This window comes from Pelmatolapia mariae, linkage group LG3_W (genome assembly GCF_036321145.2).
Source record: "Pelmatolapia mariae isolate MD_Pm_ZW linkage group LG3_W, Pm_UMD_F_2, whole genome shotgun sequence".
NCBI lineage: Eukaryota > Metazoa > Chordata > Actinopteri > Cichliformes > Cichlidae > Pelmatolapia > Pelmatolapia mariae.
The window spans coordinates 15,164,610-15,236,698 of record NC_086229.1 but is presented as its reverse complement, the minus strand read 5'-3'; the positions used below and the strand labels follow the sequence as shown (position 1 = coordinate 15,236,698).

At 40.7% G+C, this 72,089-nt stretch overlaps 3 protein-coding genes and 1 long non-coding RNA gene across 4 annotated transcripts; all 4 read right to left on the bottom strand.

Moving 5' to 3' along the window:
* Positions 1 to 5,401: 5,401 nt before the first annotated feature.
* LOC134646739 (zinc finger protein 493-like) lies at positions 5,402 to 8,543 on the bottom strand. The gene is made up of 2 exons (XM_063500604.2): positions 7,125 to 8,543; positions 5,402 to 6,773 (listed from the first exon to the last, which is right to left on the bottom strand). The coding sequence occupies exon 1, from the start codon at positions 8,434 to 8,436 to the stop codon at positions 7,135 to 7,137; it is 1,302 nt and encodes a 433-aa protein (XP_063356674.2). The 5' UTR covers positions 8,437 to 8,543; the 3' UTR covers positions 5,402 to 6,773; positions 7,125 to 7,134.
* A 25,570-nt stretch (positions 8,544 to 34,113) lies between these two features.
* Positions 34,114 to 40,249, bottom strand: LOC134624253 (gastrula zinc finger protein XlCGF8.2DB-like). The gene is made up of 2 exons (XM_063469214.1): positions 39,467 to 40,249; positions 34,114 to 35,368 (listed from the first exon to the last, which is right to left on the bottom strand). The coding sequence occupies exon 2, from the start codon at positions 35,240 to 35,242 to the stop codon at positions 34,184 to 34,186; it is 1,059 nt and encodes a 352-aa protein (XP_063325284.1). The 5' UTR covers positions 35,243 to 35,368; positions 39,467 to 40,249; the 3' UTR covers positions 34,114 to 34,183.
* A 9,979-nt stretch (positions 40,250 to 50,228) lies between these two features.
* LOC134624254 (uncharacterized) lies at positions 50,229 to 51,216 on the bottom strand. The gene is made up of 3 exons (XR_010093496.1): positions 50,617 to 51,216; positions 50,426 to 50,471; positions 50,229 to 50,315 (listed from the first exon to the last, which is right to left on the bottom strand). It is a non-coding gene; the product is annotated as an uncharacterized LOC134624254 (long non-coding RNA).
* Positions 51,217 to 62,416: 11,200 nt separating this feature from the next.
* On the bottom strand, positions 62,417 to 64,541 carry LOC134624252 (zinc finger protein 347-like). Its single transcript, XM_063469213.1, has 2 exons — positions 64,295 to 64,541; positions 62,417 to 63,878 (listed from the first exon to the last, which is right to left on the bottom strand). The coding sequence occupies exon 2, from the start codon at positions 63,750 to 63,752 to the stop codon at positions 62,442 to 62,444; it is 1,311 nt and encodes a 436-aa protein (XP_063325283.1). The 5' UTR covers positions 63,753 to 63,878; positions 64,295 to 64,541; the 3' UTR covers positions 62,417 to 62,441.
* Positions 64,542 to 72,089: the final 7,548 nt, after the last annotated feature.

The window sequence follows — 72,089 nt, the reverse complement described above, 5'->3', positions numbered from 1 at the left end:
CTGTCTAAATTGAAGGTTTCAAGGATGTTTCCAGGAGCAGACTCAAGATGTGATCGATGCGGCCAGAATTCTGCCTCATTGTCACATATGTTTTGGACATGTCCTAATATTTTTATATTTTTAAAAAACAGCTCCCCCCAGACCCAGTAATGACACTTTTTGGTGTAGCTACAGTCAAATACTTAAATAATAAACAAGTTTGTGTTTTGAGTTTTATAACATTGCTTGCAAGACGCCTTATACTTCTAAACTGGAAAAATAAAGCCCCCCCAACTCACTCTGCTTTGTTAAGAGACACAATGTATCATTTACAGTTGGAGAAAATTAAATTTTCATTGAGCGATAACGTTAAACAGTTTAACCTAATTTGGCAACCCTTTATAGACTACTTTAATAAGTAAAACATATCGGCTTCAAGATTATATACATTGGTTTGGGCAGGTGTATTGTTCTTTTCGGGGGGGGGGGTCTTCTTCTCTCCCCCCCTTTGTATATACTTATTTTGGCATCTAAATGTATATGTACAGACATAGATATATGATTGATCATATTATGGTAATTATATTGTTTCTAAAAAAGGAGGGGGAGAGGAAGGAGGGGGAGGGGAAGGGGAAGGAGAGAGAAGGAGGGAAAAAAAAGCATGTATTTAGTGCATGTTTTTTTCTAAAACATATGGGTTGTACAGCATTTGTTTCCTGAACTGAACAGCCAGGTTGTTTTTTTTTTTATTTTTTATTTTTGCAGGGTGTTTGTTTCTAGGAAATAAAGCTTTGTTAAACAATGCAAACAGTAATTTCCATTCCATATTTTTGTGATAAAATGAATATTGTTGGATGAAACTATGCCTTTAATGTAAATCCCTGCCTGATATGTCTGAAATGTACAGAGTGGCAATGTAATAAATATGTACAGTGGCAATAAAAACAAAAAAAACCAATGTTAGCCTTTTCTGCTGCTACAGGATGTGAGTGAAGTTGGCCCCCGCCCACCTTCTTCAAATCCAACAAAAGTGGTATCAAACATTTGTGCTACGTTTGGGCTGCAAAGATTTTCGCTTGTGCTGCTATCATTTTAAAGATATTAACAAAAATTTCTAAAGGTCAACAGAGGTCAACCAGCCCCCCCACTAAAGGTTGATTCTGTTCATCTGGACATTTTCAGTGGGAGAAACGTTTCGTCACTCATCCAAGTGACTTCTTCAGTCTCAGCTGACTGCAGGTTTCCCCAATCTTATAAACAGTACATTTGCATAATGACTGAAACCAGCCCACTAAAGGAACAATGGGCTGGGAGGTCAGTTCCATCATTGTTAGTATGCAAATTCTTATGACCATTGATCAATGACAACTAATCAAAGTCTACTGATCAATGGCCATGAGTACCATTCACAGAAAGTGGGGAATGGCTACAATCACAGCATTGTAGGATGGCAAAAGACGTACCCTTGGCCCCCCTTCTTGATTCAGAGATGGTCAGCATCCTGACAGCCCGATGGACGAAGCTGTCTCTCAGTCTCTCTCTCTCTCAGCTAGCTATATCCAACTTTTACATCCAGACTAAAAAAGTACACACAAATAAAAAACTAAATACAACAACAAAAACAACATGACAGAAATATTAAATGAAGGAAGAAAAATTGAAAAATATTACAAAATTAGCTACATTTACAATTCATAATGTCAGGATATCACACATACTTACTAGTGTCGTAAAGAAATATCCACACGCCACAACCAAGAGGGGGGTCGTACCCCGTACATATGGATTACATTATGCTGTGTAGAGATAGTCTCGATATGCTAGAGAACTTTAATATTTAATGTGCTAAACGAGGCCTGGTAAGTCTGACATGCAGCTCTATGGTTTGTTGCACCTTCTTTGAGGATTGCTTGGTCTGAATTTGGGGAAAGTGGCAGCCGTCATTTCTTGTGAATAATTTCTCACTGTAAGTAACTAATGTGTATTTATATAGTGCTTTTGTTTTTCTGCCACTGTAAATAAGAATGCGCTCTTTCCTTGATTAGATAAAGGTTACTCTGACTCACTGCTCCACCTTGTGGATGAAATTGCTATTACATAGAAGCGCAGCTAAGCCCCAGGTCCAACTTCAATTTTTTTTTAATTTGTTCGTCTTTTGATAATTAAACTCTAATTACTTATGTCTGTAGTTGTAGATGGTTGGTGGTTATTAAACACAAGAAGTACTGCACTGACTTGAACATCCTGTCAGTGTTTTAAATATAAGATTACATTTTGCTCCTCTATAAGTTGTAATATAAAGTTGCAGAAATCTCTGTTATATTCAAGGATTACTAACAAATACTACTATTTCAAAAAGATTAAATGTAACTGGGATAAGACTTTAGAGTACTAAGATTCCTCACATCATGTTCACCAGGGAGGACAAAGGATAACTGTTTGCTGAGCTGAGCACTATATGCAGTCCGCCTTTGTTTTTGCATCTTCGTTCACTTTGAAATAGTTCCACACGGCTCACTTGTCTCGCCTGGCCTTCTCCCAGCTCCGGCCTGGGGGCGGGCACTCGGCGCCTGTGATTAACCCCTTACATGCCGCTCAAACATAGACAGGTCTCAGACCGTGGTATCAGTCCCCGTATCGGGGGACTTTTAACGACTACTTTAGAAAATGTGGTATCGAGGCCGATACCAGATACCGGTATCGATATCGGTGCATCCAAGGTGGTGACGTCAACAAAAAACACATTTCCTGTTTGTATACATTTTTTACAAATAAGATATTATGGGAGAAGGAGGGAGGAGTGTGCATAACACAGGATGAATGGACTCAAATATGGAAAGAACAATGGAAATGCACTACCTCACAAAGATGGAGGGAATTTGGATGGAAAATTTTGATTAGGTTCTGTATCACCTCTTACCAAAAGATTTATTATGATGGGAATCCCCGTATGCTGGAGAAAATATGGACACAGATGACTATACCTCTGATATTTGCAGGCAGAATTTTAAAGCTTGGGTGAAATGTGGTCAATGCAGTTCTTAAGCATGCATGCAAATGTTCATTAGTCAGCTGTGAGCGAGTCTTTCCCATTCATCTTTAAATGGCAGATTTTCACTTCAGGAAGCACACAGCCCCACTCCACTGTTGGCCAACGCCCTCAACGACTCTTACTGCCGGTTTGATGAGACATCAAGCAGCTTTCACAACTCAATAGCGAATTCCCCAACAATAGAGACACTTTGATCACTCATGGTAAATGGATTGATTCTTATATAACGCTTTTCTACTCTCCCAGAGTACTCAAAGCGCTCTATACAACACGCCACATTCACCCAGTCACACCCATTCTCACAAGCAATACCTCTATACTGAGTGCTTTCTCACTAACTAACTCTAACTACACTCACACACATTTATACTCCGATGATGCATCGGAGAGCAACTTGGGGTTAGTATCTTGCCCAAGGATACTTGGCATGCAGACTGGAGGAGCCTGGGATCGAACCTCCAACCTTGCGATCAGTAGGTGACCTGCTCTACCTCCTGAGCTACAGCCACCCCATCCCCCCACCTTCCCCACTCCCCCCACAACAGAGCAATTAATGCTATGAAAGACTTCACCCACAGGAGCAACCTCCTCACTTCACACCTATGAGGATTTCACACCACCTTCTCCCACTACAACCCTTCATATTCATGAAGCAGATGTGAGGACGCAGTTTAACCCTTTAGAAATACTAAAGAACCAATTCAATTCAATTGTATCTATATAGCGCCAAATCACAAGAAAAGTAGCCTCAAGGCGCTTTATATTGTACAGTAGATACAGAGAAAAGCCCAACAATCATATGACCCCCTATGAGCAAGCACTTTGGCGACAGTGGGAAGGAAAAACTCCCTTTTAACAGGAAGAAACCTCCGGCAGAACAAGGCTCAGGGAGGGGCGGGGCCATCTGCTGAGACCAGCTGAGGTAAAAGGTAAATGGCCTGCACTTGTATAGCGCTTTTCTAGTCCTTAGGACCCCAAAGCGCTTTACACTACATTCAGTCATTCACCCATTGGCGAATAGCAAGCTACATAGTAGCCACAGCTGTTTTGGGGCGCACTGACAGAGGCGAGGCTGGCGGACACAGGCGCCACCGGGCGCTCTGACCACCCAAGGATGTTTGGCATGCAGCCAGGATGCAGCCTGGGATCTAACCACCAACCTTCTGATTAGTGGCTGACCTGCTCTGCCACCTGAGCTACAGCCACCCTAGAGACAAAAACAGGATAAAGACATGCTGTGGAAGGGAGACAGAGATTAATAACAGATATGATTCGATTCAGAGAGGTCTATTAACACATAGTGAGTGAGAAAGGTGACTGGAACGGAAAAACTCCTCGTGTGTCATAGTGGTCTGATCAGACAATATATTTACCCTTCTGTGCCATTTCATGTTTAGGTCAGTTATGTTTGTTTAGGTCAGTTATATTTCTTTGTGCAGTCATTTGGTTTGTTAAGTTTGCAGTTCTTTGTCTGAGTTCAGTTTTGTTTCTGTGACATTTTTTATGAGCTTAACATTAATTACTTTTATAAATATAATATTTGGGTTAAATGAATAAAAACTTTGTTTTTCTAATATTTTTTGTGACTCCTTCTGCTTTTTCAACTTGGTTCATCACACAGCCCTAAATATTTGTTTAATGTCCTGGTCAAATATTACTCCAAGGTGTTACTGGAGGCCAAGGTAATGCCATCCAGAGCAAGTATCTGGTTAGATACCATATTTCTAGGTATTTTAGGGCCAAGTATAATCAGCAGCATAAAGTTAGTTGTCACCCAGGTCTTTATATCAAGCTCTGCTGTGTTCAAGCTATTAATTACTGTGCGCAGGAGAGCCAAAACACACATCAAACATTAAAGTTCAGTTATGCCAGCTTTAACCTTGGGATGCCTCAGCTTCTCTTTTATATCCCCCACACTCAACTCTCTGCATCAGGAAGCTCCTGCCACTGGTCACCCTGGGAGTTTCGTCCTTCTACACCCTAACAGTTAGCAGATAATGTAGTGAAGCATCGCTGACACAAAATTTGACTGACTTTAAACACTGGTCACTTCAGGTGTTGCTCTGATATACAGGAAATGACATCACGGCTCAAACTCTTTGTCAGTAAACCATTTCTTTATTTAACATATAAAATTTTGGTTTAATTGTTGCAGGATTTTATTACATAAACAAGCTGAAAAAAAACTGCAGAACACATGGATCAATGCATTCAATAAAAATATAACAGGAAACAGATTTCTTAATCAAACTGCTGGAACAAAGCGAACCACTCAACACAAACACTACAGTAGAACAGTTTAGAAAGCTTACAATGTAACAAGAGGCACATTTTCATTCATAGGTGCAGTATTATTATTATTACAGTATAATTTTATCAGTAATATTGCTTACAGGGTTCATATTGCATTGAATATGTTTGTCATCACATTCATTCTATTCACAGGTTGAGTTCATTCTATACACAATGCATAACTGTGCTTGTTTAGAGTTGATGTTCCATCCAAGAGGGTTTTAAGCTTCACTGGTGAGAGTGTCCAGGTGATACATGTTGAGGGAGGATGAGAACATAACAGGCTGATTGCATGCATGCTTACAGTACATAAATCTAGCAACAGGCCCCTGAGCAGTGTCTTTGACCTTTTTGTAACTGGCTGCCCTTTTACCTACCTGGTAACAGATGACTGGAGGCGATAACCAGCCCTCAGACACTCTGAAGTCTTAAGACTATGATTGTGCATGGAAGGTGTTGCAGAAAAGGGAAGTTATATGTCTGCTATATGTCTGTTTATAGCTATTGAAGATTTACAAGATATACCATTGACTGTACACGATGAACTTTTAACTTGTGTTGACGCCATGGGAGGGCGGATACCCCACTGCTTTAAAAGTGTTCTCGACATGTATTTTTGTCAGAGGACATATCCTGATGTGGCTTCTCCTGTGCTAATAAACTCATCGTTTGATTGCACTTTTCTGGAGCCAGATGGCAATGATTTCAGTCCTGCATCACGCTGATGTTTGCACAGAGAAGATAATTTAGTAAATGTTTTTGAACATTGGTAACAGTAAACTTCATAATCATTATGCAAATTTTTACTCTGTGAATGGTACTCATGGCCATTGACCAGTGGTTGTTGATCAATGCTCATAAGAATTTGCATATTAACGATGAAGAAATTGACCTCACAGCCCATTGTTCATTCATTGGGCCGGTTTCAGTCGTTATGCAAATGTGCTGTTTATAAGATTAACGTAAAAGCAGGAATCAAGACGTAACAGTTTATTTGTAACATGGAATCGTTTCTGAGTGGAGTATGAACTGAGATTACTCAAACTCTTTCACAGATGAAGTTCTCTTTCATGTGTCTGCATTCATGCTTAGTATGATCACATTATTGTGAAAAGGTTTTGTCACAGTGTCTGCACTTGTATGGTTTCTCTCATGTGTGGACTCGTTTATGCTTTTCAAGCTGACGTGCATTGATGAAGGATGACCCACACTGATCGCAGACATGCTTTTTAACGCCACTGTGAAGGAGTTCATATTGTTTGAAGTCCTTTGAAGTGGTGAAGCCTCTCCCGCATTCTTTACAGTAGTTCATTTTGTCTCCAGTGTGTCTACGTTGATGTATTTTCAGAGTCCTTCAATGACTTAAAGTTTTTCCACAAAGGTCACAACAAAAGTCTTTCCCACAGCGATGACAGGGTTGAGAACTTGATCCATCTGTGTCGCTCTGCTTCTAAACAAAAACACAAAGACAGTGTAAGTCAGTCTTTCTGACTTATCCTGAACGTCACCTGAAATAAAGAGCATCTCTGCCAAAGTCCAATTACATTTTACTGTTTACATTATCACACTCAGCTCAATTTAATGTGCTATAAAAACGATAAGAGTAAAAACATTAAAGTAATACTAGTTTAATGCTACAATAACAATAACGCAATTCTCAAACACTATCCCTAAAAACCTGTGATTAGAGTCTGAATAATCATTCAGAGCTGCCAGTAGAATTGCTAACATGCTAACACACTTTGATGAGCAGAGTTGTTTCAAACAGTCGGGCTGACAAGATAAAAATATAAATACATACCTCACAGTAACTACACTTGTAGAGTCTTTCTGGTGTGGATCTGTTGGTGTGCTTTCAGGTAACGTGGAGATTTAAAAGTCTTCTCACACAGGTCACATTTATAAGGTCGTTCCTCAGTGTGGGTAAACATGTGACGTTGTAAATCTGTGTTTGTGGTAAACTGTTTACCACACTGATCACAGCTGTACACATCATGTCTGGTGTGAATGCGTAGGTGAATGTTTCGGCTGTCTATCCGGCTGAAAGTTTTTCCACAAATGTCACAGCTGTACGCCTTAATTCCAGAGTGGGTAACTAGATGACTCTGTAAGCTGTTACTGTGAGTAAAAGCTCTGCCACACTGATCACAGGTGTACGCTTTAACTCCACTGTGGATTAGTTGGTGTGATTTTAAGTGTGAAATGCGCGTAAAAGACTTTCCACACTCGTCACAGCTGAACGGTCTCTCTCCAGTGTGGATGAGTTTGTGTGTTTTTAAGCTTCCGGACTCGGTAAAAGACTTTCCACAGTCTCCACAGCTGAACGGTCTCTCTCCAGTGTGGATTAGTTGGTGTGTTTTTAAGCTTCCAGAGTGGGCAAAAGACTTTCCACACTCGTCACAGCTGAACGGTCTCTCTCCAGTGTGGATGAGTTTGTGTGTTTTTAAGCTTCCAGAGTGGGTAAAAGACTTTCCACACTTGTCACAGCTGAACGGTCTCTCTCCAGTGTGGATTAGTTGGTGTTTTTTTAAGTTTCCAGACTCGGTAAAAGACTTTCCACAGTCTCCACAGCTGAACGGTCTCTCTCCAGTGTGGATGAGTTGGTGTCTTTTTAAGTTTCCAGACTCGGTAAAAGACTTTCCACAGTCTCCACAGCTGAACAGTCTCTCTCCAGTGTGGATGAGTTGGTGTGTTTTTAAGCTTCCAGACTGCGTAAAAGACTTTCCACACTCGTCACAGCTGAATGGTCTCTCTCCGGTGTGGATGAGTTTGTGTGTTTTTAACTTTCCAGACTTGGTAAAAGACTTTCCACAGTCTCTACAACTGAACGGTCTCTCTCCAGTGTGGATGAGTTTGTGTGTTTTTAAGTGTCCAGACGTGGTAAAAGACTTTCCACACTCGTCACAGCTGAACGGTCTTTCTCCAGTGTGGATGAGTTTGTGTGTTTTTAAGTGTCCAGACGTGGTAAAAGACTTTCCACACTCGTCACAGCTGAACGGTCTCTCTCCAGTGTGGATGAGTTTGTGTGTTTTTAAGTGTCCAGACGTGGTAAAAGACTTTCCACACTCGTCACAGCTGAATGGTCTCTCTCCGGTGTGGATGACCTGATGCATTTTTAGGGAAGCTTTCACAGTAAAATCTTTCCCAAACTCGTCACGGTTGTATTTCTTTCTTCCACTTCTTTCGTCAACAAAATTGTCGGCCTCCTGAGAGCGCTGACTTCTCGATCCACGTTGGTCCTGCAGTGACAGAGATACAAACAGAGGCAGTGATTTGTGGGAAATACATTATTCTAACCGGCCTTTTATTAGTGGTATTTTGTGAGCTTTTATTAAATAAGTATTTATATTTATTTTCATACACACATTGCAAATGTGCTCATGAGAGTTGGCATTCAGTCTTTTGAGGATCAATGCAAACATGCTTACAGACAGAGATAAATATTAGACTTGTTTCTAGGGCAAAGATTAGAGACATTTGGCTGTGCCTGTACGCCTGCTCAGTGAGATTAGCACAGAATGTACTCTGGATGTTTCAGAGACGTGTACGAGGAGAAAAAACAACAGGAAACACATAGAGTGTGAGACGGTGAGGACGGTTTTTAAGTGTTATAGAAGTCAAGTAACTGACGCATATTATGATATCTGCTTACGTATTGTGAGGCTGAACTTTAATATACAAAAGTTGAGATCTCTGAGAGTGACGCTGCAGATATATATAAATATATATATATATATATATATATATATATATACACATATACACACACACACATATATATCTATATATATATATATATATACACACATATATACACACACACATATATATCTATACATCTATCTATCTATCTATCTATATGTATATGTATATATGCCTAAAATTACACCGGTATTACCGTGAACGGTATGATATAGCCCAGCCCTACACGTGTCAGTATTTATGTCTCCAGATTGTTTGTATAGTGAGCCATTAAGACTGTACTCTTGGTACAGTTTTTATTTTTGCTGCTTTTGTCTTACACTGTCAAATAAACACAGATTTGCAGCGTTTGTATGTGTGTGCCAAAGCAAATGTGCCAGGCCTCAAAGACAATGGGTGGTTTGCACAACAAAAGCAGGATGTGAATCGAGCATATGACCTGTACAAATCTCAGCAGGGGTGATTAACACCTCGGGACTTGCACCAGAAAATAAAAAAGTCAGTAATTCTAGTAGGTGTTGGGTTCAAGGGATTTCTGCAAATGTGCGCAGGGTTAGTAAATCTAGTGTTGAAGTTAGCTCGGTGCTTACCTTTAGATGAGCCCACAAACCGAGAGAAACTCCGTGATGAAGCTGGAACTCTTTCCAAACAGGAAACAGATCAGGGAGCAGAGACCCACGTGGTTCACGCTGATCTCAGCTACGATCCAGGAGACAAGGGTGTGCAGATCGATGCAGATATCGATCCAAACGTTGGTAGTGGTATATGATCGATACTTTAGTTTGTTTCTCTCCTGGAGGTTCACTATTTACTCGCTGTGGATGAAAAAGCAGCTCTGTCTGTGTGAACACCTCTTCTTATGCGGCAGACGCACTTTGCTCCGCCCCCTTCTTCCTGCCCTGCTGGGATTTGTTACTGTGCCGTCACGTGACTCAGATGCGCTCAGAAGACGCATTTGGACTGCAGAGAGAGAGAAAGAGGAGCAACATGTGGAGATATTTTATGACTGTAAATGAAAATGCTGGAGAACAGCTGGAAGGCTGTCAAGCCACAGGGGACCACAACAAGCTGTAGAGTTCAGCTTATTTTTCACACCTCAGTTAAATGCTTTGACTGAAGTCTCACTGCACACACTCAAACTTAATGTTTGTGTACACCTTGGTCATTATAACCTGACACTGATCAGTGCTGCTCTGACGACCACACTCACATCCATGTAATCATTTAACTGGGATGATCTGGATTTACTGCACAATGCTGAATGTGTCCTCACAGTACAGGGAATAACTCTCTCTGTGTTCCTGTAGAGAAACTCTGGGTTTGTGTGCTGACGAGCATCACTCACAGTATGATACAAAGGCTCACTCATACCTTTCCACACATGTGACAAATTCAAAAAGATGCTGAAACCTTTAGAACATCATAAACTACACATTGTTGTACTCTTTTAGGATGGAACAGCTTTCAGATTTATTTACTCTTAAAGGATAAAAGATCTTTTTAAGAATTTTGCACTCAAGAGGAGAATGTTTAAATAAGTCATGTAAATGAGAATTTCAAAGTTGGTGGCTGCAGTATATACAAATTGGTGTATCTCAAAAATAAAACTATGAAGACTCTCAAAATTAATTTGGAAACTGTTTTATGCAACTTTTTTACATTTACAATTTTCAGGGATGAACCTCTGAAATTACTTTAACTAGAAATTTGTGTAAAAATACCACTATTGCAATTCATGTAGTTACTGATGACTTGATGCATACATATGATTACAATTTGGGATATAATGGTTGTATTGATGTATAGCAACTTAAAATACTCCCAGAAATGGCACTACAACATGTAAAAATATAAAGATAAGCTCAGGCGGACTGGGTTCTTTAGTAGGTCTAAAGGGTCAAACTGCGTCCTCACATCATGAATATGAAGGGTTGTAGTGGGAGAAGGTGGTGTGAAATCCTCATAGCTGTGGAGTGAGGAGGGGGCTCCTGTGGGTGAAGTCTTTGATGGTGGTGATGGCTCTGTGCTGGTGGGAGTGGGGAGGTGGGGGGATGATGGACCAAAGTGTCTCTATTGTTGGGGAAGGTGGAGGTGTCAAGGCTGCTTGATGTCTCATCAAACCAGCAGTAAGAGTCGTTGAGGGTGTTGGCCAACAGCAGGTCGTCAGTGGAGTGGGGCTGTGTGCTTATATCCTTACTCTCATTTCCCTTAGCGTATCTGTAACATGCAACTTCTCTCAGTGCTGTGCTACTGGAAACTGAATTTCCATCACACTATATGTTGTGATGATCTCAGTTCAGTCATGGTGTGTTCTGCAATCCTGCTGAATTGTGTTCCAGTCCCATCGACTGTGTATGAGCGTACAAACAAGCGTGTGGCGGGGATGAATCGGAATGTCTTGAGCCTCAGCATCACATCATCATAGTGGGTGTCACAGTAATACTCGGGCAATTCGGAGTCTGGCGAGTCTGAGAGGTCCCATGCTTGCATGTCTCCCTCTGAAAAATGAGAACAATAACAAGATAGTAGTAGCCCCTGTCTCACTCTTAGTTCAACATTCCGAAAATCCCGAATAAAATAATCTCATCAACCCGTGAAAGAAACCCCAGTAGATGCGTAAAAACTAGTTCAATTAAAACTAGTGGTTTGATTAAATGAAACGCTTGTGAACAAGCTGACATTACCCATTCAGAAGATATTCCCACAGATGCTGATAAGGCCAAGGGCACAAAACAGCATAACCATTGATCCGTTAGGTTTCATAGTGAGGCGCATGTTTACCTGACAGCCTGGACACATGTGCTGTGTGAAGGATGTAAATCAGATCTTAAATGCTTACATTTAAGGAGCCTGGTCATATTTAATTGTAATATGAACCAATGATTTTCTGATTGCTGATTCCAAGAGAGTCTTTGTGGAAATCCTGTTTGGCTTTTTGTCATTTTAATTCTCTTTTCCGTTTTCCAGGACAGTTCTCCACAGTCGCTGTCCACATGGGTCAGTGGGACTGTCAGGGGAAAATTCCCAAACAGAAGGCTGCCAAAGTAAACAGAGACACAGTGAGACAATATAATCAATCATATGTACATGGGTGAACTCTCGAGAGAGTCACACAGTACTCTTCTTTATTGCAGGTTATATAGGCATGTAGGTTACACAGCAGACGGAGGCAGTCTCCGCCTGTTTTCAGAATATAGATAGCTCTCAAGAAATGCTGAGCGTGTGCTGATCTTGGTTTCTGTAAAATCAGTTTATGCTGGTTTCAGTTGGGCGAGGATAAAGCAGAAGTACAATGATTATAACAGAACTGAGTGAGTGTGTGTGTAATCTATTGCTGACAGCTGGGAAAGATGGGTGCATGACACACTGCTCTCAGGTACGCACTGTTCAGATAAGGTTAAAATGGATAAACACATTCAAACACGCAAGCAAAGATATATATGTATATATGTGTCATGATAGTATTAATAAAATCTCTTCACATATTCCCTCCTGTTGTTAATTTGTTTACACATTTTAACTGTTCAGCATACAGTCTCTTGACTTAGCATTTTTAACTGTTGCATCATTGTTAACAGGGGTTTTTATTTTCTTTTTATTTACAGGCTGTTCTCTTCACTTGAATCAGCTTCATCATCATCAGTGTCTGTGTCAGTGTCAGCGTGTTCCAATAACGTCATAGTTTCTCTTGGGCTGACAGGGTCTGGTGTAATGGCAGTTGCTATCAGCCCGTTGATCAGGGCTCTTACGGTGCAGTCGTTTGCCAGTATAGGTGAAGACAGTGTCCCAGCCTTGGTCCCAGTCCGTGCTTGACTGGTACCAGTCATATTCGTTCCACTCATCACCTCGACGGCCTCCAATGTGGAATGAGTTTAGTGGGATCCATAATGCAGAGGAAAAACTGGTTTTGTGGTAGCATAGGTATAGATCTTCGGTCTTCTTCAGGGTTGCAGTTTGGTTACATGGGTTGTCATATTTCCTGGCCTCTGCCACTCCGTAGCAGTACCCTCTACAGAAACTGCGCTTTTTCTGGGTCAGTTCCACATTTTCCGTGGTGCGATGATCTTGTTTAGGGACAGCGCTTTGTTCTGAGCATGTCACATTTGGGTACTGACGATAAATCTGCTGGCAGTGGGGATCACAGGGATTATCGGTGCTGGCCATGTTCATGGATACGATGGCTATTGTCAGGAACACTGAGAACACAAACATGAAGCACAGGGTTGTGACTGTTGTCAGCTGGCATCCTGTTGTCCAATATTGTCATCGTCTATGTCCATCTCTCCTTTCTCCCTCAGTGGAATCTTGGGTTCTTTGTCTAGCATCTCCATTCCTGTGAGTGTTCTCCTCTTCTCGACCACCAGACACACCCGTAGCCTCTAATGAGTAGACCTCAGCCAGAGGAGTGGGATCACGAGTGTTGCCACTGATCACCCTACCCCCCACCGAGCGAACACTAGAGGTTGGGGAGGACCAGAGTCTAAACTTATCACTCACTTTAAGGAGATGTTGGTGGGTCTTGGATTGGTTCAACCTTTTTTGTGTGGCTTTGATGAATCCACGAGGGTTGTTCAGCAATCCTGCATGCTGTGGGTGTTGTGAGCAGGACCTGGAAGAGACTGGGAGAGAATCACGCGGCAGTTGGTTGCTCAAAACTATTTCTTTGTTTTCCAGTAGTTTTGTCATCCACTCTGCTAGGGTCGATACTGCTTTCATATAGCCTGAACTGCCATCCACATGCAAATGAAATGGTTTCTCATAGTCTGGCAGTGCTGTTTTGTTTTTCTGTACCTTTACTGCATGCTCTGCATGCTGTAAAGCATCAGCTAGACTTCCGGTATTTTGAGTGACCCAATGTTTATCTACATGGGCGCGGACCTTTGGGAGGAGGCCTTTTAGAAACGCGTTTTTTAGTTGTTGTTCAAAAGGGGTGTTCACGCCCTCATCATATTCTAGACCTGAGTTTTGTCTAAAGACTGGTCGTAGTCTGTCTTGGAAGTCAGAGGCAGACTCGTCTTCTTTTTGCTTTGTTTCTCCTATTTTTTCGTAGTCAGGCCTAGGCGCTAATGTTGTTCTAATTGTCTCGTAATTTGGGTTTGGCGCCTGAATTAACGGAAATTGCCCTAACGGGCCTGGAGGCCATGGCGGTGGGTCTTCGCGGGTCATTAGGTCCAGTTGTTGTCTCGCTGAGACATAAGGGTCTTGTGGTTTCACAAAGGGATTTTTTGAAACAGGGGGATAAGGATTTGGGGGGTATGGTTGCTCAGTATCAGGGGGACTCTGGGCTGAGGGAGGTGGCTGACAAGGAGGAGGATTGGTGGTTTCGGTAGGTGGCTTTTCGCTTTGTTTATTTTGCTTTTTGTTTCTTTTCTCTTCACGCTTTTTACTTTCCTCCTGCCATGGTACAAAGAAACTTACATATTCGTACATGCGCAGGACCTTCTTTTTACCACTAGTCTTTTCTATCTCTGCTTGTAGGCATTTACTTAATTGCTGTATTTGGCCAGGGCTACAGTTCCCCTCCCAGGCGGTGCAGTTTGTTTTTTTGGGATTTCTCCACCTATTTGCGCTTATCTGTCCTGCACCAGGGCATTTTTTCTCTAACCATTGTTCATCTGCAGTCAATTCGGGTTTTGTAGATTTATTTCCCATATTTAATTTTGATTTATTTTATTTGATAGTTCTTTATGTATTTAGCGCTTAGTAATACACACACACACCTGCGGCGCTTTCACTGGCACGAGAACAGAGAGAGGTGGCTGACACGCCCTTCTACTTTCAAGCTATTCTTGAAAGCGGTGTCACCTTTACGTGATAAAACACGACCTTCCTCTCAATTCACCAGTACTTCAGCAACCGACAGTAAACAAATCAGTGGAATAGTTCAGCCTCCTTATTGTGCTGTAGAAATCAACTTATTCCACCAAAAAAACAATAAAAGACAGACAGTTTTAACGCACGTTCACGCTACCAGCTTCCTTAAAAGCGAGCGTAGTGCTTCCAGTCTTTCTTAGGCGAGCTTATAGGCTTATTTTTACCCTTTCGGGGAGCTACCAATCATTCTTAGACGAGCTCAATATTCTCAAAGTAGTCTGTCCTACCTTGGCGCTGGTTTCTTCAGATGCACCTGATCAGCCCCCGACGGTGCGGACCGCTTGTAAAACGTTGACCACGACCCGAATTCACGCTCTTGGGTTTTATCACACACCTAGTGCGTGAGCTGCCGGCAGATTTCAACGTGGGCTTCTCGCACCGACGGGACCTGGTGAGGCGCCTTCTGTGAGAGCTGCTTTAAATAGGCTGTCTCATCTGGCTCCGAAGGACCAAGAAATGTCAGGGGAAAATTCCCAAACAGAAGGCTGCCAAAGTAAAACAGAGACACAGTGAGACAATATAATCAATCATATGTACATGGGTGAACTCTCTCGAGAGTCACACAGTACTCTTCTTTATTGCAGGTTATATAGGCATGTAGGTTACACAGCAGACGGAGGCAGTCTCCGCCTGTTTTCAGAATATAGATAGCTCTCAAGAAATGCTGAGCGTGTGCTGATCTTGGTTTCTGTAAAATCAGTTTATGCTGGTTTCAGTTGGGCGAGGATAAAGCAGAAGTACAATGATTATAACAGAACTGAGTGAGTGTGTGTGTAATCTATTGCTGACAGCTGGGAAAGATGGGTGCATGACACACTGCTCTCAGGTACGCACTGTTCAGATAAGGTTAAAATGGATAAACACATTCAAACACGCAAGCAAAGATATATATGTATATATGTGTCATGATAGTATTAATAAAATCTCTTCACAGGGACCAAGCAGCACTCTGCTAATGTGGGACTCTGACCAGCAACATCCAGCAAGACCCAGACAGTGTTTTCTATCTCCCAGCTGGAGTTTTTTGTTTGTCTGTGACTGCAGAGTCAGATTTTTGTTGAGCTTCACACTTGCAGAGGTAAGTCAGTTTGCAGAGATCCCTCCCAAACAAACCTGATAACATGAACTCCCAGAAAACTTAAAGTGACCCAAACACATGGTTATTACAGGAAACGCTGCAGTCCTTCCTCTCTGTGTTTGGCTTTACAAACTGATTTATTGTGAGCAACATGAATGTTACTGTGTCACGGTTTCACAGAATATTGTCATCAAGATGTGGTGATAGCCAAATTGTCCAGCAGGTGTCACTGTGGAGATGGTTTCAGGTCGTTTCAAAGCCTTGATGCACTTCTACCAGCACCAACACCAGGGCTGCTGCACAGAGGAGATGACAAATGAGTAATCCCTGAGGCAACAACAGGAATGGGAGCTGGTTCACTAGCACGGTTAGAGGAGGAGGGTGGAGGTCCTGGATCCTGGACCCAGCAGGCCTGGTTAAAGAAACAAACACAAAAACACTACATATGCATTCAGAGAGAAATGGCAGTGACACACAGCAGGCCCAGAGGACCATGACACACATATACAGGTGAAGGATTGTGTGCTGTTTCTTTGTATGTCACCTTGCGGGGAGGAAGAATAGGAAGAATACCTCACCTTTGCCCTAGCGGTCTTTGCTTTTGTGAGGACCCAAAGAACTGAACTGATAGGAGATGTACAAGGAAAGGTCCACTGTTGTCAGTGAGGCAGCCTCACTCTGACAGCTGAACCTCAAATCACTGTCTCTGCTCTCAGCTGATAAAGTTCATTTCCGATTCTCTTCTGTGATTGGCTGAGCTTCAGGCCTTCTTTCAGTGCATGTTTCCATGTCGGGGTGAAGGTGGAGCTTTGTGTGTGCCGCAGCAGCCGCCTCCAACCGTAACACTCAGGTGTGAAACTATGAGGAAACTGAACGTCTTCCTCTTTCCTCAGAAGTGATCCGTGCGCGTCTGGAGTTGTTTCCACAGATGTGCTTTAACAAAGTGTGAAGCTGAACTCTGTGACAGTGTGAGCAGTGTGAGAGTGTCAGTAGATGATCAGCAGAGGAAAGTGAAGCTGCTGTGAGCTGATGTCCTGAAGGGCTTTTAAAGAGTCTCTGAGTTTGAGAGGAACATGAAGATGTTTGTGGTGTTTGTGATCCTCCTGCACGGTAAGTACACCTTCCTCTCTCTGCTCTCATCATCATCTCTCTCTCTTTAATGTGTTGAAGTGCAGCAGGAGGAGATTTCCATCAAACACTGGATTCTGATTCAGATCAAACTAACAATCCAAAGCAGCAACTTTCAAATCACTGGATTCTTCTTGGTGGCTTTCAGATGAGCTCATGTTACAATTAGCTGCTGTGTGTGTGTGTGTGTGTGTGTGTTTGCTTCCTGTGTTTGTTGTACTGTCCTATGAATAAATCAGATTCCTGGAAACGTGCAAACTGTTAGTTTGTTTTGCTTAAGTTTTTACTTACGACTGCTGTATGTTGTGAGTCAATGTTTAAAAAACAGTGGGTCACTTGACCAACTGTTTTTCATGACCCAGGACTGCGACACTAGGGCAACATTTTTACAGCTTGATATATAGTGGTTCACTTTTATTTTACACTTAACAAAGCAAAAAATAGCAGCAAGTATTAAAGATGTTTGTGGTTGAATCTAAACTCAGTGCTGCTGTCATGCATTCAGATATATAAATGAAGAAAATAATAATTACAAAACAGTGTGGAAAATTTAATTATCAAACAAATATATTTTGAATATATATTGTATCCTGTTCTAAAGCATAAAGCAGCATTAAAAAATGTCTCAGTACATTCCTGTATGTCACACACAAAAGAAAAAAAATCAGGGAATGCAAGTTTTGCTTTTTCTTTCTGTTGTCAACACTTCAGCTTAAGTGAGCTCACATTCAGTGTGTTTAGCCAAACCCAAACCCCCAGGCAGACGGCCACAGATCACTTTTAAACACAGAAATGTGCGCTCATTTCATTCATAGTTTTCAAACCGGTTGATTTGCTTTCTGTCAACAGAAGACTGCATAAATCAGGCCTTTATGGTCATATAGCTGCTAAGAAACCAAAACCAAGGAAAAGCAACAAGCAGAAGAGATTTGTTTGGGCTAAGAAACACAAAGTGGAAATCTGTGCTTTGGTCTGGTGAGTCCATCTCTGGTTCCACCTGACGTGTCTTTGTGCCACACAGAAAGGGGAAACAGATGGTCTCTACATGCATGGTTCCAGCACAGTCTGGATATCAGCGATTCCAAACGTCCTCTTCATGTAACCCCTTCCACTTAGATTATTTGTGTAGTAGCATTGCAACAGCACCCTGTTTCATCGCTTGCTCACTTACACCTTCTCGTTCCAGTAGCCCACACCTGACCCGGACCTGGTTAACCCGTTTTATGTCCGAGCCAGTATGGGTTATGTTTTCTGTGTGATGTGATGACATTTTATTTAAGTCATAATTTAGCAGCTGAAGAGGTTTGTCTGATATGTTGAACTTGAAACAGTGTTTCAGTGTTGAGCTGAAATATGGTCAGAATGAATCTAATTGTAGGCATGTCACAGGTTAGTCTGGTTAGACTGTCACACTGACAGCGCAGCACAAGCACACTGACATCCACTCTGAGTGCAGACAATATAAAATGTGTCCTGTAGTTGCGGGTAAGACCATCCTCGCATCACAGGAAAGTGTGAGTAAAGAAAAGTAAGAGCAGCAATATTTACCTAACAGTTTAATGTTGGCGAAATTATGAACACAGATCAGCGCAGACACCTGCATTGATCTTTAGCATGGTAGTCACCAGGTAAAGGGCGATCGTGGCTCAAGAGTTGGGAGGTCGCCTTATAATCGGAAGGTTGCAGGTTCGAGCCCCGCCTTGGACAGTCTGGGTCGCTGTGTCCTTGGGTAAGATACTTCACCTACTGGTGGTGGTCAGAGGGCCCAGTGGTGCCAGTGTCCGGCAGCCCCAGGGTGGCTGTGGCTACAATGTAGCTGCCATCACCAATGGGTAGATGTGTAAAGCGCTTTGGGGGCCTTAGGGACTAGTAAAGCGCTATACAGGCCATTTTAAAGTCACATGCTATTATTTTGTTTAAAACAAAGTGTCAGCAGACTCAAGCGCTGTTTTAACAAGCACAGCTCATTTAAAGATAAAATATTGTTCATTTCCTGACTTGTCAGTCATGGGTCCTAAAATATAGCAAGTCTGCCATAAACCTGCTGGACTAACACCATATAATCTGCAGTACCTGTTTATCTGAAACACCAGCAGTTCTTAGCAGCATTTTTTAAATTAAGAGACACACTATCAATTTGTGATAAACAATTGTCAGTGTAGCAATGCTAACAGTGTAGAAGGTCGCTGAGAGGCTAAATTGAGCTAAATTGTCACGCAGTGGACATGAATGGCAGGAAACATCACTTTGAAATCAGTCCGTGATGAAAGAGTGATGAGAATAGAACTCAAAGAGACAGTCAGTACAAAATATCTAAGCCTCACTCACCTGCCACCTGTGGAGTAACCAGGGAGGTGAAACCACGTCCATTGTAACAATTACTGGAAATTGATATTACCATGGTTACAAATGTGAGTCAGAACAATAACCAAGAAGTCTCTGAGAACCTGAAATTTGCACCCCTGCTGACGCTTACTCAGAGACTACTGTGACCATAGTTATGTCCAGCTAACAGTATCCTAATCTCATACATATTTACAGCACCTTGGTACCAATATATGTACCAACAATATATGACTCATGAATTTTAGGGCACAAGATGATTTTATCTGGGTGTCCTTATAGCATGCAATTTTATTTTTAAACATCTAACTATTAAAAGGTACATCTCAGTTTTCTGTGCTGCTATGTCTCATGGCACAGCACGCATACGCTGCTAAATTCTGGAACTACTGCAAGTTTCCATGAACTGTAAAAAGAAAGTGAAAGTGTAAGAGCCAAAGTCAGTGTTTATGTTTTGTTTATTTGTTATGGTGGCACAGGTGTATAGCTTTACCTGCATCTGAGGTGATTGCATGGGGGTGTGGTCACAGTCTACTTACCTGATCTCGGTGTTTGCAGCAGGGGTTGGGTGAGTGGTTTGTGGGCAAACTTTTCTGTTGACCATCATTTTTTTTTTGGCACATTAGTTAATGCATGCGCTGTTTGTAATTTGATTCAAAGCGCAACAGTTTGTTTTGTTTTGTTCTTTAAAGAAATACGCAAAGTACAAGTATGACTCATTATGGATTATTGGAGGTGCGTCACAGGGACATAACCAACTCAGCCGGCTTTATTTATGGATGAAAGTCGCAACAGAAAGAGTGAATGGAGATTATGCAAGTCTTCCATTCAGTGGGTCTGCTTGTATATTCTGCTATTTTAATGCCAGTTTACTCATTATGTCAGAATTGGAGAATAAAAGCTTTAGCTGTGTTGTTGCATTGGAGTTCTATTTAAAATTGGATAAATACAGCTTTGGTTCAACACAGTTCAAAATCCAGAAACAAAAACTGAACACTGTAGCATAGGAGAGGCAGACTAGCTTGAAACAGTATGGGCGTGGCTTTGCTGAGGTCAGGTGATCAACAGGTTTGAAAATATGAGTAATGTGAAGTATTTTAGTTGCAGGGTTAAAAAACCCCGAGGTTACATCACAGTTAACAAAGCATGTGGTAAACATGATGAGATCATTCTCCACCCAGTTCATACATTTTTGCAGTGTTCTGCCCAGGAAATGCTCAGACCTCTACATTGGAGAGGCTAAACAGCCACTTCATCATGCCATAACACATGGCACTAAATACCTCCACGGAACAAGACCAGTTTGAAAGAGGAGTGAAAGAAGCCATCTATGTCCATTGTTAATGACCATCCTTGAACAGAGGGGGTGCCTAATGACACCCAGACATCCAGTTGTGATTTCCTTTTCTTGGTAAATCCTTTGAAATGATTATCAAACCCATTTTCACACAGCAGTAATGGCAGAAACTGTTTCAGTAGTGGAAAAGCTAAATATTTCACGTTCTACCGCTTAGAACAAATCCACACAGCAATGACCTGGTAGAAGCCCATGGCACTGTTGTTATTTCATAAGTAGTAGTATTAATAGTGTTGTTGGAACCAGAAGATACTAAATCAAAACATTGAGTGTGTGCATTGATCTGGTGTCTTGAAATGTTAACGTGTTTAACACTCCCATGTAAAATTAAAAAAAAAAAAAAAATACTTGTGCTACTTGCAGTAAAATCAAAAAGTGCCCAAAGAATTGGGAAGTTTTTTTTATTCAAATATTAGCCCATAGGTGGAATGTATTTGTATCAATTTGTCAGAATAACGTGTTTGTGTAACAAATGAAATTAGTCATTTTTATTGGAAAGGTTTTTGCATCTTGGGTAGGTGATTGTATCCCTGACTCTAAAGATTAAAAGCTTATTTCATTTACTTCAGTGTCTTTGATTATTTTTTTTTCTCTGTTTGTTAAACAGAAATGATGCTACTTGTATTCCATCATTTTAACATTGAGTCAAACCCACAACATGTATCTGACTTGAGTTTCTCTTTGTGTGTCCTCAGTTTCCCAGCATGCTCTGGCTGTGGTGGTGGAGGTGAATGAGGGGGAAAGGTCTGTCCAGCTGCCCTGTCTGTACTCAGGTTTTATACCTGACAACTCCACATTGATGTGGAATCGCAGTGACCTGGATCCCAAATCTGTACATCAACGACAAAAAGGAGGAGACAATGTTAGAGGACAAAACCAGCGTTACAGAAGACGCACATCAATGACTCGACACGCTTTCATTACAAAAGACTTCAGCCTCACTCTGAGGAAACCCACAAAGACTGACAGCGGCAACTACACCTGCTCCATCAGTGCTGGAGGAGAAGAACGGAGACTTAGAGACATCCAGCTGCAGGTCAAAGGTCAGCAACAAATTCGAACACCAGTTGCAATTACAGGTCATATGTCAGTACTGTCACCAAAGGTCAGAGGTCAAACTGATGCCCTCACTATGATGCACTAACTGATGTTTCATCAGTACTGAAGGTAGCAGGAACCTTTAGCACAGACCTAAGTGGAGAGAGACAAACATGAACAACCAAGCAGAAGAAAATATGATCGTACAAATTAGCAATTAGGTTCTTCAGATTCTGCTCAGAAGTCTGTGTGTTCATGTCATTTACAAAAACTAGCTGACTTTTATTCATTGATACAATCAAAACATTCAAAATGGAAAACCCTGGAGAATACATTATTAACGGTTCCTGGACAGAGTCAGTGGTCAGGAATGTAGATACTCATTCATGCTCTAGTTACCAGAAGGATTACTAGTGTTAATACAACGGTTTCTTTTCCTCTCAGATGAGCAGAAAATGGTGACGGTGAGGGAAGGGTCAAAGTCTGTCATCCTGCCCTGCAGCACAAAACCTAACCTGTCTGAAGACACCACAGTGGAGTGGACTCGCTCTGACCTCGGACTCATAATGGTGGATGCTTATCCAAACAGAGACGATGACGCTATGACTCAGGACGACCTTTACACAAACAGAACAAAGATGAATGAAGACCTGCTGAGAACTGGAGACCTCAGTCTGACCTTAAAAACACCCACAGAGAGAGACAGTGGGGGATACATCTGCACCATCCACAAGGACAAAGACATCCTGAGACAAAAAGTAGTGCTGCATGTCAAAGGTCATTGCTGCAGATACAGGTCAGAGGTCAGAAGTCATATTTATTTTCATATAAAATGTCTCCACAGAACCATTTGCATCTTGGGCCAACGTTCTAGCGGTTATCACAGGTTTCCTGGTTCTCCTGTTGCTTCTTGTGGTTTCTGGAGGTCTTTTATATTATTTTCGTCACTATTTCATGTCAGGTGAGTCCCTCGCACTGCTCTACCCATAATTTCGATGGTGATTTGACTGTGTTCACATGAGATCTTCATGGTTTCTGTGCTGATGTGTGTGAGACATGGCCGACTGTGGAGGCTCAGTCTATCTGTTCTTCTGCTCTTCATCCAACATGTCTGCAGCACTTTACAGGACGCTGCAGACTAGTTACCAAAGAACGAGTCAGGAACACATCAGGAACAAACTGAGACACAATCTGACTTAGACTAGAAGACAAGGAGGGGACAGGGAGGTCATGTGACCATCACAGCTGCTGCTGATGTCACCATGTTGTGCTTTGTTGTCTCAGGTTACCAAAAGGTGGTGGATTCAGGGGTGGAGTTTGTCCAGCTGCCGTGCAAAACAGTTAACTTCTTGAAAGATGCAAAAGTTGAGTGGGAGGACAGAGACAAAAGGAAGGTCCACGTGTATCAGAATGATTCTGACCAGCTTGGAGTACAGGACGAGTTTTACAGAGACCGAGCGAAGATGATGAGAAAGTTACTGGAACCTGGAGACTTCAGTCTGACCCTGAACAATCCCACAGAGGGAGACACAAACACCTACACCTGCACCGTCTACAGCAAGGAGGGAAACATGCTGAGGAAGAAACAAGTGGAGCTGAAAGTGAGAGGTCAGTGTTGTGTAAATTACAGGTTAGAACGTACTTTCATATGACATTCGTGATCCTTCAGTCTGAGCTGTTTGCATAACTGTAAGTCAGCAAAGGTAGAGCTTAGTGATCAGCATCAGATTATTGTAAAAATCAGCAGGTTATTGCATGAAAATGCAGTTCATCTGGGCGCAGCGTTTTCAGTGGGAGAAACGTGACTTCAGTCTCAGCTGACTGCAGGTTTCCCCAAATCTTATAAACAGTGCATTTGCATAATGACTGAAACCAGCCCACTGAAGGATCAATGGGCTGGGAGGTCAGTTCCTTCATCATTAATATGCAAATATTCATGACAGTTGATCAACAACCATGAGTATCATTCACAGAGAGTTTGGGAATGGCTGCAATCATTCAGCGGTGCTCTGTTTCAGTCCTAGTATGTGACAAACAACTTTCATTCCTTGAATTTTGAACATGAAAATCATTGGTTCACTTGTTGTGTCAATCCAGGTTAGGGCAACAGGTGACTGAATGAAAGAAGCTAGACACAGTCATAGGACTACAGCACCCTCTATAAATTAGTCTGCTGATTGAACCTTTTGTTTTCCTCCTCAGTGGATCGCCATGGTAACTGATGGTTCAGACATAAGCTGGTCTGCAACAGGTTATGTTCAAAGTTTCAGGGTCAATTTACCTGCAACTGCTGATGAAGAAAAAGTCTCAATGTGTTTGTGTTTGGTCCTAAACTGCTGCCAAGTCTGTTTGACACTGCTGGATTTCCAGCTGATAGATGACAGATTAGAAACTGATCAGTGTATTGATCACACAATATTCCATCAATAGAATTGATTTGACTTTGATTTGTGTAACAAAGTGATTTCCACGTCTCCTTCATGATGTGTCAGAGCTGAATGCACTTGTAGAGTATCATGTTTTTATGGCTCACATTTAAAGTGTTCCAGCTCTAATGTACAGCTGTCATATTAGAAATAGAAGCAGCTCTGATTTTAGTGCTCAAATAAATCTATGAAGTTATGAATTTACAGATGAACAGTTTTCTGCAGCGTTCCTCTCGGCCTTATTTGCAGCTCCGCTCTTGTTTTTGCTCTAATAATTATTTCTCTCCATGAGCTGTTTCTCTGCCTGAAGGAGGCGCCACTCCATCGCTTCATTTAGTGCAGAACAAGAGTCACAAGATGCATCAGACTCCCCCTTTAAAGTAAATGAGTCACTTCATCCAGTCATCTTGTGTTTTCCTGTTCTCTCAGTCCCTCAGGTGGAGGTGAATTCAGGAGAGAAGTCTGTCCAGCTAATCATGAAAACCAAAGTTTACCTGCCTGATGATGCTAAAGTAGAGTGGATGGACAGAAACATGTTGAAGGTTCATGTGTATCAGAAGGGCTCTGACCGGTATGAAGAACAGGACCTGCATTACAGAGATCGAACACAGTTAAAAAAAGACCTGCTGAAGACCGGAGACCTCAGTCTGACCCTGAAATACCCCACAGACTGGGACAGAGGCATCTACACCTGCACCGTCTACAGCGAGGAGGGAAACATCCTGAAAAAGAAACAAGTGGAGCTGAAAGTCAGAGGTCAGTGTCAACAAACATGTCAGAGGTGAGAACAATGTTATTGAGATCTATTTCTCAAATACTTTTCAGGAATCTGTACGACCTTGAAGGATGACGACCGCCTGCAAAAGGAGAATATTTGTTGTTTACATATATCTTTTGTTTTTTTTCAAGAAGTTCAGGCAAACATTTTTCACTTTGCCATTACATAGTGTTATGAGTTTTGAGGTGAAAATCAGCTTAATCCATTCTCAAAAAGAAAGCTTCTTTGATCTGGTGGAGTCTAAAACAATATATGAACCTGGCCTAATCCATTTTAGTGTATTTTACTCAGTATAGTTTTAAACGAACAACCAAACAAAAACATAAATGAAATATTAAACTTGAACCAGCACCAGACAGAACCTCCACATTTGCTCTTGGAACTGAAGAAGCTTCTCGGATGAGAGGTGAAACGTCTTCAAGGAACTCAAGAAGTCCAGACGCTTTTCTTTCCAAGCTCCTTAGCCATCAAATTATAACGATTGATCAATTTTCCGTTGTGAAAACTTGACTGTAACGACCATCTTTCATTTAGGATGACACATTTTGTGAAGAAAGGCAAACTTCTTTATGACAATCTGCAAATGAATGTGAATAAATGAAACAGGAAGTCTCATTAACAGAGGGTTAATCACCATTGTGACACGATCACATCCAGGGGTTTTAGGTTGAGCCAGCCAGCGCAAAGAAACTCTGGATATGTTGAACTTGCATGAACATGTTCAGATTTTCTTGCACTGGACTTCTTGATTCCCTTTCAAAGACATATGAAAGTATAATAAAGCACCGACTCCAGCCAGATGACAAAAACACTGAATTCTTTAAGAAACAGTCAGGTGTGTAGGACTCTAAATGTTACTTCTTATCCAGTCGAAGAGAAAGTGCTGGTGCTGCTGTTTGTAGTGCTCATGTTGTGCTTTGTTGTCCTCTCAGTTCCTCAGGTTGGGGCAGATTCAGGGGTGGAGTCTGTCCAGCTGCCCTGCAGAGTCATAATTGATCTGCCTCGGGATGGTAAAGTGGAGTGGAAGGATGGCTCTTACAGGACAGTCCACGTGTATGAGAACGGCTCTGACCAACCTAAAGAACAGGATCACCGTTACAGCGGACGAACGAAGATGAATGAAGACCTGTTGGAAACTGGAGACCTCAGTCTGACCCTGAAACACCCCACGGGCTGGGACAACCATACTTACACTTGTAATGTCTACAGCAACAAGAGAGACATCCTGATGAAGAAACAAATGGAGCTGAAAGTCAGAGGCCAGTGATGCAGTGTCTGTGTGTCTTTGTGTGTTTCCAATATGTGTGAGTTTCCATCTATCCCTTTTCTTCGGCTCATCTGGGTTCAGGTTACGGGTGCAGCAGCAGAAAAGCTAAGCCCAGTGTCCAGTGAGTGAGGGTACGGACGTAGAACGACTGGCCTACAGCTTTGCTGTTGTGGTTAACTCTGGTTCTCCATTGTGGTTCTCCACAATAGACTGGTGCAGTGTTCAAATCCCTGCAGCTCTGGCTCCAACCATTTAGTGAGACACAAAGCTCGGTTAGATGAGACAACCTTGTATTTTTATTTTTTAATATGTGCAAGAATCCAACGGACAATGTCTGATCCAGTTTGTCAGGAAGAAATTTGACTGAAAGGGACACATATAGGGAGAGAGTTCTCACTTCGGGCTCTGATTCTGATTTTTCAACTCTGAAAACCTGCTGCTGTCTGTACAGCTCATGTTGTGTTTCTTGTCCTCTCAGTCTGTCAAGTAGAGGTGGAGGAGGGGGCGGAGTCTGTTCATCTGCCCTTCAAAACCACAGAAAATCTGCCTGAAGACACTAAAGTTGTGTGGTGGGACACTGATGACAGGAAGGTCCACGTGTATGAGAACGGCTCTGACCAGCCTGAAGAACAGCACCAGGTTTACAGAGACCGAACGAAGATGAATGAAGACCTGCTGAAAACTGGAGACCTCAGTCTGACCCTGAAACAGCCCACAGAGAGAGACAGTGGGAGATACTGCTGTAAAGTCTATGGGAAGATGAACCGATACAAAGCAGTGCTGGTCAAAGTAAAAGGTTTGTTAATTTGTTAATTTGTTAATTTGTTAAGTGTGTGTGTGTGTGTGTGTGTGTGTGTGTGTGTGTGTGTGTGTGTGTGTGTGTGTGTGTGTGTGTGTGTGTCTGACTGTGTTGTGTCTCCTCTGCAGGGAGAGTTCAGGTCCAGGATCAAACAGGGGACATCAGGAACAGAAGCAGCTCCATTGATCCGACTCCTCTGATGGCTGATCAATCAGTTTGATCTGTGTGTTCTTTGATTATTGATCAGTGATGTCAGAGTGGAGTCAGTGTGATGTTGTTGTTGTGTGTTTGAGACTTTTAGTGTCCATGAAGGTCTCTGAACTGTGACAGAGGTCTCACTCTGGAGGAAACTCTCAGCACTTTCCAGCAGCTCCTCCATCATGGAGGACGTTCCCTCACTGTAACAGGTGGAGGAGAGAGGGGAGGAAGCACAGGTGGATCCTCTGAGGAAGAGGAGCGTTCCTACGAACCACATGATCACATGACCAGAGAGGCGTGGCCTTCAGTGGTTGTAATAAAGGAACAGTCCACATGTTCCACTTTGAAGGCTCATCTCCAACAAAGCAGACCTGTGATCACTTTAACTCAGTATTGATGGATTGATTGTATTTGTCTTTGTTTCTCTGGCTTTTCTTGTGTGTCTGTGTGTCTTTGTTGGATAGAGTCATGTGACCTGCCCAGTGACTACACATGGAAATGAGCAGTTTAGCTCAAATCTGGCAGGTTTCCTTCTTATATCGTTTTATATTGATTTTTATTGATATGAGCCGTCCTGTTAAATAATTGAAAATAAAAACAGCTTTTAATCTGATCCAGTTTTGTTCTTCTTTAGTGTTTACATCTCTAAACACTCACAGCTTTTCATCATCCCTTTTTTTTAGGAACTTTATTGAAGAAACAGTGAGTATACAACATACAAGCATATAAAGTATACAAGAGAACAGAACATGAACACACAAAATTAGGGGTAAAAAATGATTATATAAATACACACAATAACTCACACACATGTATTGTTTTGAGAGCTTTTTTGTTGGTGGAGTCTGATGTTGATTTTATGTACAATTCCAAATCCTTAAGAAAACGACAAAAATGTTTTAGAAGTTTTTTATTAGTAAACTTCTGGATAAAAATTTAGCTAAAAGTATTAACAAATTTATTATAAAAAACATCATTCTTCTTGGGGAACTTAAAGAAACAAAATAAAACATTTTCCCATCTTACAGAAAATTCCCTTAAAATATGGACAATAACAAACCAGCAAAATTCCTTTCAGAATCTGTGTAGAAGAACAGTACCAAAAAAGATGCTTCTCATCATCCTGTTTCACTGAATAAAACAGGTGTGAGGTCACTTCCTTTGGGTGGAGTCAGCTGCTGGTCACCTCGAAACATAAACACACACACCTCAAATCGCAGCTTGTTTTTTTCTTTACAAAGAAACCGTCTCTTTCATTTTACAGTTGCAGGTTTTTTTTAAAATAGAGCTAATCTCAACATTGCCATCACACATTCAGCTCTTTATTACTGTTATTTAAAGCAAGACTAAAATGTACATAAATACTTCAGACCATTTGGCTTTAATTTGAAGTTCATCACTTCCTGTTTTTCCTCTGCTGGATTCTTTGCTCTGAACTCAGAGATAACAGCATTCACAACTCCTTTACTCCATTTTTTATGTCTTTATTTGAACTTTACTGATGTGTTTCATCTTTATGACCGTATTTTTATTTTCCACTGTATAATAAAAACAGAATTGTACAAACAAAGAATCTAATCACAGACTCTTTGTACATCATTTCTACATTTTTGCATCCACAGAGTTTGAACAAAACAGATTTGAAAGTGTTGAAAATGTATTATTTCAGTCTGTTATTGTGATTAATAATCTTCATAACTTATTTCCAGATGTAGTCTGAACCAGTTTCAGTTTGTGTAAAATAGATGGATCCTTTATGAATGGGCCTCAGAGCCGCTCTCAGTGTCTGATGTGGACTGCACACAAAGTTTCAGGTTACATGGACAGTTGAGCTGAGTCCTGTATTCATCCTCTGCTTCTGTTATTATTCATCTGGTCTGGCTGCAGACCTTAGGTTTAGTACTGCAAAGGATAAACATCCTAAAGGTCAAAGTTCGGTTCATTTTATTGATAAACAGATAAGAGTGTGTTTTACAAGAGAATGTGACATGTCATAAAAGTTAGTGGCAGCAGCTGAAATCACAGTGTTAGTGCTATAAAACACTCTTATACAGTAAAAAAATAATAATTGAATGTATTTCTTTTGTGTTATTATGAGTGATAGTATTTATTGCATGTATGTATTGTATGGACTCTAACTGTAAACTCAGTGAAGGGAAAATATTTTAGCTTAAACACCAAAATTCATAAAGTGTCAAGTTAAGTTTTTCCTCCACACAATTCAGATTTTATTGCTGGTTTCTTCATAAAGTTGGATCTGACTTCAGTGTAAATGACCTTTGTCTGATGTGTCTTATTTCATGAGCCTGTTTCTCCTGCTTTTCCTCACTGTCCTCACAGTCTGCCCTGATCTGATCGAGGTTGAAGTTTCTGTTGGAATGATGTGGACTTGGAGCAACAGACCTCCTCCCTCACTGAAGTGTGAAACTTTGTGTGGTTCACAGTGACAGTGTGAGCAGTGTGAGAGTGTCAGGAGATGATCAGCAGAGGAAAGTGAAGCTGCTGTGAGCTGATGTCCTGAAGAGCTTTTAAAGAGTCTCTGAGTTTGACAGGAAGATGAAGATGTTTGTGGTGTTTGTGATCCTCCTGCACGGTAAGCACACCTTCCTCTCTCTGCTCTCATCATCATCTCTCTCTCTTTAATGTGTTGAAGTGCAGCAGGAGGAGATTTCCATCAAACACTGGATTCTGATTCAGATCAAACTAACAATCCAAAGCAGCAACTTTCAAATCACTGGATTCTTCTTGGTGGCTTTCAGATGAGCTTGTGCTCTAACTCACATTTCATATGTGACCAAAGGAAACTTGGTGTGTGTGTGTGTGTTGTTGTGTAAGTTTGTTCTTGCCATCCTCTTTGGATTTAATAAAAATGTTCTCATGAATACATCAGAGACTGAAGAAAGTAGACAGGATAACTTGAAGTCTAGGCATTTAGCAAAGAGAGAGGTGGCAAAATCAAAGGTTTGTAGTGAGTTGTTTGTCAGGTTGGAAACTAACGGAGGATCAAGTGCTTCTATTTATTGGCTAGATACAGCATAATAATTGAAATAGATCTGTGGTTCAACAAGATATCTACAGTTTCTTATACCTCCTGCATGGAGGATGTTTTTGGCAGGGTGTGTGTGTCAATCTCTTTACATGTAATAGCTTCAAAAATATTTGAATGAATTATGATAAAACCTTGTAGTGGTGTAGAGTTTGGTGATGTTAACAATCTATGAAAATCTCACTGACACCCATGATTTATTGGTCCACAATTGAATTAAATACTTGTGACCTGTTTGTGTGTCCTCACAGTTTCCCAGCATGCCCTGGCTGAGGTGGTGGAAGTCTATAAGGAGGCAACATCTGTTTTGCTGCCCTGCCAGTACTCGGGTGTTATTCCTGAGAAGAATCCCACAGTGATGTGGACTCATAACAATCTTGATCCCAAATCTGTCCACCTGCGACTTAAAGAAGGAGATGATCTTAAAGAGCAAAACCAGCGTTACAGCAGGCGCACATCAATGATGTCTGATGCTCTGGAAACAGGAGACTTCAGCCTCACTCTAAGAAAACCAGAACTGAGCGACAGTGGCACCTACACCTGCTCTATCAGTGATGGGAGAAAAGAACTGGGACAGAGAAAAACACAGCTAAAGGTCAAAGGTCAGAAAGCAATGGAACTTGATTAGATAAAAACTGTTTCTTATGATATTTATTAACACATTTATTAAAAAAATACAATGAAGTAATAATTATTAATACAGAATTTCACCTATACTGGGTAAATTTGGTTATCTGGTTTAAAGCCAAGCAACTCCATTTTCAAATTTGGATTTACAGACACTGCAAATTTTACATTTTCCCAAAAAGGAATTTATACACTATTAACTATGGAACCTTGTGAGAAAAAAACCCCTTGATAAATAAAAAGATAAAAATGATAAAATAATAAAGACTGTAATCAGTAATAAAAAAACAAAGTCATCTGGCTCTTGTCTGCAGTCTTCTGTCTATGCCTTCATCATGAACATTTTGAACATCTTCTGTGATACATTATGTCTTTTAACAGTAAAAAATACAGTATTATGTATTTAATATTGGCAAATCCATCTTCACAGGCTGACCTGCTTTTCATTGAACACTGTGCCCTGGCAGTATGGCAATCTGCATACAATAAAAAGTGTCTCAAGAACTAAACCTGACACACACCTTAAACTTTAGTATTTTATGGTGAAAAGGCTCTATGCCATGTCCTAAAACGTTTTAGCATTGTAGCACTGGTTATGTTTCATCATGATATCTGCTATTTTTTTGTATGAGTGTTTATTCAAAGGGATGAGTGCAGTAAAAGGCTCAGTGCACACTTTTCATTTTGGGGCTTTTAAGTCTGTATTGTACAGGGTGGGCCATTTATATGGATACACCGTAATAACATGGTAATGGTTGGTGATATTAAAGTTCTGTTTGTGGCACATTAGTATTTGTGAGGGGGCAAACTCCTCAAGATGGGTGGTGACCATGGTGGCCATTTAGAAGTCGGCCATCATGGATACAACTTTTGTTTTTTCAATAGTGCAACCGTCTTCTCCCACCACCAACCATTCCCATGTTATTACAGTGTATCCATATCAATGGCCCACCCTGTAGAGAGAAGACACCATTAAAAACACACAAATACAAAGTATTACTTAACTAATAACTTATAACTAAACTCACTAATAGTAGGACAGTGTCAGAGGTAAGAAATTTAAATCCATCAAATTAGCATCAGTATGACTTCTACAACTAGTGGATATTGTGGTTTCTTTTCCTATCAGACCAGCAGGTGGAGATGAAGGTAGAGAAAAGGTCAGAGTCTGTCATCCTGCCCTGCGAAACAAAACCTTACCTGCCTGAGGACACCAGAGTGGAGTGGACTCGCTCTGACCTCGGACTCATGTTGGTCCATGAGTATTCTAACAGAAGCGACTAACTTAGAAAACAAGACAATCTTTACTGTGGTCGCACAAAGATGAACGAAGACCTGCTGAGAACTGGACACCTCAGTCTGACCCTGAAACAGCCCACAGAGAGAGACACAGGAGAATACATCTGCACCATCTACAGGGACAAAGACATCCTGAGACAGAAAGTAGTGCTGCAGGTCAAAGGTCAGAGATGCAGATAAAAGCCAGGGGTCAATACTTATACATATACAAGTGACAGATGTTGTTCCTTTTTTGATGTTTCTTCACAGAACCATTTCCATCTTGGGCCACAGGTCTCTTGGTTCTTCTGGCTCTCCTGGTTCTTCTTATTACTGCAGTTCTATTATTTCATTTTCGACAGTATACTAGGTCAGGTGAGTCTCTCTGTAATGGTAATGACAGACCCAACCCAACATAGTTTGTAAATTTGACACTTTTTATACCGGTTGCTGTTTCGTCTAAACCTTGGCTGCAACTTTCCAGCTACAGCCACACACAACAACAACAGCACCTCAGGTCCCGGTACACTCTTTTAAAAAGGGGAGGCGTGATGAGCTTATGGACCTTCGGTGTGTCTCAAACTCCCCTGCAGTATTATGTATTTAATATTGGCAAATCGTTCTTCACAGGCTGACCTGCTTTTCATTGAACACTGTGCCCTGGCAGTATGGCAATCTGCATACAATAAAAAGTGTCTCAAGAACTAAACCTGACACACACCTTAAACTTTAGTATTTTATGGTGAAAAGGCTCTATGCCATGTCCTAAAACATGTTAGCATTGTAGCACTGGTTATGTTTCATCAGGATATCTGCTATTTTTTTGTATGAGTGTTTATTCAAAGGAATGAGTGCAGTAAAAGGCTCAGTGAACACTTTTCATTTTGGGGCTTTTATCATTTTATCATTATGCACATTTTTACTCTGTGAATGGTACTCATGGCCATTGACCAGTGGTTGTTGATCAATGCTCATAAGAATTTGCATATTAATGATGAAGAAATTGACCTCACAGCCCATTGTTCATTCATTGGGCCGGTTTCAGTCGTTATGCAAATGTACTGTTTACAAGATTAACGTAAAAGCAGGAATCAAGACGTAACAGTTTATTTGTAACATGGAATCGTTTCTGAGTGGAGTATGAACTGAGATTACTCAAACTCTTTCACAGATGAAGTTCTCTTTCATGTGTCTGCGTTCATGCTTAGTATGATCACATGATTGTGAAAAGGTTTTGTCACAGTGTCTGCACTTGTATGGTTTCTCTCATGTGTGGACTCGTTTATGCTTTTCAAGCTGACGTGCACTGATGAAGGATGACCCACACTGATCGCAGACATGCTTTTTGACGCCACTGTGAAGGAGTTCATATTGTTTGAAGTCCTTTGAAGTGGTGAAGCCTCTCCCGCATTCTTTACAGTAGTTCATTTTGTCTCCAGTGTGTCTACGTTGATGTATTTTCAGAGTCCTTCAATGACTTAAAGTCTTTCCACAAAGGTCACAACAAAAGTCTTTCCCACAGCGATGACAGGGTTGAGAACTTGATCCATCTGTGTCGCTCTGCTTCTAAACAAAAACACAAAGACAGTGTAAGTCAGTCCTTCAACATTTTTATCCTGAACGTCACCTGAAATAAAGAGCATCTCTGCCAAAGTCCAATTACATTTTACTGTTAACATTATCAGACTCAGCTCAATTTAATGTGCTATAAAAACGATAAGAGTAAAAACATTAAAGTAATACTAGTTTAATGCTACAATAACAATAACACAATTCTCAAACACTATCCCTAAAAACCTGTGATTAGAGTCTGAATAATCATTCAGAGCTGCCAGTAGAATTGCTAACATGCTAACACACTTTGATGAGCAGAGTTGTTTCAAACAGTCGGGCTGACAAGATAAAAATATAAATACATACCTCACAGTAACTGCACTTGTAGAGTCTTTCTGGTGTGGATCTGTTGGTGTGTTTTCAGGTAACGTGGAGATTTAAAAGTCTTCTCACACAGGTCACATTTATAAGGTCGTTCCTCAGTGTGGGTAAACATGTGACGTTGTAACTCTGCTTTTGTGGTAAACTGTTTACCACACTGATCACAGCTGTACACATCATGTCTGGTGTGAATGCGTAGGTGAATATTTCGGCTCCCTATCCGGCTGAAGGTTTTTCCACAAATGTCACAGCTGTACGCCTTAATTCCAGAGTGGGTAACTAGATGACTCTGTAAGCTGTGACTGTGAGTAAAAGCTCTGCCACACTGGTCACAGGTGTACGCTTTAACTCCACTGTGGATGAGTTGGTGTGTTTTTAAGTGTGAAATGCGCGTAAAAGACCTTCCACACTCGTCACAGCTGAATGGTCTCTGTCCACTGTGGATGAGTTGGTGTCTTCTTAAGCTTCCAGACTCGGTAAAAGACTTTCCACACTCGTCACAGCTGAACGGTCTCTCTCCAGTGTGGATTAGTTGGTGTGTTTTTAAGCTTCCAGAGTGGGCAAAAGACTTTCCACACTCGTCACAGCTGAACTGTCTCTCTCCAGTGTGGATTAGTTGGTGGGTTTTTAAGCTTCCAGAGTGGGCAAAAGACTTTCCACAGTCTCCACAGCTGAACAGTCTCTCTCCAGTGTGGATGAGTTTGTGTGTTTTTAAACTTCCAGAGTGGGCAAAAGACTTTCCACACTTGTCACAGCTGAACGGTCTCTCTCCAGTGTGGATTAGTTGGTGTCTTTTTAAGTGTCCAGACCTGGTAAAAGACTTTCCACAGTCTCCACAGCTGAACGGTCTCTCTCCAATGTGGATGAGTTGGTGTGCTTTTAAGCTTCCAGACCTGGTAAAAGACTTTCCACACTCGTCACAGCTGAACGGTCTCTCTCCAGTGTGGATTAGTTGGTGTCTTTTTAAGTGTACAGACCTGGTAAAAGACTTTCCACACTCGTCACAGCTGAACGGTCTCTCTGCGGTGTGGATGACCTGATGCATTTTTAGGGAAGCTTTCACAGTCAAATCTTTCCCAAACTCGTCACGGTTGTATTTTTTTCTTCCACTTCTTTCTTCAACTAAATTGTCGGCCTCCTGAGAGCGCTGACTTCTCGATCCACGTTGGTCCTGCAGTGACAGAGATACAAACAGAGGCAGTGATTTGTGGGAAATACATTATTCTAACCGGCCTTCTATTAGTGGTATTTTGTGAGCTTTTATTAAATAAGTATTTATACTTATTTTCATACACACATTGCAAATGTGCTCATGAGAGTTGACATTCAGTCTTTTGAGGATCAATGCAAACATGCTTACAGACAGATACATATTAGACTTGTTTCTAGGGCAAAGATTAGAGACATTTGGCTGTGCCTGTACGCCTGCTCAGTGAGATTAGCACAGAATGTACTCTGGATGTTTCAGAGACGTGTACGAGGAGAAAAAACAGCAGGAAACAGAGTGTGAGACGGTGAGGACGGTTTTTAAGTGTTATAGAAGTCAAGTAACTGACGCATATTATGATATCTGCTTACGTATTGTGATGCTGGACTTTAATATACAAAAGTTGATTTTATATATATATATATATATATATATATATATATATATATATATATATATATATATATATATATATATATATATACACACACACACACACAGATATATATATATATATATATATATTATATATATATATATATATATTATGATATCTGCTTACGTATTGTGATGCTGGACTTTAATATACAAAAGTTGATTATATATATATATATGTATATATAGGGATGGGTATTGATAAGATTTTAACGATTCCGATTCCATTTTCGATTCTGTTTAACGATTCGATTCTTTATCGATTCTCTTATCGATTCTTATTTTTAAAAAGGAGAACACTAAGGTTGATTAGAACTTTGTTTTATATCTTCTCTTTGAACAAGATAGAAATTTAGGAGTAACATGGCCTTACAAACCCAACAGTGAGATCTTAAGAGATCCACAGCCTACGGCTCTTCAATGGGGTGTCACAGGGTCCCCAGGAAAAAAAAATTGTAAATGTAAAATAATAAAATAAATATTCTTCTGTAGCATTAACAAAGTATAACATAAATTATTCTGTAGCAATTACACAAGAATATCCAGTAATGTCCCTGCCTACAATTAAACACATTCACTTACCATCTGCTGTGGCAAATGGCTGCAAGGTTTTTACCACAAACTTAGTCACTGCTCGGTGACATTCGGGCCTGAAAAGAGACGCTACCGGTGGACTGCAGCGACAACTGCCAGCGAGCGCCAGCCAGACTCTGTCTCTCTCATCATGGTCACCTAAATGCACAGTAATGGCAGGTTTTGTAATAAAGCAGATCACGCTAACATAATATGCACTGTTTGTTGATTATTTACCTGCCGCATTAACGGGAGAGGACGCGCAAACATTACCGCTGCTGCTGGGTTGAGATTCACGAGTCCGGAGCGGAATTAAAAACACAACTTTCATTTAAGTTCATCGCGTGTTTCGTGAGCAAATGCGTTTGCATATTCGTAGTGTTTCCTCCCTTAAATAAAATATCTACTTTGCAAATATTCCAAGTTGCCCTGTTGTCATCCGTTCTTGTAAAGTATAACCAAACTTTTAAGTGTTTGAGCCGCTTAGACGCTGTTTCCTGTCAGGTACGCTCCGACGCTCCGCAACGTGGTGACGTCATTCGGGGCGACTGGAATCGATAAGGGAATCATTTTCAAAAACGGCAAACGATTCCAAGGAATTGAAACAGTGGAAACCGGTTCTCAACAAGAATCGGTTTTCGATACCCATCCCTATATATATATATATATATATATATATATATATATATATATATATATATATTGGCGACCGTCAAGCCTTTGAGTCGCCGAGCAGCTGAATAGGGGAATAATGTTGACGCGCCCGCTGATCAAACGTAAATCAAAGTTCCAGATTAAAAACTTCTTTATTTGTTATCAATCCTTAAAATCCGTAGAAACGCAGTGACCAAAACATTCTAAAATGGGCGGTCAGCAAAAGTCGACTTCCCCCATCACCCACTCATTCACAAATTCCCTCGCGACCTGAACAGGTGATATAGCAATCACTATTACTATCACCGACACCACGTGACCCAAAGCTACGCCTATCCACAACAATATACATATACATACCCCGAGCCGCGTGCTGTCCACCCTTACAGTTAGGGCTGCACAATTTTGCATAAAATGAGAATCACGATTTTTTTGCTTAGAATTGAGATCACGATTCTCTCACGATTTTCTTTTCCAATATAAATATTTATTGCACTTATTAACTGCACATCAACTTCGTAACAGTTGAGACTGAACATAAAAACAATAAACATAAAAACAATAAATGCCTCACATTTTGTCGTTGCCGCAAAATGTTGTACTGCTTGAAATTCCCACCGTTGCTCGACACTGCGTGTATAGAGCAGGTAGTGCAACAATAGAAAAATAGTTGCGGGACGGCACTGTGTAGCGTTTGTCTAGGGTGTTGATCATTTTCCTAAATCCCTCGTCTTGCACAGTGTTGATGGGAGCAATATCTTTAGCCAGGTGATAAGTAATAACCTCTGTTCGACGGGTATGGGGAAGCGCTGTATAAGGTTCCCGTTATTGATGTTTGGGTGGATTTTCTCCAGTCACTTTCTTGTCCTCCCTGACGTGCTCTCCGTTGGTTTTCCCTGCCAATTTTAGCAGCCAGCGTCTGTATCACGTGGTATAAGGCTACGCCCTTGTCATTTGTTGAGTAGGAAGAGTGAGCGCTTGTTTTCATGCAGATTAAGTCCCGGATCAAAATGTGGTGCAATCGTCATCGTCTTTTCTTTTTTTCTTTTTTTTTTAATCGTTGTCATTTGGAAATGAGATCGCGATTTTCTAACGATTAATTGTGCAGCCCTACTTACAGTGATCACGTGGTTGCTGTAACAATAGCCTACATTCAACAGCTGCAGCCCTCCTGCTGCCAGCTGTACACATCAACACCAAAAACAACAACAGCACAAGCAGCGCACAGGTTTTAAGCCAGCGAGGCATCATTGTAGATGCAGTGAAGGTGAGTCCATCTCACCTGCAGTGGCATCGCAGACCACGAGCCGCCACAATAATAAAACATTTTTTATTTAATTATAAATAAATTCTTTCTCCTAATTATGTCCTGGGTATTAAGTAATTAATAATACCAAAGGAAACATCACGAAAAACACTTAAGGTCATGAAAATTAATTGCGAATTAGTAATTCACTGAGGCATCCACCCTATTTATTGAAAGGTATTGTATCTGTATTGGTATTGGATCGATACCAAAATATGCACTATCGCACACCACTACCATCAAGCGGTGCGGCTTCGTAGCTGAGCAAAGTCGTACTGAAACATTTGACAGATTTTCGAGCACCGTGTACATAAAATCGTTCCGAGGTCAGTAAACACAACCAGAGTTACATAAGGCACGCGGGATTATAAGGGGCGCTGACGATTTTCAGAAAAATCAAAGGATTGATTTGAAGTGTGCAGTATTTTCCAAAAACACGGTAATAACGACGGCCTGCTAGCATGCTCTACCAAAAATAGTGCTTTGTTGTGTGTCTGATGGACGAAAGCCAAACCAGTTCCACACCACTGAAGTTGCAGCATTGTTACAAACCAGTTCTGGTTCGTCCGTTTCATTTAACGACCCACTTTCTCTTCTCGCTGCCATGTGCTTATGTAAACATATGCACTGCGCATGCGCGTTTTACCTAAATTCTATCGCTATATTTCATTTTCCTATCGTTGCCCAAAATTACACCGGTATTACCGTGAACGGTATGATATAGCCCAGCCCTAGACAATATTTATGTCTCCAGATTGTTTGTATAGTGAGCCATTAAGACTGTACTCTTTGTACAGTTTTTATTTTTGCTGCTTTTGTCTTACACTGTCAAACAAACACAGATTTGCAGCGTTTGTATGTGTGTGCAAAAGCAAATGTGCCAGGCCTCAAAGACAATGGGTGGTTCGCACAACAAAAGCAGGATGTGAATCGAGCATATGACCTGTACAAATCTCAGCAGGGGTGATTAACACCTCGGGACTTGCACCAGAAAATAAAAAAGTCAATAATTCTAGTAGGTGTTGGTTTCAAGGGATTTCTGCAAATGTGCGCAGAGTTAGTAAATCTAGTGTTGAAGTTAGCTCGGTGCTTACCTTTAGATGAGCCCACAAACCGAGAGAAACTCCGTGATGAAGCTGGAACTCTTTCCAAACAGGAAACAGGTCAGGGAGCAGAGACCCACGTGGTTCACGCTGATCTCAGCTACGATCCAGGAGACAAGGGTGTGCAGATCGATGCAGATATCGATCCAAACGTTGGTAGTGGTATATGATCGATACTTTAGTTTGTTTCTCTCCTGGAGGTTCACTATTTACTCGCTGTGGATGAAAAAGCAGCTCTGTCTGTGTGAACACCTCTTCTTATGCGGCAGACGCACTTTGCTCCGCCCCCTTCTTCCTGCCCTGCTGGGATTTGTTCCTGTGCCGTCACGTGACTCAGATGCGCTCAGAAGACGCATTTGGACTGCAGAGAGAGAGAAAGAGGAGCAACATGTGGAGATATTTTATGACTGTAAATGAAAATGCTGGAGAACAGCTGGAAGGCTGTCAAGCCACAGGGGACCACAACAAGCTGTAGAGTTCAGCTTATTTTTCACACCTCAGTTAAATGCTTTGACTGAAGTCTCACTGCACACACTCAAACTTAGTGTTTGTGTACACCTTGGTCATTATAACCTGACACTGATCAGTGCTGCTCTGACGACCACACTCACATCCATGTAATCATTTAACTGGGATGATCTGGATTTACTGCACAATGCTGAATGTGTCCTTACAGTACAGGGAATAACTCTCTCTGTGTTCCTGTAGAGAAACTCTGGGTTTGTGTGCTGACGAGCATCACTCACAGTATGATACAAAGGCTCACTCATACCTTTCCACACATGTGACAAATTCAAACAGATGCTGAAACCTTTAGAACATCATAAACTACACATTGTTGTACTCTTTTAGGATGGAACAGCTTTCAGATTTATTTACTCTTAAAGGATAAAAGATGTTTTTAAGAATTTTGCATTCAAGAGGAGAATGTTTAAATAAGTCATGTAAATGAGAATTTCAAAGTTGGTGGCTGCAGTATATACAAATTGGTGTATCTCAAAAACAAAATTATGAAGACACTCAAAATTAATTTGGAAACTGTTTTATGCAACTTTTTTACATTTACAATTTTGAGGGATGAACCTCTGAAATTACTTTAACTAGAAATTTGTGTAAAAATACCACTATTGCAATTTATGCAGTTACTGATGACTTGATGCATACATATGATTAAAATTTGGGATATAATGGTTGTATTGATGTATAGCAACTTAAAATACTCCCAGAAATGGCACTACAACATGTAAAAATATAAAGATAAGCTCAGGCGGACTGGGTTCTTTAGTAGGTCTAAAGGGTCAAACTGCGTCCTCACATCATGAATATGAAGGGTTGTAGTGGGAGAAGGTGGTGTGAAATCCTCATAGCTGTGGAGTGAGGAGGGGGCTCCTGTGGGTGAAGTCTTTGATGGTGGTGATGGCTCTGTGCTGGTGGGAGTGGGGAGGTGGGGGGATGATGGACCAAAGTGTCTCTATTGTTGGGGAAGGTGGAGGTGTCAAGGCTGCTTGATGGCTCATCAAACCAGCAGTAAGAGTCGTTGAGGGTGTTGGCCAACAGCAGGTCCTCAGTGGAGTGGGGCTTTGTGCTTATATCCTTACTCTCATTTCCCTTAGCGTATCTGTAACATGCAAGTTCTGTCGGTGCTGTGCTACTGGAAACTGAATTTCCATCACACTATATGTTGTGATGATCTCAGTTCAGTCATGGTGTGTTCTGCAATCCTGCTGAATTGTGTTCCAGTCCCATCGACTGTGTATGAGCGTACAAACAAGCGTGTGGCGGGGATGAATCGGAATGTCTTGAGCCTCAGCATCACATCATCACAGTGGGTGTCAAAGTAATACTCGGGCAATTCGGAGTCTGGCGAGTCTGAGAGGTCCCATGCTTGCATGTCTCCTTCTGAAAAATGAGAACAATAACAAGATAGTAGTAGCCCCTGTCTCACTCTTAGTTCAACATTCCGAAATCACGAATAAAATGATCTCATCAACCCGTGAAAGAAACCCCAGTAGATGCGTAAAAACTAGTTAAATTAAAACTAGTGGTTTGATTAAATGAAACGCTTGTGAACAAGCTGACATTACCCATTCAGAAGAAATTCCCACTTGTGCCCTTTTTAAAATAAAATGCATGCATCGCTGCAAGCTGAGATATTGTCAGAATTATAAAATTAGTGTGATTAAAACACTATTACCAACACTTTTGACTAGATGTAAATAAAAAGCATCCCCTCTTTGTTAAGATGCACTGTGAAGCAAAACGGCTTCCACTCCGCCCGCAAAACAAAGAATTGCTTTTAAGAACACGTATGTCTGCATAACTGATGTTGAGATACACCAAAGTGATAAAAATAGTTTGGGACTCTGACCAGCAACATCCAGCAAGACCCAGACAGCGTTTTCTATCTCCCAGCTGGAGTTTTTTGTTTGTCTGTGACTGCAGAGTCAGATCTTTGTTGAGCCTCACATTTGCAGAGGTGAGTCAGTTTGCAGAGATCCCTCCCACCCTGGCTTTCATGTGCTAGATTTCTTATGTGAAACAGTAATATTTCACTGACTGCTGCTTATACCACAGGTTAATACACTCTACTGATCCCTGATGGGAGAATCATCACCTCTGCCAGCAAAGAAGCCTGGTGGATGTTTGTTTACAGTCTGATGATGCGACATCATGCTCTGCATCTTCAAAGTTTGTCTCTTGATCATCATTCATACACAGTTATGTAAAGTATGCTCATATGTAGTAGAGCAGGGCAATATGGCCCAAAATATTTATCACGATATATATTTGAAAATTTCCGATAACGATATAACTGACGATATAAATTACACTCGACAAAATACTTTACAACTCCACAACATTATTAGTGCAAAAACCCATTAATGTATTTTCACTTAAACAAGCAGCTGTTTTTTATGTGCATTAAAGTTATATAAAAATGTAACAGTGCAAATGCAAACTCCTCGCTGAAAGTTTAACCAAAAGGCATTTCCAGTGGAAATTGGCCAACATATCCTCAGCATAACCATGAATAATATCCACAAAACTTAAAATGAGGTTAAACACACACAATGCAGTAATATTACGTTGAAGCACCGTATCACTGCGAGGCTCCCGACTAGTATAACTGGGCCAACCTGGACCGACTTTGTAGTGAAAGTTTGAGCTTTGAGAGGCTAACTAGCCATGCTAAGCTAGCTCGGTGACAGGTCATGGCTGCAGATAAAAGGCTTTATTGACAGGTGCGATAATCCTTTATATCACAACAACATCATTCTCAGACAGGTGACAGGAACATGCAATGAAGTGGACACCTATATCTGCTATTGTTGCCAAAGTGTGTCAATGTTAACTGAAGCTGCGAGTCCCAGTCCTGCCCTGGTCCTCCTCCATTAGGACATGCCTAGAAAAAGCTGCGTTTGGAGGCATCCTTGTAAGATGCATGAACCAGCTCAGCTGGCATCTTTTGATACGGCAGGACTCTAAGCCTAAATCATAATATAAGATGAGTAACAGTATGGTGGACATTAGGTAAGGCTGCACTTTTTGCAGTGATCTTGTTTACAAAACTATTTTTGTATGAGTAATATGTTTTCTTTTTGTCTGTTAATCTTGTTGAACTGCACATGATTATTTGCAGCTAGCAGGTTGTTAATGCTATCCACCAAGTCTAAAAACAGCATGTTAATACTTGGAGATCCCGAAGGCTGCTCCAAAAATGATGACATTATATTTTAAATATTTGTTCAATTCAAATGATCTTTTCCTCTCAAAGAAATCTACTACATGTGTAATTTTTATGTCACGTGTAATTTCCATTGCAAACATTAATCACAGTTAAATTAAGAGGGGATGGCAATAAAAACTCCAGTGATACCATCAAGTACACTGCAATTTCAGTTGTGGGACGATCGCACTGCGTTCTCCGGGAGTCCGGACTCCCGTGTGAACTTACAAAGTCTGGACAAGTGACGACTGGAGTACGGACTCGCATACATGAGTACTGAGAAACAGCCTGACAGTCTGCAGTCTATGAACTAACATCAACTAACTCCAACTAACAATGTTAGCTCTGTAGCAAGCAGCCTTAATGAATAGTAATAGAAATCACACAGCAATAGTACATCAAAGATACTGAAGTTTTGGCTGTCCCATTCTTCTTATGAAGTGGTGTCGGAGTTTCCAAGTGAGGAATGATTTCCTGCCCGTGCACTGCTGGCTCTGGGTTCATTGTGTAACTGACACCACCAGCAGGACGCTTGCATTAGAGCCTTTATTATGTGTTTGGTTTTGGTTTCTGGTAATCAGAATCAGAGAAACTTTATTAAACCCTGATGGAATTTGAGTAAAAAAAACAAAAATAAATAAAGTGGGCCATGAGTCATGCTCGAAACAGCGATATGCATGCAACATGTGATATATGTGTACATGCTCATCCAACTGAGCTAAACCTGCGCCCAAACTTGTTTAATCACCAACACTGGAGAAGGCATAGAGTGGGGATAACCTAAGTAGCCTATAATATATAAAACAGGAAAAGACCGCCGTGCATTTATTTCAACAAAGTAACTGTAATCTGATTACCACCTATGTAAACGTTAACTGTAACGGAATAGAGTTTCTCATATTGTGTATTTTAAATATGTCAGTACATGTATTCCATTACTCCCCAACACTGACTACATCTCTGCATGTTGGAACGTTTTTAGTTGATCATTTAAAGCTATTTCTGCTCCTAGTGGTCCATTTTTGCAGCTGGGACCTAACCCAAATGTTCCCTTAGGAGTGTTTTGGGAGAATGTGTTCATCCATTCAGGACAGAAAAGGACACTTGGATAATCTGTGCTGAGGAGCATTAAACTGTTCTTGATACATCGAGAGCTCCTTCAGACACAGCAGCCTTTTCACTCTATTTAAATATGTAAAGATTAAAATGTTGTCATTTCTTTGTAAAATGTTCCCTAAAGATAATGTTACTTGTAATCTATTATTTCAACACTAAATCAAACCCAAACATTCCTTTGATTTCTGTTTTTGTGTCTTCACAGTTTCCCAGCATGCTCTGGCTGTGGTGGTGGAGGTATATGAGGGGGAGACTTCTGTCCTCTTGCACTATGTTTACAAAGGTTCGATACCTGAGGACACTCCCACAGTGATGTGGACTCGCAGTGACCTCAATCCCAAATCTGTCCACCTACAAGGAAAAGGAGGAGACGATCTTAAAGGGCAAAACCAGCGCTACAGTGGGCGCACATCAATGAGTCGTTATGCATTAAACACAAAAGACTTCAGCCTCACTCTGAGGAAACCCAAACTGACTGACAGCGGTATTTACACCTGCTCCATCAGTGCTGGAGGAGAAGAACAGAGACTGAGTGACATCCAGCTGCAGGTCAAAGGTCAAACCTGCTGCATGAAAGAGTAAAAGTCAGTACAGTAGATGAAGCTCAAATAGTCCCAAAAGCAACAAGAAAGCCAAGTTTTTTCTGAATAGTTCTGAAAGTCTTGATTAACCTAACAGAAAGATTTCCAATGGACCGAACCTTAAAATGAAACCACAAACATGAGCAGGAAAGTAAACTAAAATAAGATCTTACTGATACAGCCTCTGTGGTATATGGCATTGCATTCTTTTAGGTGTGCAGAGTTGTCTTCTCTGCTCAGGGAGACAAATGTCAGTAGACTTTTTACATATTGTCCTTGATGGAAAAAGTCAAGATTTCTTTTAAAACACTGAAACATTCATTATGATCCCTCAATTGTCTGTAGCTGTAGCACCAGTTCATAAATTCCAGTTTAGTTACCACTCAAAGCAAAGAGTAGTGAGCCACATTAGTGAAGTCAGAGGTCAGAAATGCAGAAACTTGTCATTTGCCATGAGTGTGACTGCTATTGGTCCTATATTTGATATTGTGGTTTCTTGTCCTTTCAGATCATCACGTGGAGGTGAAGGTGGAGGAAGGCTCAGAGGTTCAGAGTAATTCAGGCTTTTCCTTGCATGTTATGTAGCTGATACCTGCTGTCTTGTGTGGTCTCCTGGTTGTCTGGGCTGTTGTCAGCTGCATGAGTGTTACTGCCTGCTACACAGATTTCCTCAGACGGACGTGATCTGACATTACATCTGTTAGTCTGACGTCTGTCCACAGTCGAAGACTCTATGACTGAAACAAAAATGTCTTTAAACGCCGCCAGAGAGCGTTTGACAGTCTGAGGAGTGATCAGTGACTTTGCTGTCAAAGGAGGCACTGGAGCTCCTCCTAGAGGTTTTAATGAAACTGCCGTGTTGCCATTTTTGGGAAGAGCGAGTCTGGGAGATTTGCTCTGTTTAGACTGTTTCTTCCTTTCTTTTTTAGGTTCAGGCCTCTTGGAGCTGCTGAGGCTTTGAGGACATGTTCTCCACAGGGGCGATTCTAGGATTAGAGCTTTGGGGGTGCTGAGCACCCAGAGAGCTGCCCAGCCAGGCAAGATAAACTTTACACTTCACAATGAAACTTCTTCCCTGTCTCTGTGAGTCCCTGCATCCTTAAATGACTCCAGTTGTCCCGAGTTCTCTCTGACTGTCTCCTGGGTGCATTTAAACCCCTGTTCCTCCCTGTCCTCATCGTCTGTTGTCTTCATCTCCGTTATCAGTCATCATAATTTTACCAACTCTGTGCAAATCTGCAAATTTTTTTCTTAAATCATATGATTCTTAAATTCATCAAGTCTCTCTGTGCCTGGGTCCTCGTCTCAAAACATGACATCACTGTTTTGTACATTTTAACACAATTTAATCCCAACATTTGTGAAAGACAAGCAAAACACTTTTTGAAAAGTCTGTAACAAAACCATCAAATCTGATAAAGGTTATTTAAATGCTGCAAAAGAAGAATGGATTGGAATAAAAAAAAAATACATATCCTAACCTTAATTACTGGAGGAGAATAGTGAATGATGCTCATAGTGAGTAAGAAGTAAACTGAGTGCATTTGGACAGAGATTCACTTTTAATGTGTATGTATATTATAATACAGATACATAAAAAACACTCCCAAAACAGAATAAATTATTACAAATAAAAATCTTTACTGCAGATACTAATTTTACTAATTTAATAATACTAATTTTGTGTTGTAAGATTTATGAGTTTCATGCTTTCATAGTGGTACTTGGGAGAGCTTGACATTTTTATCAGGTGGTACACACTGTAAAAAGTTTGAGAAACACTGATAAGTGTATGTGTGCTTTTAGAAAACATTTAAAGCTGCTGTACAGAATCTTTGAAACAAGCTTAAAACACTTTTAGAATATAAACAGAGCACTCTGCTTCTCTTTACAGCTCCTCACTCCACCAGGGCTCTGTTTGGCACTTTCTGATACTGTACTGCGGCAGTCATACAGACAACTGGGCGGTCCAAAAGTTGGCCTACCTATTACTGGCTGAGGTTTTAGTAGAGTTGTGGCTGAACCACATAAAAATATATCATTAATTTTAATCTCCCCAATAATGTTATGTTGGAATGTTGTTAAAGAGGGTCAAAAATGTTTCAACCCAGTTTGTTTTGCAGATTCTGTATAGCAGCTATAATATAGGGAGGACACAACTTCCAGATTGTATGAGTAAAATCAGGTTTTTTCTCCTTGTTAGTTTAACAGTTTCTTTTTTGCCTGTCACTGTTCCCTGTCTGTTTTCTTACCTGGTTCTTCCTGACCTTGTACTTTCTCCTCACGTTCCCACTTTTTCCTCTCTCCCTCTTTGGACTGACAATCATACACAAATAGATTGTATTCAATTAGATGAAAAATTACATTAATATGAAAAAATACTATTAAGATCACTAACAAAAAGTCCTCTCTCAGTCTACTTTCAACCAAAAGGCAAATAACCAAACCACATGAACATCTAATAAAAGATATAAATATTGAAACACTGATCCAACATTATTTTTGATTGACGGATCATTTGATTTTACACTTTTACCTGAATGTGGCTCCTTTTTTTGAAAAAACTTCCTTATATCCCTTATGAACCTGGCTGTCTCTCTGTACACACACACACACACAACAGGAGTTATAAGGTTAATGGGCATTCAGTCAGTTAGCTAGTTAGTATCCATTTCAAACAGGACAGTGGTAACAACAGTAGGCTACGGACAATTTTTAGTTTTAGATTTTAAATATGCTATATAAATTTCAATGGGAGCAACAGGACGGTCAAATGTCGCTGATTTTACTACAGAGCAGGATGGATTGTAGGGTAGCAAACATCATTGGAAAACATGTTTTCAACACTGCAGGTTACCTGGGTGTAAAGTTTTTCAGCTAAAAAGAAACATGTTATGACTCCTACCTAACTATATAAAGAGTAACTGAAGGTTAAATGCAGCTAATATGTCCTAGCACTTACACCTCCGCTCAGCTGCGTCTCCTGCCGCTCTGGCAGCAACAGCGCTAGAGCCAGAGCAAGGGAGAGCCGATCTGGAACAAACCATTTTGGGAGGGGTGTGTGTGTTATCTATACTTTTGTTGTTAAAATGTTATGTTTCAACCAAGTACTGTATGGTTTTTATATTTTTAGCAGTGTGTCACACAGACAGCAAATATTGTCCAAAAAAAGTAAGAAATCTTTGGGGGTGCTTTGATTCATTTTTGGGGGTGCTTCAGCACCCCCAAAAATGGGCTAAAATCGCCCCTGGTTCTCCAAATCTTCAGCTACGTTGTTGACATGCCACCATCCGCCCAGGGCTCTCCTTCTCCATTTGGCTGAATCTGCTTCCGTCAGCCGCTCCTTAAGTCGACTTTGCGACACGGGCACTTTTGGTGTGACTGATAGTTTTCCAATAGGATCGTGCTGATATCAGTCTGACTCTGAAAAACCCCACACAGGGAAACATTGGGAGATACACATGTTACGTCTGGAGAAAGGGAGACATAATCAGATCGAAAACAGTGATGTTCAAAGTAACAGTTTCTCAGGTGCCATTGTCTAGATATTGAACTTTGGTTTTATTATATTAATTTCCTCTTTATGATAGAATGAACTTTAATGTCCTCTTGTTTAACCTTCACCCAGGAGTACCCGAAGCTAGCGTGCAGCTAGCAGGCTGCACTCTGCTGGGACAGGACAAAGGACAAAGGCATTATGTTGTTGTTTTCTGAATCTTTGGTTTTTATTTAGCCTTTTCTCTATTTTGTTCAATGAGTCTTAGCTGCACACTGCCTTTGAAACACATGTTCAACAAGAAGCCACAGAAACCTTTATCACATTAAAGTCTCATTGTTTCTGTACAGATTTTCATGTATTCTCATGTGTTTGGCTCCCAGAGTGTCGATTCCTCCTCCTGTCTCATCTTCCTCTGTTCTCTGTTACCTGGTCTTTCAGAGTACTGTTAGGGTGATATTCTGCCAAGTGTGAAGTTGATGAGCTTCACAGTTACAACAGGTTAACATTTCTGAATAACATGATGAAAGTACAAGCATGATCATTTTAAACATGTTTTTATATTTATTTATATTTCAACAATATTAATGTTTTAATCCAGCAGTTTAAGGTCGGGCTCAGACTAAAGTCTGTGCTAAGACGACACCATTGCGAAATGTTCATGTTGTTTTTCAGAGGTGGGCTTTCTGCATCATTACCCTGTTGCATAATCTGAGTGAGCTAAAGGGCATGAACTGATAGCTTCATATTCTCCTTCAGGATTATCAGACAGGGAGCAGAATTCATGTTCATCAAGTGAGACAAATTGTCCAGAAGCAGCAAAGCAGCCCAGACCATCACACTACAACCGCCATGTTTGACTGTTGGTATGATGTTCTTTTTATGAAATGCTGTTATTTTCAGTGCAGATGTAAGGGGACTAAGACTTTCCAGAAAGATGAGCCTTTTGTCTCGCCAGTGCACAGATTATTTTCCCAGAAGACTTGGGGATCATGGAGATCATTTTGGCAAATGTGAGATGAGCCTTCGTGATCCTTTTGGTCACCAGCAGTTCTCGTCTTGGGATTCTCCCGGTGTTTGCGGATGGAAGCAGGGTTCCTACAACTTCAGCAAAGTTAGATTTAAGACTTTTTTTGTCACTCAGTATTTAACAATAACAAAAAAAAAAAAATTCATTAAGAGTTAAATTTATTAAGAGTTATAGACTAAACAGGGGTTAGAGGTCAACATGTTGAAATTTGTGTGTGATCAGTGATGAGGGGTTTCTGTATTACCCCTGACATGCTATTTATTTTACAGTCAGCAGACTTCAAGTCTGAAAGACTTTCTTCAAAACATACAACATGCCTCATACACACTTACACTGCTGCTTTTATCCATGATAATTCTAGCTCACAGACAGGAAAAAAGAAAATCATGTCTTTGAATGTTTGAGACATTTTAATAACAATTAGTCTTATTCTGAATTTTTAGGGATCTGATCTGAAGTCTGAGGTGTTTCTTTGGATGATGTTAAAGACGGAGTACTGTCTCCTCGGTAACCTGGACCTCTGAAGGTTTGATAGTTTTTTCTTACTAACATTAAAAACTGAAGAAAACTGCAGTTTTAATTTAACGATTCAGAGTCAGTATTTTGAAATCTTAAAATGTAAATTATGAACCTGCAAATCACCAGAATCGGTTCACTTCTATTACATCATCTCTGGTCAGGTCCTGTCAGGTTACAGCTAAAAATCTAATACAAGACCTGGTCTGAATCAAAGTCAGTACCTTCCTCCTGATTTATGTGTTTATTTATGTATATATGTATGTATTTATGTATTCTAGTCTTTCCCCCCTGTCCTCTGCCCTTCTACCCTCTCCTCCAGGCTGTCCTCAGGCCTGTAAGATGCTGCTGTCATGTTGTCGGTCAGGTTCTTTCTGAAAGAAGCAAACATGAAGATCAGAGCTAAACACACAGACAACACACTGGTGAAACTGGAGCTAAAGAAAGACCAAGAATTCAAAATAATGAAACATTGAAAACTGACAGCAAACAGAACTTGGAGTAATCCAGTAAGACTGGAACTCTACATGCTGAGATAGCAAACAAATCAAGAACTAAAACACAGATCACAAAGTAGAAATCAATATTATCAATAAAGACAGAAATCAGAGATTCAACTATATCACGAGGCTTCAGATGCACTTTTAGAATATTGTTGAAGAAAAAAATGCTCACAATTATTTGAAGTATTACTATACTTGTGCTGTTTTCTTCATCCTGCAAAGCTGTTCATGTTCAACATGACTGATGAACAGATCCACACAGTCATTCAGTTTGTTTGGAGGAAGCAGCTCATCTGAGGTCATGTGATTATCAGCAGGTTTCAGTGGAGCTGATTTAACTCTTTGGTCCAACAGAGCAGCTCAAACAGAACTGTAGAGATGAGCTGTGTTGATCCTGAGGACTTAGTGATGTGTAGAAATAATGAAACCTTGATGTGTGACAGTTTCTGAGGCTCCAGGTTGAAGATGTGTTTTAAATCCGGTGCTTTGTTGAGTCATATTGTCCTACAAAGAAACCGATCCTGACAGAAGACAGGATCTGTGATCAGAACTCCTTGAACTCTTCTCTCTAATGTTTCATTTTAGGTCCACAAACACTTTCAGCAGTAAGTAGATCCACACTGACAGGAGACATGACTGTGAAGCAGCACCATCAGACTCTGATCGTCTCCAACATCTTTAAAAACTGCTTTGACTTTTTAGATCTCTGTCCTGTTACCTCCTGCTGTGGTCTGCTTCTCTCCTTCAGCTTTCTCTATAACTCTGCTGCAAACTGCTGCTGCTGCCATCTGTTTAGCTCACGGTGTGTTTGTGTCCTCTCAGTCTGTCAGGTGGAGGTGGAGGAGGGGGCGGAGTCTGTCCAGCTGCCCTTCAAAACCACAGAAAACCTGCCTGAAGATGTTAGAGTGAAGTGGAGGGACAGATACAACAGGAAGCTTCACGTGTATCAGAACGGCTGGAGGCCTGAAGAACAGCACCAGGTTTACAGAGACCGAACGAAGATGGATGAAGACCTGCTGAAAACTGGAGACCTCAGTCTGACCCTGAAACAGCCCACAGTGAGTGACAGTGGGAGATACAACTGTGTAGTTGACAGCAGGAATATCTACAGATACAAAACGGTGCTGCTTAAAGTCAAAGGTTTGTTTGTTTGTTTCTCTCTGACTGTCTTGTGATTTGAGTTTGACTTGTTAGAATGATTATGTTGGATTATGTTTCAACAGCAAGCAAACTAAATCTAGTTTCAACCAGTCTGGGCATCAACAAGTGGGAAAATGAGATTTATGAAACTGACTTAGTAGCCTTGATACTGTTTTATTGGTGATACTTTAACGCGACGTTTCCATAAATGTAATTTGCGACTACTCTCACTTCTACAATCATCATCATACACAGACACTAATAACTGGAGCTCCAGGTACCACAGTTTACATTAGCAACAGCTTAATCTTTAAGTACCTTCTATCCATTTCTTCCTCTTAACCGGGGCAGCAGCCTAAGCAAAGAAGCCCAGTCCTCCCTCTCCCTCCCCAGCCACCTCTTCCAGCTTGACTGGGGAGCACCAAGACGTTCCCCGGGGCCTCCTTCTGGTGGATATATGCCCAAAACACCTCACCCAGGTTAAAGCTCATTTCCACCACTCGTATCTGCAGTCTTGTTCTTTCAGTCACTACCAAAGCTCACGACCACAGGTGAGTGTAGGGACATAAACTGACCGGTTATTTGAGAGCTTCACTTACATTCAGCCACATTCCAGTGTGAGTCAGTGATGCTCTTTGATTCTGACAGTCTGGAACAATGAGGTTGTACATTTTCTTCTCACATGTAATTCTGATGTGAATAAAATATAATTTCAGTGTTTTAGTTTTTAGAGGTGCTTTGACCAGAAATGAAACTTCATTGTCTGACTGTGTTGTGTCTCCTCTGCAGGGAGAGTTCAGGTCCAGGATCAAACAGGGGACATCAGGAACAGAAGCAGCTCCATTGATCCGACTCCTCTGATGACTGATCAATCAGTTTGATCTGTGTGTTCTTTGATTATTGATCAGTGATGTCAGAGTGGAGTCAGTGTGATGTTGTTGTTGTGTGTTTGAGACTTTTAGTGTCCATGAAGGTCTCTGCTGCCGTAGATCCTCTGAACTGTGACAGAGGTCTCACTCTGGAGGAAACTCTCAGCACTTTCCAGCAGCTCCTCCATCATGGAGGACGTTCCCTCACTGTAACAGGTGGAGGAGAGAGGAGAGGAAGCACGGGTGGATCCTCTGAGGAAGAGGAGCGTTCCTACAAACCACATGATCACATGACCAGAATGGTATAGCTACAAAGTCAGATTAATGGGTTTGCAGGTGTCCTTAAAGTCAGAGTTCTCAGATACAGAAAACTGTCACTCTTTTTACCTGTTATGTCACCGTGGCAACTGAATGAAACACTGCATTTATGTCAGTTTTTTTTAATTGTTTATTTTCCATTTTATTTACATGTTTGAAGTAAAGCAATCTGTCAATCAATAACCATCATTGTAATATTAATCTCTCCACGTTTCTATTTAAAGGTCAGTCTCACACAAAGCAGACCAGTGATTTTACTTTACTTCCATATGATGTGTAGTTTGTATGTCTTTTGTCTTCGTACTGGTCATACTGGGTCTTGTACCATTTTTGAGTTTTGCTTTTGTATTTATTTATTTTAATTTTGTTCCAGTTTCTAGTCTTGGTAGCTGGGGATCAGTCTGCCAGGGCCTCCACTCTGGCCATCGCCTAGAACATTGCACCTGACACTACGGCGCATCCTGCAGATGGTGGGCCTGCAGGAGGATGGGCCCATGTCCCTTTTTTGGGCTGTGCCCGGCGGTGCCCCATGGACTATGGCCCCATAGGGGTCAGATTTGGAGGACCATTGGGTCAGATCTGAGGGTCCTCCAAATCTGAGGCCATGGTCCTCAGCCGGAAAATGGTGGAGTGCTCACTCCGGGTCGGGGACGAGTTCCTGCCTCAAGTGAATGAGTTTAAATATCTCAGGGTCTTGTTTACGAGTAATGGGAGAAGGTAGATCAACAACGGATTGGTGCCGCGGCTGCAGTGCAGTGATGCTTTCCTGGTCCGTCGTGGTGAAGAGAGAGCTGAGTTTAAAAGCGAAGCTCGTGATTTATTCGTCGATCTACGTTCCTACCCTCACCTATGGTCACAAGCTTTGACCGAAAGAATGAGATAGCAGATACAAACGGTGGAAATGGGCTACCTCTGAAGGGGGACTGGCCTCTCCCTTAGAGATACAGTGAGAAGGATGCCCTCTTGGTGCCTCCTGGCTGAGGTGGCAGATCCAGGACACGCTGGAGAGATTATGTCTCTTGGCTGGCCTGGGAACGCCTGGTGTTCCCCTGGACAAGCTAGAGGAGGCTGCTGGGGAGAGGGAGGTGTGGGCTTCTCTGCTTGGGCTGCTGCCCCCGCGACCCGGCCCTGTATAAGAGGAAGAAGATGGATGGATTATTTTATTTTTCTGCTTTGGTTAAGTTTTTCTTTTGTTTATTTTTATAATGTCATTGTTGCAATGTTGAGCTTCATTTTGTATTGTATAAAGTTCTTCTTTAGTTTGTATGGAGCTTTGGTCCTTCCCCAGTACAACAATTGGTAGATTTAAGTAACATCAGCCTCCACCAATGGCTCTCTGACAGCAAATATGTTTTACTGTTAATAGTAAGAGTTAGATATCTGGATCAGTTGCAGGCCTGGTCTGGCCTGAATCTGTCATCCTTGTGTCTTCTGGATTCATCCTGCTGTGCAAGTGGAATCCAATAAAGACCCAGTTTGCTGTTCCATTACAGACCCTATCATACTGTTGGGTTCGGTGTTGCTGCTATCTGGGCAGATGCACTGAGATATATATATCTATGATATAGATGAAATATTATTAGTATAAAACAATGTGAGGATCAGGCTTTGCATTTTAGACACTGTACATTTTAGACTCCTGATTTAGAAACAAACAAAAAACAAAACATAAAAAAACAGTTCAAGGTTTCAAACTTAATCATGTCAGAGATCAGGGCAACAGAGTTTGATCTTTGGTACAGACAGCTGGCTGTTCCTGTGTGTGAGTGTATTTGTATTAAATTTTTCTGTTTTATTTGTCCTAATTTATTTCCTGACATCCTTCCTACCCCCTTGCCTGCTTCCTCTCCATTGGCTGTCCCCAGGTCTGTGTGTGTTTTCATAGTAAACATGAAGATGTCTGTACTGTGCCAAGCTGATTTGAAGAAAAGAATGAAAAAAAAAATGCAAACAACTGCACTTACTGTGAATTTCATCCAGTTATATGTTCCCAATTCTTAACAGTTAATCTGCAATAAATATGTTATTTATAACATGTAAAGTCTGATAATTATAAATGAGGGATATAAAGTTTCCACAGTCACTGAATCAAAGCAAATGAACAAATCAGGAATCCAACAGTGCACAGGGATAATAAAAGACACAAGGAAATGTCAGAGGACAGAGACAAATGATCTGGCAAGGACAAAGACTAACTTCAGACACAAAAAACAGCTAAAAAACACCTCTAATAAGGTTAGCTTGATTAGCAATAATAAGCACAGGGTTATGAAGTTCCTGACCTCATACTCCTGCTCATTCTGGTTTTCCTGCCATGTTATCTGATTATTGTGAAAATATTTGTAATTCTTTTGCCGGTGGCATCAGCAGTATAAGATCAGAGTTCAAACCTGGAACTATCACCTTTCCAAGTCTCTCAGTCAACCCTGTTATCTGATTTTGATTTGGTTTCCATCTCCAGGACATAGTTTCTCATATGCACACTTCCTTCTGCCCAAAGCATACTGTTCCTCCAAATTTCTTTTTGAGGATCTCTCACAGATGTCTCACTCCTCTATTATCAATCGGTCTCTATCATCCGAGCGCACGCTGTATTACTTTACAACATCCATCGCTAACCTTGAAATATTTCTTGATGGGGACACTGTGCAGAAGGACGTTGGATGGGAGGATGTATGTATATAAAGCACATCTGTGTGCTGGTGTGATGTTCTGAAGTGGACTGCTTGTATCTCTGTGCTATATTTTCAGAGCTCATTTTCAGAGGTCAACATGAATCAAGTCTTCATGTGCTTTCAAGCCTCGTCTCTTTTTTGATTGTTACTTTGGATGTTTTGCCACTGGGGTCACTCTTGTGCTCCTAACCCACTACTGCCTGCTGGAGATAAGTCACTTGACTCTCTGCATTGTACTGGATGGAGACTGGGAAGAGAGATCCTTGCACTCAGAACATTCTCCGTACATGCAGTTTGTTTTCTGTGTGATGGCTTTCACAAGATCATCCAGATCGACAGTGATCACTTTCAAGTGGTGAAGCTTCTGCACAACAACCCAGATTCTCATGCATTTTGCACATATATGTGTCCCAATAAGTCTCGAGGGGTAACAAGGTGCAGTTCAGTTTCTTTTCTTTCCTTGATATTATGCTGTGTCTTTCTCCACCTTTGCATTGACTTCATATCAGTATTTATTTATATCACGAAACTGAACATAAATCTCAACAACTCAAGTAATTTCAACTGTACAACTTAAAAATCAGGTAAATAGAGTAAAATCAACAAATATTCACATTAATAAATCATTTAATCCATTGACTCTACTCACTCCTGTAACTGGTACTCAGTCTACTCTTTATATGAGTAACAGGACTGAAAGTAATAGCAGTGAGTTTTTAGCATACAGTTTGCAATATAGCCACATGGCATCCTTGCTAGTATGAGGACAGTGAGCACAATCTAATGATTTTCCCCAACATTTTATTTTTAAAATAATCAAATAACAACTAAGATATAATTAAGGTAATGGGGCTGTATGTTGATATTCAGCCATAGTTAAAATATCAAATAAATGAGAAAACGTACTTTTGGTCTTTGCATGGCTTTTAAAAGATTCACCTTATGCAACTTCCTGTTGTGCATGTGACCTCTGCAATGTTCCACATTTTTTACACGGGATAATATGTTAGGGTAACAGGACTGGGTGAAAACCCAGGGACATGACTAAAGTGTATATTTAACAAAATTATTATAGGTTTCTATGGAAATATTCAAGATTCAAGACTCAAAGATTTATGCAAAGCGTAGAGCGGAAATGCAGTCACCACAAAATGCACAAAACCCAACATTTCTTTAGGATTGTATTCAATATGTTTCATTTTAAGATGTAATGAGGACAGGTGACAAATGCTGTTTTTTTCAGTATTCAAGGCAGTTCTTATATTATTCCTTCACAACATATATCTTAAATTTTCAATCAGATCAATATGTTTGACATTTTGCTTAATAAGAAAATGTGTTTTACAGTTAATCTTCATCAGAATTTATAAATATAATTTCCAGGGGATGAAAATGGCACCCATTGGGTGGAATGACTCATTTAACATTTCAAAGTTTGGCACATTTAATTTAACGTGACGTTCGGCCGGTTTTCTGCGTGTTTACAGGAGGATGACGCTGTTTCTGCTGTTCCTGCTCCTCATGAACACACTGACTCTGAGCGCTGTTTGAATGCACACTGTGAACCCGCGGTTTGATTCACACAGAGCGACTGTGTTTGTGAAAGTATGAGGGCTGGTGTGACAAAACCCACGACCCGACACTACGTGACATTACTAACGTGTGGGGGCGGAGCCAAGTTGCCATAAAGCGCGCGGTGCGTTCCAGTACTTTATTTTAGGAGAGTTCCCAACTGAGGGAGGCACGTGACCCTGTGTTGCAGGTTAACTGTTAGATTTGTTTACAGACTCCACTCTGTGTGTTCATCGTGTGTGGATCCGCAGATTGGTCGTTTTCACGAGCGGTCTTCTGTCAGTGTGTCTGCGGTTTGACATGATTAATGACCTCGGCAAAAAGAAAGTCTCCAGCTCTGTAAATCCACACACTATCAATATTATCTTTAGACGGCAGAAAACACAGTCTGAGGGGGCTGTAGTGACGTGCTAAGAAACTAACTCAACTAATTAGAAACTAACTAATCAGAAATACACTTAATCAGCAGTGGTGATGTTTTATATTCCCCATAAGATCTGGGGACCTTGGAAAGGTGTAACGAAGGGCCAGAGAAGAGAGTGGCTGTTAGTGAATCATCCAGCAGGTCGGTGTTGAAGTGTTGAGTTTTAGATGAATCTGATTTTGTCTTTCAGATCAGGGAAGGAATACAGAAGTCAGGAGGTGGAAAAAAAGCAAAAAGGCAAAATCCAAGCAGAGTTCAGTTAAAAGCTGTGGGGCACAAAGATTACAGGGCAGCAAACAGAGGCTTTGAGACATGTTGTAGACAAAGGTGGGTTGATTGCACACAGGCCTGTTATGTTGTAAACTGTTGGGCTGGGAAAAGGAGAGACTTGTGGTTAAATCACACCTTAATATTGCATAAAAGAGTGATGATCACATCATGTGAACATCTCAAATAAAACCTAATACAGGTACTGTTTCATGTCCACTTTAAACACAGTGACTGCAGGTCCTCCTACATGTGGTATGACTGTAGTTTATTGGCACGTTGTCAGTGCAGATATTTTCACTGCTGCTTATTCTCTGGCTTATGCTAGTTTTGCCCCACTCAGGAAATAAGGGAGTAGTTTTTGAGGATTGATTCATAACTCCGGGAGAGACACAAAGACTTCAATGATGCTGTTCTAGGCTGTCAGTGCTGTGACAGGTCTATGGGAGAGTGCAGCCTGTCCACCTATTTTAAATTTCATTTCAATTCAATTTTATTTATATAGCGCCAAATCACAACAGCAGTCACCTCAAGGTGCTTTATATTGTACAGTAGCTACAGAGAAAAACCCAACAATCATATGACCCCCTATGAGCACTTTGGCAACAGTTCGAAGGAAAAACTCCCTTTTAACAGGAAGAAACCTCCAGCAGAACCAGGCTCAGGGAGGGGCGGGGCCATCTGCTGCGACCGGTTGGGGTGAGAGAAGGAAAACAGGATAAAGACATGCTGTGGAAGAGAGACAGAGATTAATAACAGATATGATTCGATGCAGAGAGGTCTGTTAACACATAGTGAGTGAGAAAGGTGACTGGAAAGGAAAAACTCCTCGTGTGTCATAGTGGTCTGATCAGACAATATATTTACCCTTCTGTGCCATTTCATGTTTAGGTCAGTTATGTTTGTTTAGGTCAGTTATATTTCTTTGTGCAGTCATTTGGTTTGTTAAGTTTGCAGTTCTTTGCCTGAGTTCAGTTTTGTTTCTTTGACATTTTTTATGAGCTTAACATTAATTACTTTTGTAAATATAATATTTGGGTTAAATGAATGAAAACTTTGTTTTTCTAATAATTCTTGTGACTCCTTCTGCTTTTTCAACTTGGTTCATCACACAGCCCTAAATATTTGTTTAATGTCCTGGTCAAATATTACGCCAAGGTGTTACTGGAGGCCAAGGTAATGCCATCCAGAGCAAGTATCTGGTTAGATACCATATTTCTAGGTATTTTAGGGCCAAGTATAATCAGCAGCATAAAGTTAGTTGTCACCCAGGTCTTTATATCAAGCTGTGCTGTGTTCAAGCTATTAACTGCTGCGCGCAGGAGAGCCAAAACACACATCAAACATTAGAGTTCAGTTATGCCAGCTTTAACCTTGGGATGCCTCAGCTTCTCTTTTATATCCCCCACACTCAACTCTCTGCATCAGGAAGCTCCTGCCACTGGTCACCCTGGGAGTTTCGTCCTTCTACACCCTAACAGTTAGCAGATAACGTAGTGAAGCATCGCTGACACAAAATTTGACTCTGACTTTAAACACTGGTCACTTCAGGTGTTGCTCTGATATACAGGAAATGACATCCCGGCTCAGACTCTTTGTCAGTAAAACCATTTCTTTATTTAACATATAAAATTTTGGTTTAATTGTTGCAGGATTTCATTACACAAACAAGCTGAAAAAAAAAAAACCCTGCAGAACACATGGATCAATGCATTCAATAAAAATATAACAGGAAACAGATTTCTTAATCAAACTGCTGGAACAAAGCGAACCACTCAACACAAACACTACAGTAGAACAGTTTAGAAAGCTTAAAATGTAACAAGAGGCACATTTTCATTCAGAGCTGCCTCATCAGATCTTTACAGAAGACTCCACCTGAACTCTGTGGAGCCTGATCTCAAGGGTTTAAGTCTGACCCTGAAACCAGAAGAGGATCTTTCTGTCTCTGCAGATTCACTGTGATCCAGAGATGGCAATGATTTCAGTCCTGCATCACGCTGATGTTTGCACAGAGAAGATAATTTAGTAAATGTTTTTGAACATTGGTAACAGTAAACTTCATAATCATTATGCAAAGTTTTACTCTGTGAATGGTACTCATGGCCATTGACCAGTGGTTGTTGATCGATGCTCATAAGAATTTGCATATTAATGATGAAGAAATTGACCTCACAGCCCAGTTGTTCATTCATTGAGCCGGTTTCAGTCATTATGCAAATGTACTTGTAACCCACATAAAATGAGGGTACCACTTTAAGGAGTGATAAATATGAGGAGAGATGGACAGCCTGCCCAACCAATCGAAATGCACAGGTCCCAGTATGCTTTGACCAATGGGAGAGCAGCCTGCCACTGTATGTCCCACCCACCTGCTCTGTGTTTGCTGCTATGTGTGGAGGTAGTCGCGTGCTGGCAGGAGAAAAGAGAGTCTGAAGCTTTTGAGCTGGAAAAAGTATTAGATATAAGTTGCAACCAACTATGCTGCACATAAGTTCGCTGATTATCAGCTACCTTCCATGTTAAGAGTAGCCACAGTGAGTAAACAGGCGAATGCTGCAGTTTTCTGGCGACTTTAGTAAGGACCGCGTGGAGCTAAACTGTTAGCCTTTGTTAGCTCTGGTTGCTATCAACTGCCTTAAAGTTCATCTCAATCTGCTTCCAGAAGTAAGGTAACACTTGAAGCGCAACTTATGTTTATTTTCCTTCACGTCGTATTACTGTTATGAAAGAGAAAAAACAACATGTCCTGTTACGTTATTTAGAGCCCCGCATTTTCCGACCGAGAGACACCATACCATTGTCTTCGGCCGTGATGCACTGAGATCGGTGAGCACATGTTGTATGTCTCAGTTAGTTCACGTCTGTTTTACATTTTATCGTTGAGAAACTGAGTTTATCTGAATTGTTTGATTAATAGTTGTCACATATGCACTGACTTTACTTGGTGTACTTTAGTTTGTGTAAGAGAGATGTTTTATTTTTGCATATTTGAGTATTTTAATTGCAAATTGATGTTGAATGTGATGTCAACAAAATCCTAAGTTGTGAATTATAGCTAGAACAGCATAATTAATATTTGAATTGCTCTTCTGACCCTGTCTGTTGACAGGTCAGGGTTTTTTTTGTATGCTGAATTGTTCCTGAGGTGGATTCCTCCGGTGAAATAGATGGCGAGCCTTCGCACCTGGACTTAGAGAGACTGAGATTCGCTTCTTTTCCACTTGATGATCTGCTGCACCTTGCGGTGTGGTACTGTGGACTGTATCACTCACACTTTCACAAACAGCTGGTTATACATAAGACCACTGACTGACATTCTCTCACCCCTATTTTCTTTCACACCCTGGGAATTTTTTGGACTATACCCCTTGGACATTTTTTATTTGGGACTTTAAATAATAAGCTGTTGTGTAGAACATTATCCACATGTGAAAAGAGTGTGAGATTTTCATTTGAATGTACATTAGATTTGTGTAGTCTGTTTCTATAAGAGTTAAGGAGTCAGATTACTAGGGTGCACCCGAACATTGAAACCCGAACATTGAAACCCGAACATTGAAACCCGAGCATTGAAACCCGAACATTGAAACCCGAACACTGAAAAACAAAAGTAACACTTGGACAAGTCGTGGTTCTAGTAGTTTATGTGTTTTACTTTTCTTTTATTTTTGTAAGTTTCCTTTCTACCATTGTAAAGTGTCGTTAACCTGTGCTTGTCAACCGTATAGTGTATTTCACTAAAGTCGGCTGGTTATTTTGAGTTACATTCTTGTCTCTGTATCGTATTTAAACACACCCCTGTGCTCCTATAGTCGAACCTATTGGCCCATTGATATATTCTTTCCAACAATTCCCCTTACTGTGTTACATACTGTTTACAAGATTAATGTAAAAGCAGGAATCAAGACGTAACAGTTTATTTGTAACATGGAATCGTTTCTGAGTGGAGTATGAACTGAGATTACTCAAACTCTTTCACAGATGAAGTTCTCTTTCATGTGTCTGCATTCATGCTTAGTATGATCACATGATTGTGAAAAGGTTTTTGTCACAGTGTCTGCACTTGTATGGTTTCTCTCATGTGTGGACTCGTTTATGCTTTTCAAGCTGACGTGCACTGATGAAGGATGACCCACACTGATCGCAGACATGCTTTTTAACGCCACTGTGACGGAGTTCATATTGTTTGAAGTCCTTTGAAGTGGTGAAGCCTCTCCAGCATTCTTTACAGTAGTTCATTTTGTCTCCAGTGTGTCTACGTTGATGTATTTTCAGAGTCCTTCAATGACTTAAAGTTTTTCCACAAAGGTCACAACAAAAGTCTTTCCCACAGCGATGACAGGGTTGAGAACTTGATCCATCTGTGTCGCTCTGCTTCTAAACAAAAACACAAAGACAGTGTAAGTCAGTCCTTCAACATTTTTATCCTGAACGTCACCTGAAATAAAGAGCATCTCTGCCAAAGTCCAATTACATTTAACTGTTTACATTATCGCACTCAGTTCAATTTAATGTGCTATAACAATAAGAGTAAAAACATTAAAGTAATACTAGTTTAATGCTACAATATCAATAACACAATTCTCAAACACTATCCCTAAAAACCTGTGATTAGAGTCTGAATAATCATTCAGAGCTGCCAGTAGAATTGCTAACATGCTAACACACTTTGATGAGCAGAGTTGTTTCAAAAAGTCGGGCTGACAAGATAAAAATATAAATACATACCTCACAGTAACTGCACTTGTAGAGTCTTTCTGGTGTGGATCTGTTGGTGTGCTTTCAGGTAACGTGGAGATTTAAAAGTCTTCTCACACAGGTCACATTTATAAGGTCGTTCCTCAGTGTGGGTAAACATGTGATGTCGTAACCCTGTGTTTGTGGTAAACTGTTTACCACACTGATCACAGCTGTACACATCATGTCTGGTGTGAATGCGTAGGTGTGTATTTCGGCTCCCTATCCGGCTGAAAGTTTTTCCACAAATGTCACAGCTGTACGCCTTAATTCCAGAGTGGGTAACTAGATGACGCTGTAAGCTGGTACTGTGAGTAAAAGCTCTGCCACACTGATCACAGGTGTACGCTTTAACTCCACTATGGATGAGTTGGTGTCTTTTTAAGTTTCCAGACTCGGTAAAAGCCTTTCCACACTCGTCACAGCTGAATGGTCTCTTTCCAGTGTGGATTAGTTGGTGTGTTTTTAAGGTTCCAGACTCGGTAAAAGACTTTCCACAGTCTCCACAGCTGAACGGTCTCTCTCCAGTGTGGATTAGTTGGTGTCTTTTTAAGCTTCCAGACTCGGTAAAAGACTTTCCACAGTCTCCACAGCTGAACGGTCTCTCTCCAGTGTGGATGAGTTGGTGTGTTTTTAAGCTTCCAGAGTGGGTAAAAGACTTTCCACACTCGTCACAGCTGAATGATCTCTCTCCAGTGTGGATGAGTTGGTGTGTTTTTAAGTTTCCGGAGTGGGTAAAAGACTTTCCACAGTCTCCACAGCTGAACGGTCTCTCTCCAGTGTGGATGAGTTGGTGACTTATTAAGTTTCCGGAGTGGATAAAAGACTTTCCACACTCGTCACAGCTGAACGGTCTCTCTCCAGTGTGGATGAGTTGGTGTCTTTTTAAGTTTCCGGAGTGGATAAAAGACTTTCCACACTCGTCACAGCTGAACGGTCTCTCTCCACTGTGGACGAGTTTGTGTGTTTTTAAGTTTTCAGACTTGGTAAAAGACTTTCCACACTCGTCACAGCTGAACGGTCTCTTTCCACTGTGGATGAGTTTGTGATTTTTTAAGCTTCCAGACGTGGTAAAAGACTTTCCACACTCTCCACAGCTGAACGGTCTCTCTCCACTGTGGATGAGTTTGTGTGTTTTTAGACTTCCAGACTGCGTAAAAGACTTTCCACACTCGTCACAGCTGAAGGGTCTCTCTCCAGTGTGGATGAGTTTGTGTGTTTTTAAGTTTTCAGACCTGGTAAAAAACTTTCCACAGTCTCCACAGCTGAATGGTCTCTCTCCGGTGTGGATGACCTGATGCATTTTTAGGGAAGCTTTCACAGTGAAATCTTTCCCAAACTCGTCATGGTTGTATTTTTTTCTTCCACTTCTTTCTTCAAATAAATTGTAGGCCTCCTGAGAGCGCTGACTTCGCAATCCACGTTGGTCCTGCAGTGACACAGATACAAATAGAGGCAGTGATTTGTGGGAAATACATTACACGTGTCAGTATTTATGTCTCCAGATTGTTTGTATAGTGAGCCATTAAGACTGTACTCTTGGTACAGTTTTTATTTTTGCTGCTTTTGTCTTACACTGTCAAACAAACACATATTTGCAGCGTTTGTATGTGTGTGCAAAAGCAAATGTGCCAGGCCTCAAAGACAATGGGTGGTTTGCACAACAAAAGCAGGATGTGAATCGAGCATATGACCTGTACAAATCTCAGCAGGGGTGATTAACACCTCGGGACTTGCACCAGAAAATAAAAAAGTCAGTAATTCTAGTAGGTGTTGGTTTCAAGGGATTTCTGCAAATGTGCGCAGAGTTAGTAAATCTAGTGTTGAAGTTAGCTCGGTGCTTACCTTTAGATGAGCCCACAAACAGAGAGAAACTCCGTGATGAAGCTGGAACTCTTTCCAAACAGAGGAAACAGATCAGGGAGCAGAGACCCACGTGGTTCACGCTGATCTCAGCTACGATCCAGGAGACAAGGGTGTGCAGATCGATGCAGATATCGATCCAAACGTTGGTAGTGGTATATGATCGATACTTTAGTTTGTTTCTCTCCTGGAGGTTCACTATTTACTCGCTGTGGATGAAAAAGCAGCTCTGTCTCTGTGAACACCTCTTCTTATGCTGCAGACGCACTTTGCTCCGCCCCCTTCTTCCTGCCCTGCTGGGATTTGTTACTGTGCCGTCACGTGACTCAGATGCGCTCAGAAGACGCATTTGGACTGCAGAGAGAGAGAAAGAGGAGCAACATGTGGAGATATTTTATGACTGTAAATGAAAATGCTGGAGAACAGCTGGAAGGCTGTCAAGCCACAGGGGACCACAACAAGCTGTAGAGTTCAGCTTATTTTTCACACCTCAGTTAAATGCTTTGACTGAAGTCTCACTGCACACACTCAAACTTAGTGTTTGTGTACACCTTGGTCATTATAACCTGACACTGATCAGTGCTGCTCTGACGACCACACTCACATCCATGTAATCATTTAACTGGGATGATCTGGATTTACTGCACAATGCTGAATGTGTCCTTACAGTACAGGGAATAACTCTCTCTGTGTTCCTGTAGAGAAACTCTGGGTTTGTGTGCTGACGAGCATCACTCACAGTATGATACAAAGGCTCACTCATACCTTTCCACACATGTGACAAATTCAAAAAGATGCTGAAACCTTTAGAACATCATAAACTACACATTGTTGTACTCTTTTAGGATGGAACAGCTTTCAGATTTATTTACTCTTAAAGGATAAAAGATGTTTTTAAGAATTTTGCATTGAAGAGGAGAATGTTTAAATAAGTCATGTAAATGAGAATTTCAAAGTTGGTGGCTGCAGTATATACAAATTGGTGTATCTCAAAAACAAAACTATGAAGACACTCAAAATTAATTTGGAAACTGTTTTATGCAACTTTTTTATATTTGCAATTTTCAGGGATGAACCTCTGAAATTACTTTAACTAGAAATTTGTGTAAAAATACCACTATTGCAATTTATGTAGTTACTGATGACTTAGTGCATACATATGATTAAAATTTGGGATATAATGGTTGTATTGATGTATAGCAACTTAAAATACTCCCAGAAATGGCACTACAACATGTAAAAATCTAACGATAAGCTCAGGCGGACTGGGTTCTTTAGTAGGTCTAAAGGGTCAAACTGCGTCCTCACATCATGAATATGAAGGGTTGTAGTGGGAGAAGGTGGTGTGAAATCCTCATAGCTGTGGAGTGAGGAGGGGGCTCCTGTGGGTGAAGTCTTTGATGGTGGTGATGGCTCTGTGCTGGTGGGAGTGGGGAGGTGGGGGGATGATGGACCAAAGTGTCTCTATTGTTGGGGAAGGTGGAGGTGTCAAGGCTGCTTGATGTCTCATCAAACCAGCAGTAAGAGTCGTTGAGGGTGTTGGCCAACAGCGGGTCGTCAGTGGAGTGGGGCTTTGTGCTTATATCCTTACTCTCATTTCCCTTAGTGTATCTGTAACATGCAAGTTCTGTCGGTGCTGTGCTACTGGAAACTGAATTTCCATCACACTATATGTTGTGAGGATCTCAGTTCAGTCATGGTGTGTTCTGCAATCCTGCTGGATTATGTTCCAGTCCCATCGACTGTGTATGAGCGTACAAACAAGCGTGTGGCGGGGATGAATCGGAATGTCTTGAGCCTCAGCATCACATCATCACAGTGGGTGTCAAAGTAATACTCGGGCAATTCGGAGTCTGGCGAGTCTGAGAGGTCCCATGCTTGCATGTCTCCCTCTGAAAAATGAGAACAATAACAAGATAGTACACTGTAAAACCTGACAAGTTAAGTTAACTCAAATGATTTGGGGAAACCGATTGCACCAATTGATTCAAGCTTTATAACTTAAACAGTTTTGGGTTATTTAAGTACTTCATTAGAGTCCCGAGAACCCAAAGCAAATATGATAATGTAACTCAAATGCATTATGTTTATTTACTCATTGTATTTAGTATGTTTTAACTTAAACCATTAAATTTGTTGTACTAAGATGCTGTATTTATTCAAACTTATTTAAAGTGTTACATGCTCATATTCAAATTAAGTTAAATTAACTTAAATAGTTGTATTTAAACAACTTAATCCAATTGGGGAAACCGATTGCACCAAATGGTTCAAGTACTATTAACACAAAACCAAGATATTGTTCTTTCCATTCAGTTTTTATTAACTTTAACTGCAGAGAAAATACAGAATGAATACAACCATACTTTCAGTCATAAACTATGACTGCTAAAGCCAATATCAAATAACAAATAATTAGGCATTTTAAAATGTGTGCTTTTAGGAAATTTTGAATGTTTTTGTAGCATTTTGAAAATCGATTAAATATAAAAAACACAAATTTAGTAATGTAGACCTGCTACATAGGTGTACATCATAAAAAACAACAGTCTAAAGGCAATTAGAGCCATAACAATCACAATTTTAAGTAACATTTAGTATAATAATGAAATCACATGCACTACAGCAATGCAACTATAGAACACAGCTGAACTAAGGATGTCACTAACAAAAAATATTCTCAAAGGTATTTGTGACCTCGAATCAAGTGAACTGGCACTCATAACACAATTAAAAAATAAAGCTTGGAAGTATATTGTACATATTGACTAATTATCAGTTATCTTCCAAAAGATTTCCATGTAACTAAAATGTATTCTTAGAAATAAGCTTAATGTGAAGATTTTTTTCAATCACAAACAAAACGTCAAATATTGAGTGTCTCCTTATTCTTAGCTTTCTCCACATTGCTTTTTAGAAAGCAAATTACCCTGAACAAATTAAACTATTGAAGCCATTCACAGATAACTGAAAAAGCACGAATATACTGACAGTGAAAACAAACATCATCTACACACTTTTTTTAGTGTCTGCAATTTTGGTTTTAGTTGCTTTCTCTCATCGTCTAGCTTCAGCAACACTACTTGAATGAACTCAAAAAAGCCAGTACACTTCTCAGGATAGCTCAGATGCAGAGCATAGATTAGCCCTAACAAACACACCAGTGCATCAGTCCATGAGTGATGAGTCATAACAACCTGATCTTCAATTACTATGAACACTTGGCGTGGTGAGAAAGGAACTCCTCCAGGCACCTCCTCTTCATCGACATCAGCAACCAGAGCAATTGTGGCTTCATAGAACTCAATTTCATCCTAAGATATATAATACAGAGTGCACAATTATTCATCTGTAATATCTCTATTAAAAGCATAAATACAAATGGTCAGGTAGCTTTCTTCAGTTTCTCAAATTCTATATATCATAACATGTTATAAGTTGACAGTGAAGGTTCATTTTTCATTCATCCAGGTAGTTAAATCAAGGAAGAAAGAAGTTTATAAGTCATTCAACTTCACGTCTTCAACTTTCAACCCAAGTCCAGATGACTTATAAACTCCTTTCAACTTTTTTAAATTCAAATGTGCAAATTATTGTAATACCCAAGTACCTTGCATGTTTTGAAAATCTCTGAAGAATCCTTCTTGAGGTACATTGGTAGGCTGGCCAAAGGTGCTGTTCTAGTTGCATAGATGTCGTTTTTGACCTAGAAAATAAATAAATAAATGTATAGAAATATATACAAACATAACAATGGCAACTGCCAAGCAAGCAGAATAATAATTAGTATTTTTAAATACCTGTTTTCCATATGCCAACAAAAGCTGCTCCATCCTTTCACCGACCCGTCCAGTTTTCCTCTTTTTGTATAGTCCAGTCAGCTGAGGAGCATAATCATCCAGTGCAGCATAAAACACATGTGGCAGATTCTGATTGGTGATCCGATGAAATTCAAAGTAGAGCTGAGGAGTATCCAAAAATATTATAAGCAAAACACAGCATACTATATGAGCAGCAAATGTTACATACATAGTTTTACTTACCTGTGTCTCATGAAAGAGTGCTGGCCATCTGTCCTTGAGCTCTGATACAGGAGGAGAAGTTGTGACAATCTCTTCACGCCGGAGTGCAAAAGTGTGTATCATATGCTGATGAATGAGAGGAATGTCTCTTTCTGCTGAGGTCTTCTTGAACTCCTCTACCATCTCAAGTCTTCTGGTTTCCAGAGACTCCCTTGTTTCTCCAGAAGGATAAGAAGGAAGGAAGTTGACCTCACCTCTCCTAGGTCTTTTAATATTGGCCCTTGGTGAAACTCCATCTGGGTTTGTTCTGCTGCGCTTTCCAGCATTCACAGCAACATCCATGATGCCAGCTTTAGCCAACTTCTTTCTTTGGTTTCCCATTTTATATCTCAGGCTATTCTTCCACCCTTCCCACCCAGTGTCAGAATTCCTCTCTTTCAAACAGGGATGTTTTCTAACTAAAGCTTCTGCAGCCTTGCCAATTTGTGTTGTACTAGGGTATGCTTTTAGTTTGTAGATTTCTTCCCCCATTGTCTCAAGTATGTTGTGTTTTTGATCTCGTGTCAGTGTAATTACTTTCCCATCTTTATCAAATGCTGCATTACCCTCTCTTAATACATGTTCCACTTCATAAGAAAATGGCGGAACAATAAAAAACTCTGGCCATCTACTAATACGCTCTGGTGAATCTATGGTATCAGTGCTATCAGTCTGAAGGATTGTGTCATCAGTGCTCGTTGAAATCCAGTCCAGCTCAACTAACCTGACAACTTTAACAGATGCTATAGCTGGCAGGTCTTCTATTTTAACCAAATTACACAAGGCATTATCAAAATCTGGGTCATGAAACTGAAGCCGAAAGTCAAAAGTCAAATTTAGCCTAGATTTGATCTCATCTATGAGGGCTTGCACACTGTTTGGACGAGATGGCAAAATAGGTTTTTCAGCGTTATCCTTATCAAGTATGACCCTTAGCTTCAATATTCCTGTTGCCTCCATCTGAATTTTTTATTTCTGTAACAGAGAAGTTTCACATATTATAGTGGCATTTTAATGCATGTTTGTGTTTGCAGTTATTTACAAAATATTAATAGTGCAAAAATATAAAAACATTTATGTGAATACAAAAAAACTGAATAGATGAATTACCTTTACATTGGTTCACAAATTGGTGGAATCAGCTGATGTCTCAGTTCTGTTTCTTTAGTCAGACACTGGAATGAAATGGTTTGTTGTTAGAATGAGTTCATTTGCTATCTTGTAAGCAAAATGCGGCATGTGGTCAGACAGTTGGCACAGCGATCTTACACTGTGACGGAGACCCCTCTGTTGATTCTCTGCTACTTCATATGAACGCAAGTGCTCAACGTAATAAGTGTCATAGTCTTTCAAGAGAAAATAAATGTTGTTTCTGATGAGCAGTACATTAAGAATCTCTTTGAACTCTGGCAATGCAGCATAAGCACCTGTGCATACAAACATGCTAATTGCAAAGTTTGTGCCATTAATTGTAACCTTTTTTGTTGCATATATTGTGTCGCTGTCAGCAATACCTGAAATAAATGGCTGTGTATCTGCAGGTAATGTTGAAATGTACAAAGACTCCATTTTGGATGTTTGCACAGGTGGTTTGAAAAACTTTGATGAGGACAAATAAAATGTCATCATGCTTTGATGTCTTTCTGCCAAAGTTTTTAGTACATTTTTGTAGTTGTGAGTGTCATGAATTATTTTTTTGAAAACCTTATGCTTTCCCTCAAATCTCATTGTCCAAAGATGAACTAAGGGACCAAAGCACTTTATTAAGTGCGGGTAATGCTCGATGTAATGATGCTTTGGCCTGAATCGAACATTTGGAAACACTTCCTGAAAGAGTTGTCTGTGATCTAATATTTTACAGGCCATGTACTGAATGGTCTCGTCACTAAAAGTATGAGACATGGCAAGCTGAACCACGTCCTTTAAATCCATTAGCACTTCCCAAAAGGCGTCTCTTTCTGGAACTTTGGAGCCAATGAGAAGAGGCAACAGTCTAAGAAGGGCATGATTTTCATGCCCGTTCCCACCAATGGTCCCTCGCCTGGCAAAATTTGAGGGTATTGGATGAGGGCGATCAACTTTGTCAGAATGTTGGTATGGAAAGCGCAGAATTCCTCTGTTTAAGTCTTCTAAGGTAAAATATCTCTTAGAAATCAAACCTTTTAAACAATGTGCCAACTCCACTGGAACGACACCTTCAAACAGGTCATGTAGGAGGTCAGGTGGGAAGCCTGTGACAGGATGAAAGAAAGAGAGATGGTCAGAAAGAACACAGGTGTTTTTAACACCATAGTTTTCCTCAGTGTCATCATTCTGAAGCTCTTGCACAAGATTATCATGAGCATCTTTTGTTCTCATTACATAATTCCCTGTAACAGCATTTTCTGTTTGCATTTCTGTTTGGGTGGCATGACAAAACCTACAGAAATATGTAGATCTGAAACTCTCACTGAAACCAGCAAGTCCATGGGCAGCAAGGTTGTCTGTTTCCAAGTTTCCAAGTGAGGAATGATTTCCTGCCCGTGCACTGCTGGCTCTGGGTTCATTGTGTAACTGACACCACCAGCAGGACGCTTGCATTAGAGCCTTATTATGTGTTTGGTTTTGGTTTCTGCTAATCAGAATCAGAGAAACTTTATTAAACCCTGATGGAATTTGAGTAAAAAAAACAAAAATAAATAAAGTGGGCCATGAGTCATGCTCGAAACAGCAATATGCATGCAACATGTGATATATGTGTACATGCTCATCCAACTGAGCTAAACCTGCGCCCGAACTTGTTTAATCACCAACACTGGAGAAGGCATAGAGTGGGGATAACCTAAGTAGCCTATAATATATAAAACAGGAAAAGACCGCCGTGCATTTATTTCAACAAAGTAACTGTAATCTGATTACCACGTATGTAAACGGTAACTGTACCGGAATAGAGTTTCTCATATTGTGTATTTTAAATATGTCAGTACATGTATTCCATTACTCCCAACACTGACTACATCTCTGCATGTTGGAACGTTTTTAGTTGATCATTTAAAGCTATTTCTGCTCCTAGTGGTCCATTTTTGCAGCTGGGACCTAACCCAAATGTTTCCTTAGGAGTGTTTTGGGAGAATGTGTTCATCCATTCAGGACAGAAAAGGACACTTGGATAATCTGTGCTGAGGAGCATTAAACTGTTCTTGATACATCGAGAGCTCCTTCAGACACAGCAGCCTTTTCACTCTATTTAAATATGTAAAGATTAAAATGTTGTCATTTCTTTGTAAAATGTTCCCTAAAGATAATGTTACTTGTAATCTATTATTTCAACACTAAATCAAACCCAAACATTCCTTTGATTTCTGTTGTTGTGTCTTCACAGTTTCCCAGCATGCTCTGGCTGTGGTGGTGGAGGTATATGAGGGGGAGACTTCTGTCCTCTTGCACTATGTTTACAAAGGTTCGATACCTGAGGACAATCCCACAGTGATGTGGACTCGCAGTGACCTCAATCCCAAATCTGTCCACCTACAAGGAAAAGGAGGAGACGATCTTAAAGGGCCAAACCAGCGCTACAGTGGGCGCACATCAATGAGTCGTTATGCATTAAACACAAAAGACTTCAGCCTCACTCTGAGGAAACCCAAACTGACTGACAGCGGTATTTACACCTGCTCCATCAGTGCTGGAGGAGGAGAACAGAGACTGAGTGACATCCAGCTGCAGGTCAAAGGTCA

Bases quoted from the DNA above. Each gene is read 5' to 3' on its own strand.
- LOC134646739 (XM_063500604.2), bottom strand. From the start codon at position 8,436: ATGCATCAGGTCATCCACACCGGAGAGAGACCATTCAGCTGTGACGAG.
- LOC134624253 (XM_063469214.1), bottom strand. From the start codon at position 35,242: ATGCATCAGGTCATCCACACCGCAGAGAGACCGTTCAGCTGTGACGAG.
- LOC134624252 (XM_063469213.1), bottom strand. From the start codon at position 63,752: ATGCATCAGGTCATCCACACCGGAGAGAGACCATTCAGCTGTGGAGAC.